Source organism: Zea mays, chromosome 1, assembly GCF_902167145.1.
Source record: "Zea mays cultivar B73 chromosome 1, Zm-B73-REFERENCE-NAM-5.0, whole genome shotgun sequence".
Classification (NCBI taxonomy): Eukaryota; Viridiplantae; Streptophyta; class Magnoliopsida; order Poales; family Poaceae; genus Zea; species Zea mays.
In genome coordinates this window covers 214593378-214664737 of record NC_050096.1, presented here as the reverse complement: position 1 = coordinate 214664737, position 71360 = coordinate 214593378, and the positions used below count along the sequence as shown (strand labels likewise).

Genomic DNA, 71360 nt, shown 5'->3' with positions numbered 1-71360 from the left:
TGGCCAACCGTTGGCTCACCGGACAGTCCGGTGCACCATCGAATAGTCCGGTGATTTTTAGGCGTACGCTGTTGACTGTTTCCCGAGAGCAGCGACTTCGCCGTAGATGACTCACCGGACAGTCCGGTACACCACCGAACAGTCCGGTGATTTATAGTCGTACGCTGTCGTCGAGACCCGAGAGCAGGCTGTTCACCTGGACTGGTCCTGGCACAGCGGACACTGTCCGGTGCACCACCGGACAGTCCGGTGCACCCAGACCGAGCAGTCTTTTGGCTGAACACAGCCAACTTATCTCCAAAGCGATTTCTCCTGTTTCTAACACTTAGACACAATACATTAGTCTTCAAAACAATGTACTAAGTCTAGAAACATACCTTTAATCTTGATTTGCACTTCTTGAGTCTTTGACACAAATATAACTCAAAGCATTTGTGTGGAGCACTTAATCACCAAAATCTTATAGAAATGGCCCAAAGGCACATTTCCCTTTCAATCTCCCCCTTTTTGGTGATTTATGCCAACACAACAAAAAGCAACTAGAAGAAGTGCAACATCAATGCAAATGATAACAAAAACTTGTTTTTGATTCAAATTTGGTATATTTGGATCATTCTTTGCCACCACTTGGTTTGTTTTTGCAAATCAAACTCAATTTCCTATCTCTAAGTCAAAATCACTTGTTGAGGCATAGAGAGAGGTATTCCAAGAGAAATTGATCAAAGATTCAAAAACTCCCCCTTTTCCCATAATCAAACATTCTCCCCACAAGAGACCAACTTTTGACAATAAGAGACAATAAGAGTATTTTGACAAAACAAAAGCTCTAACTCTACTATTTTCAAAATTCTCAAGCCCCACAAGAGACCAACTTTTGACAATAAGAGACAATAAGAGTATTTTGACAAAACAAAAGCTCTAACTCTACTATTTTCAAAATTCTCAAGTGGTAGCTGATCCATTTATTGCTTTGGCCTTAATTTCTCCCCCTTTGGCATCAAGCACCAAAACGAGATCATTTTTGGCCCTTAACCCCATTGCCTCACCAAAATCTTCAATTAAGAGTAAAAAGGCAATAAGAGCATGGAGATGAACTTGGAGTTAGTTACCCTCTCATCAGAGTGCAGTGGAAGTCTTTCATGGTCCAAGTCCATCTTTCCCTTTCAATCTACCTTAGAGACTAAATCAAGCAACCTCAAGCACACGATTAGTCTTAAAGGGTCAAGTTGTAGCATGCCTCCCCCTAAATGAGTGCATCACTTGCAAATGGACTTGTGAGGTCCGGGGATCATGAGTACAACTTGAGCACCACAAATAAATAATATACATAAAGGAACATGATCAAAGGCATAAAACACATGTATGCTCTATATCAATCCAACTTACGCGAATCTAAGACATTTAGCTCACTACGCAGCCTACAAAAGGTCTTCTCATCTAGAGGCTTGGTAAAGATATCGGCTAGCTGGTTCTCGGTGCTAACATAGAACACTTCGATATCTCCCTTTTGCTGGTGGTCTCTCAAAAAGTGATGCTGGATGTCTATGTGCTTTGTGTGGCTGTGTTCAACAGGATTGTCCGCCATGCGGATTGCACTCTCATTGTCACATAGGAGTGGGACTTTGCTCAAATTGTAGCCAAAGTCCCGGAGGGTTTGCCTCATCCAAAGTAGTTGCGCGCAACACTGTCCTGCGGCAACATACTCGGCCTCAACGGTGGATAGGGCAATGGAAGTTTGTTTCTTAGAACTCCACGACACCAGGGACCTTCCTAGGAATTGGCACGTCCCTGATGTACTCTTCCTATCGACCTTACATCCAGCATAGTCGGAGTCTGAATATCCAATCAAGTCAAAGGTAGACCCCTTTAGATACCAGATCCCGAAGCAAGGCGTAGCGACTAAATATCTAAGGATTCGCTTAATGGCCACAAGGTGACACTCCCTTGGGTTGGATTGAAATCTATCTAGCACACATGCATACACTAAGCATAATATCCGGTCTACTAGCACATAAATAAAGTAAAGACCCTATCATAGACCGGTATGCCTTTTGATCAATGAACTTACCTCCTTTGTTGAGGTCGACATGTCCGTCGGTTCCCATTGGAGTCTTTGCGGGCTTGGCATCCTTCATCCCAAACCGCTTGAGCAAGTCCTGCGTATACTTCATTTGAGAGATGAAGGTGTCGTCCTTGAGTTGCTTCACTTGAAATCCAAGGAAGTAGTCCAACTCGCCCATCATTGACATCTCGAATTTTTGTGTCATCACCCTGCTAAACTCTTCACAAGTCTTTTGGTTAGTAGAACCAAATATTATGTCATTGACATAAATTTGGCACACAGATAGATCGCCATCACAAGTCTTAGTGAAAAGAGTTGGATCGGCTTTCCCAACCTTGAAAGCATTAGCAATTAGAAAGTCTCTAAGGCATTCATACCATGCTCTTGGGCTTGCTTAAGTCCATAGAGCGCCTTAGAGAGCTTACACACGTGGTCGGGGTACCGTTCATCCTCAAAGCCAGGGGGTAGCTCCACGTACACCTCCTCCTTGATTGTCCCGTTGAGGAAAGCGCTCTTCATGTCCATTTGGAACAACCTGAAAGAATGGTGAGCGGCATAGGCTAACAAAATACGAATCGATTCTAGCCTAGCCACATGTGCAAAAGTCTCCTCCAAGTCCAAACCTGCGACTTGGGCATAACCTTTTGCCACAAGTCGAGCCTTATTCCTTGTCACCACCCCGTGCTCATCCTGTTTGTTGCGGAACACCCACTTGGTTCCCACAACGTTTTGCTTGGGACGCGGCACCAGTGTCCAAACTTCATTTCGCTTGAAGTTGTTGAGCTCTTCCTGCATGGCCAACACCCAGAGATCTAGCAAGGCCTCTTCTACCCTGAAAGGCTCAATAGAAGAGACAAAAGAGTAATGCTCACAAAAATTAGCTAATCTAGAGCGAGTGGTTACTCCCTTGCTAATGTCACCCAGAATCTGGTCGACGGGATGATTCCTTTGAATCATCGCTCGAACTTAAGTTGGAGGGGCCTGTGGTGCTTCTTCCTCCTCATCTTCGATATCCTGTGCTCCCCCTTGATCACACGCCTCTTCTTGAGGGACCTGTTCGTCATCTTGAGTTGGGGGATGCACCGTCGTTGAGGAAGAAGGTTGATCTTGCTCCTTGTGTTCCTGTGGTCGCACATCTCCAATCGCCATGGTGCGAATTGCGTCCGTTGGAACATCATCCTCATCTACATCATCAAGATCAACTTGCTCTCTTGGAGAGCCATTAGTCTCATCAAATACAACGTCGCTAGAGACTTCAACCAAACCCGATGATTTGTTGAAGACTCTATACGCCTTTGTATTTGAGTCATAACCTAACAAAAACCCTTCTACAGCCTTGGGAGCAAATTTTGAATTCCTACCTTTCTTCACTAGAATGTAGCATTTACTCCCAAAAACTCGAAAATATGAAACATTGGGTTTGTTACCGGTTAGAAGTTCGTACGACGTCTTCTTGAGGAGGCGATGAATGTAGACCCGGTTTATGGCGTGGCAAGCTGTGTTCACAGCTTCCGACCAAAACCGCTCGGGCGTCTTGAATTCTCCAAGCATCGTCCTCGCCATGTCTATAAGCGTCCTGTTCTTCCTCTCTACCACACCGTTTTGCTGTGGTGTGTAGGGAGCGGAGAACTCGTGCTTGATTCCTTCCTCCTCAAGAAATTCCTCCACTTGAAGATTCTTGAACTCGGACCCATTGTCGCTTCTAATCTTTTTCACCTTGAGCTCAAATTCGTTTTGAGCTCGCCTTAGAAAGCGCTTGAGGGTCCCTTGGGTTTCTGATTTATCCTGCAAAAAGAATACCCAAGTGAAGCGAGAAAAATCATCAACAATAACAAGACCATACTTACTTCCCCCGATGCTAAGGTAGGCGACGGGTCCAAAGAGGTCCATATGCAATAGCTCCAGAGGTCTTGATGTAGTCATCACATTCTTGTTGTGATGAGCACTTCCCACTTGTTTACCTACTTGACAAGCTGCACAAGGTCTATCTTTTTCGAAAGTTACATTTGTTAGACCTAACACATGTTCTCCCTTTAGAAGCTTGTGAAGGTTCTTCATCCCCACATGTGCTAGACGGCGATGCCACAGCCAGCCCATGCTAGTCTTAGCGATTAAGCATGCATCTAGATCGGCCTCCTCCTTCGAAAAATCAACTAAATAGAGTTTGCCGTCTAGTACACCCTTAAAAGCTAATGAACCATCACTCCTTCTAAAGACAGACACATCTACATTTGTAAATAAGCAATTGTAACCCATATTACATAATTGACTAACAGACAACAAGTTATACCCGAGCGATTCAACTAAAAACACATTAGATATGGAATGCTCGGATGAAATAGCTATCTTTCCTAGTCCTTTAACCTTGCCTTGATTCCCGTCACCGAATATGATTGAGTCTTGGGAATCTTTGTTCTTGACGTAGGAGGTGAACATCTTCTTCTCCCTCGTCATGTGGTTTGTGCATCCGCTGTCAATAATCCAGTTTGAGCCCCCGGATGCATAAACCTGCAAGGCAAATTAGGCTTGGGTTTTAGGTACCCAACTCTTGTTGGGTCCTACAAGGTTAGTTATAATAGCCTTAGGGACCCAAATGCAAGTCTTGTCTCCCTTGCATTTGGCCCCCACCTTTTTAGCAATCACTTTTTCATTTTTACATGAAAGAACAAACTTAGTATTGCAAGCATGAAAGATAGTGGTAGATCCATTATACACTTTCCTAGGATCATGAGACACAAAGTTCTTCCTAGGTCTACCATTAAACTTGGAACTCGAAGCAATCATGGCATGTGAGTCAAAAGCATTATAACTCTTATTAGCATGTCTAGAAAATTTCCTATCACTATAGATAAAAGCATGATTCCTTTGAGCATTACTAGTCATAGGGGCCTTCCCTTTGTCCTTGGCGGAGATAGGAGCCCTTTGACTTGTTAATTTCTTGGCTTCCCTTCAAAAGCCAAGCCCATCCTTAATAGAGGGATGTCTACCTACAGTGTAGGCATCCCTTGCAAATTTTAGTTTATCAAACTCATTTTTGCTAGTCTTAAGTTGGGCATTAAGACTAGTCACTTCATCATTTAATCTAGTTATGGAAATTAAATGTTCACTACAAGCATCAACATTAAAATCCTTACACCTATTGCAGATCACAACATGCTCTACACAAGAACTAGATTTATTTGCTACTTCTAGCTTGGCATTCAAATCATCATTAATACTTCTTAAGCTAGCCACAATCTCATGACAAGTAGATAATTCACAAGAAAGCATTTCATTCCTTTTAACTTCTAAAGCAAGAGACTTTTGCACACTTACAAATTTATTATGCTCTTCATATAAAAGATCCTCTTGCTTTTCTAAAAGTCTATCTTTTTCATTCAATGCATCAATTAGCTCATTAATCTTTTCTACCTTAACTCTATCTAATCCTTTGAACAAGCTAGTGTAGTCTACTTCATCATCACTAGAAGTAGAGTACTTGGGAGTGTTACGAGCGTTTACCTTCTTCTCCTTTGCCATTAGGCAAGTGTGGCGCTCGTTGGGGAAGAGCGACGACTTGTTGAAGGCAGAGGCGGCGAGTCCTTCGTCGTCGGAGTCGGACGATGAACAATCTGAGTCCCACTCTTTGCCGAGGTGTGCCTCGCCCTTCGCCTTCTTGTAGGCCTTCTTCTTTTCCCTCTTCCCGTCTCTCTCTTGTTCCTGGTCATTAGTATTGTCGGGACAATTTGCTATAAAATGACCATACTTACCACATTTAAAGCAGGAGCGTTTTCCCTTTGCTTTGCTCTTGTTTGGATGCTCCTTTCTTCCTTTAAGCGTCGTCTTGAAACACTTGATGATGAGGGCCATTTCTTCTTCGTTAAGCCCAGCCGCCTCAACTTGCGCCACCTTGCTAGGTAGTGCCTCCCTGCTACTTGTTGCTTTGAGAGCAACGGTTTGAGGCTCGTGGATCGGCATTGGGCCATTCAACGCCTCATCAACATATCTCGCCTCCTTGATCATCATTCGCCCGCTTACAAACTTTCCGAGTATTTCCTCGGGCGTCATCTTGGTGTACCTAGGATTTTCACGAATAGAGTTCACAAGATGAGGATCAAGGATAGTGAAGGACCTTAGCATAAGCTGGACGACGTCGTGGTCCGTCCATCTCGTGCTTCTATAGCTCCTTATTTTGTTGACCAGGGTCTTGAGCCTGTTGTACGTTTGGGTTGGCTCCTCCTCCCTGATCATTGCGAACCTTCCCAGTTCGCCCTCCACCAACTCCATCTTGGTGATCATAGTGACATCGTTCCCCTCATGCGAGATCTTGAGGGTGTCCCAAATCTGCTTGGCGTTATCCAAGCCGCTCACCTTATGATACTCTTCCCTGCACAAAGATGCTAAAAGAACAGTGGTAGCTTGTGCATTTTTGTGAATTTGTTCATTGATAAACATGGGATTATCCGTACTATCAAATTGCATTCCATTTTCTACTATCTCCCATATACTTGGATGAAGAGAGAACAAGTGACTACGCATTTGTGACTCTAAAATCCGTAGTCCTCTCCATCAAAGTGTGGAGGTTTACCAAGAGGAATGGAAAGCAGATGAGCATTGGAATTTTGCGGAATTCGAGAATAATCAAAAGAAAAGTTTGAGTTGACCGTTTTCTTTTTCTCGTCGTAGTCGTCGTCTCTTTGGGAAGGAGAGGACTCGTCACTGTCGTAGTAGACTATCTTCTTAATGCGTCTCTTCTTCTTCCCGTCCTTCTTCTTATGACTTAAGCCCGAGTCAGTGGGCTTGTCGTCTTTGGGCTCATTGAGGAAGGATTCCTTCTCCTTGTCGTTGATCACCATCCCCTTTCCCTTAGGATCCATCCCTTCGGGCGATTAGTCCCTTTCTTGAAGAGAACAGCTTTGATACCAATTGAGAGCACCTAGAGGGGAGGGTGAATAGGTGATCCTGTAAAAACTTGAAACTTAAAGCCACAAAACTTGATTAAGAGTTAGTAGACTAAATAGCAAGCTCTTGTGAACACAAGTATCACAGAAAAGCAATCACAAAAGACACGCGAGTTATCCCGTGGTTCGACAAGTACAACACTTGTCTACCTCCACGTTGTGGCGTCCCAATGGACGAGGGTTGCACTCAACCCCTTTCAAGCGGTCCAAAGACCCACTCGAATACCACGGTGTTTCTCTTTCTTTTACTATATCCCGTTTGCGAGGAATCTCCACAACTTGGAGCCTCTCGCCCTTACAATTTGATGATCACAAAGAAGCACGGAAGTAAGGGTTGGAAAAGCAACACACACAAGACTCAAAGCAAGAGCACAAACACGCACACTAGCCAACAACTTGAGCTCTAAGTTCACACACGGAGTTCTCGACTCAAGAGGAGCTCAAATTGCTATCACAACGAATCAAATGCGCTAGAATGAAGTCTTGGTGCTTAGGGGTGATCAAAGAATGCTTGGTGTACTCCTCCATGCGCCTAGGGGTCCTTTTTATAGCCCCAAGGCAGCTAGGAGCCGTTGGAAGCAATCCAGGAAGGCAATTCTTGCCTTCTATCGGGTGGCGCACCGGACAGTCCGGTGCACCACCGGACAGGCACTGTTCAGTGTCCGGTGCAGATTGCTTTCCTAAATTGGTGCACCTGACCGTTGAAGATTTGGAGCCGTTGGCGCACCGGACACTGTCCGATGCACACCGGATAGTCCGGTGCCCCCATCTGACCGTTGGCTCGGCCACGCATCACGCGCGGATTGCGCGGCCGACCGTTGGCTCACCGGACAGTCCGGTGCACCACTGGACAGTCCGGTGATTTATAGTCGTACGCCGCCGTCGAGACCCGAGAGCAGGATGTTCACCTGGACTAGTCCTGGCACACCGAACACTGTCTGGTGCACCACCGGACACTGTCCGGTGCACCACCGAACAGTCCAGTGCACCCAGACCGAGCAGCCTTTTGGCTGAACACAGCCAACTTATCTCCAAAGCGATTTCTCCTGTTTCTAACACTTAGACACAATACATTAGTCTTCAAAACAATGTATTAAGTCTAGAAACATACCTTTAATCTTGATTTGCACTTCTTGAGTCTTTGGCACAAATATAACTCAAAGCATTTGTGTGGAGCACTTAATCATCAAAATCTTATAGAAATGGCCCAAGGGCACATTTCCCTTTCAGCTCTGCGCACATATTAAATTTAATCGTCAAAGATGGTTTGGAAGTAATGGGTAGTGGGATTGAAAAAATTAGAAATAGTGTTGCATTTTGGTATGCTACTCCTAAAAGACATGAGAGATTCCAAGAAATAGCTGCACAAGTTAATGTTGAATGCAACAAGAAATTGTCACTTGATTGCAAAACTAGGTGGAACTCTACTTATATCATGCTCAGTGTTGCTATTTGTTACAAAGAGGCTTTTGATCGTTTGGCTGAATGTGAAAGAGCTTATGATTTTTCTCCAAGTTAGGATGAATGGAAGTTTGCTAGTGAAGTTTGCGATAGGTTGAAATTGTTCTATGAAATTACCGAATTGTTTTCTGGAACACAATATGTAACAACTAATGACTTCTTTCCAAATATATATATATGCAATTAGAGGACACATGAGCAAGTGGCTAGAGTGTGATGATGAGTTAATCAAGTCCATGTCAAGTCGTATGATTACAAATTTTGATAAATATTGGACCGACATTCATGGCCTAATGGCTATTGCTGTTGTTCTTGATCCAAGATACAAATTTGGAATGTTGAAAGCATGCTATACACGTCTATTTGGTGCACAAAGTAGAGCAATGCTAGAGATAGAAAATGTGAGGATGAGTTGTTCTCTGCCATGGAAGAAGAGCTCGATGACATGTGCAGTGATGAAGAAAAGGCTAAGTCTGAGCTTGATCTTTATGTGGATGAGGGTCGTATTCTCAAGTCAAAGGAATTTGATATATTGGGCTGTTGGAAAATTTCTGGGATACGGTACCCTACTCTAAGGATGATAGCCTGTGACATATTTGCTATTCCTGTTACAACTATCGCTTTGGAGTCTGCTTTTAGTATTAGTGGTAGAGTGCTAAGTGATCATCGAAGTCGACTTACTCCCAAAACTTTAGAGGTTTTGATGTGTGCACAAAATTGGCTTCGTGTTGGTCAAGCAAAAGGTACAAATAATACATCTTTAAAATTATTGTATGTCGTTGTAACTTGTAAGTTTTGATTTCAGTTTACTCTCATTTGTTTTACTCTCACTTATTGTAGGAAAAGAAGACTATATGGGTTTGTGGACTTGTCTTGAAGATATACAAGAAGAACTTGTGGTACGTTGTAAGAATTATCATATTCTATAACTAATTATATATCATTGTAGGAACTCTCTTTTGGATTCTCCACGATGCCAAATGAAGATATTTGAAGGAAAATTCACAAGATGTCAAATGAAGTTGAATGCCATGCAGCCATGCTCATTACAATAATTTGTTGTTGCATTTGAAAACTATATATGAGTGTAATTTCATTCCAAGAATATGTTTTATGATGTATTGTACTGTCTTCGCTACTTCTACTACTTGTTATGGACTATGTCACTATGGTGAAATGTTATTGTAAGCCTGGAATGTTATCTATTTACGTTGTTGAAATGTTGAAATTATTGTTTGAAATGTTGAAATTATTGTTTTGGTGCTAAAATTATTATTTGAGGTTGTTGGAATGTTAAATTGTGATAAATTTATGTTAGAATGCTGTTGGAATGTTGCTGTAATTTTAGTGGGCGGGCGGGTAGCGGATCTCCGTTACCGGCGGGTACGGGTACGGATACAGTCCGTACCCACGAGCGTAAATGGGTATGGGTTTGGTTTTATCTCGTGGGTATGGATACATGAACCATATATCCGCGTTCTACTCGCCCGATTGCCATCCCTAGCCAGGATGGAGGGCATCAGCGGTTAGACACGGGCCACACGGAGGGCAACAACGGCAAGTTACCAACCTTAGGCACGACGTCGGGCATTGGCAGCAATGTGCCAACCTTCGGCATGACGGCGGGTACTGTAGCTGGCTAGTTGGGAATGGCCTCCCGATGCAAAACATGGATGATAGATATGTAGTGGATGGCTGGAGACATTTGGTTCATTATCTCATCTGTTTCTTGTAGCTGGATCGAAATTAACCACCCCTCGTGCACGACGCAAGACGATACTGGACACTGCTCAACTCATGCATGGTTTATGCATGATGCATCATGAATCCATGCATGACCTCTGTTTGATAATTGTTGAGGCATGTTTTCTTCTCTATCAGATTATTATGCAATAGCCAGAGACATCTTTATGGTTCTATTTGTCTATAAATTGTGTGTTTAATGCGTGTGTTTAAGAGAAAAAATAAAAGGATATATGTTTAGTGGGAGATGTGTGGGTAGGGGTGGACATTCGAGTTACTCGAGGAAATCGAGTCAGGTAATTTGGGTTCTTCAAAATTCGGGTTTTTAAAACTGCTACCCGAAGTGTACCCAAAATAAGTGGGGGTACCCGATAATTTCGGGTTCGGGTAATCCCAATTTACCTAATCAGATTTCATCCACCGCAATATATTACTATTTCAAATAAACAAAGAACCGCTACGTAAACATATATAATCACTTCTACGTATTTACCTAAAAGTAAATGATATGTTGGAGAAGAAGATGATGCCGACTTCAATTAGAGCACAAATTGTAAAGCATATCAGCCTTACAACAGGGTAAAGGCTTCCACATTCGTTATTCCATTGTACAAGACACAAAGAGGCCGCCATGATTGTCTTCCACATATTAGCCTTACAACAGGGTAAAGGCTTCCACATTCGTTATTCCATACTGTACCAGGCGCAAAGAGGCAGCCATGATTGTCTTCCATAATTGTCTTTCACATATTAGCCTTACGATAGGGTAAAGGCTTCCACATTCGTTATTCCATATTGTACCAGATGCAAAGAGGCACCCATGATTGTCTTTCACAATTGTCTTCCACTATGGTGTCGTTTGGTTCACGAAATATAACGTAAATAGTAATGGTAATGATTCACACTCGAATACTGGTTGTAACAAATTTAAATTAGCCGGTACCTATTTCTAGAGTGACATCAATTACGATTGGACTTAAACAAATATAACTTAACGTTATCGATTATCCATTACGTTACCAATATATGAACCAAACATTACCTATAAGTATTTTTAATTATTCATTATTAAGGTAGTAAGAGGCAACCATGATTGTCTTCCATACTGTACCAGACTCAAAGACCGTTTAGGGACCGAGACAAATAATATATAATTTCGGGTGACTCGGAGAAATCGAGTACCGAAACATGTTAGTTGATTTACCCAATATAATTTCGGGTTTTCAGACCCAGGATCCTAACCAGTGTTTAGGTAATTCGGGTTCGGATAGATCGGATACGGGTTTGGATAGTTCGAGTAATGGGTATCGAGTTTTTTTGCCCACCTCTAGTTGTGGGTCTTTAAAACCGGTAGTCATACCATATGTTTATATGGAGTCAATGTCTTGAGTTATAAGTTATCAAGGCTGTTATACCATATATAGACCGTGATAAGCTACCAAGCCCAATACGAAAGGAAGCCATATACATATAGTAACACCCCGTTAGTTCACAGATAGCTCTATAAAAATAAGGATTGATTTTTTTAACTTACATCTTTTTTGGTTTTTTAACTAAAATAAACTGTAATATTTATTTTTATCAATTTATTATATGGTCTATAGACAATATGCTCACTTTTATATTAAATTTATTTATTATTAGTATTTTTAGAAGGGTCTATACAACTGATTTATTTTGTTTCACCATTGATTGCATTGCGGTTATGGCCTCACTATTTCTAATCAATATGAAATACAATTGCGTACGGATATTATACTAGTAGACTATGGCCCTGTTTGTTTCGGCTTCTGGCAGCTTCTGGCCACCAAAAGCTGTTGCGGACTGCCAAACGCTCAGCTTTTTAGCCAGCTTCTATAAAATTTGTTGGGGCAAAAACCATCAAAAATCAACATAGACAAATAATCGGTTGAGTCGTTCTAATAGTAGGAATCCATCACTTTCTAGATCCTGAGCCCTATGAACAACTTTATCTTCCTCCACACGTAATCGTAATTATACTCAGATTTTCCCCACAGTCAGATTCTCCCCACAGCCAGATTTTCAGAAAAGCTGGTCAGAAAAAAGCTGAACCAAACAGGCCCTATGGATTTAGAGTTTGCTGACCGATCGAAACGCCAAACCCACATCACATATCACTCATTCAAGTTGCAGCGCCGCACAACGAGTACGGCGACGAGAGAGAAGCCGCACCCGAAAAACCGAGGAAGAAAACACTCCCCTCTCCCTCCCAGCTCAAAATTTTCCCCTCCACCCCCACTCCAAACCTAGGCTTCCCGGCGCCGCGCTCCACCCCGCCCCTCCGCTGTCGGTCCCCTAGCTCCTCGCTGCTCGTAGTCTGCTGCTGGGCTTCGGGGAGCACCCACCTAGGCTTCCCGGTGCCGGCGCGCCCCGCCACGGCCGGGCCCCCTACCTCCCCGCCACTCGTAGGCTGCTGCCCGGCTTCGAGGAGCGCCAACCTAGGCTTCCCGGCCCCGCGCCCCCGCGGCCAGTCCTCTCCCTCCCCCATCACTCATAGTCTGCTGCCCGTCTTCGGCGGCGGCGTTCCTCGTGGGCAGTGGAGTGGAGATCCACACGGGCGTTGGTTGGTTTTCTGTCCATTTTTGTTGGTAAGAAATCCTAAGCTCACTTGGATAGGAATACTCTTGTCATAAGAATTGGGTTGTCTCTTATTCAAACCAAGTAGTGATTTCTATCCACCCCATTCTTAGTTGTGGATTTGTGTGCTGCGCAAGTGGTTGGGTTAGCTTATTTGGTTAAGTTCCTATTCAGCGTATGAGGTCGTCATTGGTTTACTCCATAGGACTTCTTGGTACATGGCAGTTAAATCGCAGGTGCGTTTATAGTTTATTTTCCAACACCAACACCTTTTGGGGTTCAGCTGAATCCCCATTCCCCAACCAAGTGCCCCTGCACTGGAACAAGGTAGTATACACAGTGACATAGAGAGTTCTCAACAGGAACACATCTGGAACTTCCATTAGTTTATTTTATCCTCTAAATAGCTTGTCTGCAGCAACTATATGTCCATAACAATTTGGTTGGGGTTGGTAAGGGGTGCATGAATGGGAGAGAAGGTACAATGTTAGGATAGCTTAACATACATTCGAAGTTTCCTGTTCTGTAGTTGGCTGATACCTAAATGTTTTATGCTGTTGTCATAATGAAAACAAACCCTATTGAGCTGGCATGGCTCCATCCTTGCTTAGCGCTGTGATGACATCCTAGTGGAAAAAGTGTTGGCCTTGTGACAAGCAAGGCCAGTTGCTATAGTTGTATCCACAATCCACTTATCTCCCAAGTATTCTTTCACTAATCTGACCTCTGCTAGCAATTATAATATTAAATTGATAAAGTGACTAACTAACCAGACATACTGCACTCCGATTTTCAGTAATTATAATCACATCCTTACATGTGACAGTTAAAATGACCAACCAGAATACTGCATTCCAATTTTCAGATATGATTGTCACACCCTTACACCTTATAGTTGGTTATTTTGAAATCAATCTATTTTTGCAGTGCTTTTGAGATAGCACCTAGAAATCCTGTGCAGTTTGCCCACCAACACAAAAAAAATCCTGAGCAGTTATATCGACATTTCTTCATTCACATGAAATGTCACTTCTTAGTAGATTCTTCTACAAGAGGCCTCCTGATGGACTACTGGAGTTTCTTGACAGGATCTATGGTATGCATGGAGAATTTTACTATATTGATTGCCTTCTTAGATCAATGTAACTTATTTTATGACAGCTCAACTAATCACATCTTTTGGCATTGTACAGTTTTTGATTCATGCTTCAGCACTGAAGTTTTGCCTCAGGGAATGTACCCAGTGTATTTAATTGGGATTCTTACAGAGTTGCATGAAGAGCATGTAGAATCCTCATTTCTGGCAATTAACTTCAGAGATGGAGATAAGAGAAGCCAGCTTGCTGATATACTACGTGAATACAACATTCCAGTCATTGATTACCCCCGTCATTTTGAGGGTTGTCCTGTGCTTCCTTTATCTCTTATTCAGCATTTCCTTCGTGTATGTGAGCACTGGTTATCCAGTGGGACCAATCAGAACATTATATTACTCCATTGTGAAAGAGGGGCGTGGCCTTTGTTGGCTTTTCTTTTATCTTGTCTTCTCATCTACAAGAAACTGAACAGTGCTGAGCATAAAACTCTGGACATTATTTACCGTGAGGCACCTAAAGGGTTCCTACAGCTTTTTTCTGCCCTTAATCCAATGCCATCTCAACTCCGTTACATGCAGTATGTAGCCAGAAGAAATATATCTCCACAGTGGCCTCCAATGGAAAGATCACTCTCTTTGGATTGCCTGATTCTTCGAGCTATTCCAAGTTTTGATTCTGATAACGGATGCAGGCCATTAGTCCGCATTTTTGGTCGAAATCTTCTTGGCAAGAATGCTAGCATGACTAACATGACTTTTTCCATGCCAAAGAAGAAATCTCTTCGGCACTATCGGCAGGTAGGTGACATGGAATTCAACATGAACAATTCAGTTGCTTTCTGTTACTCTATTGGTGTATTTTGAGATGACATCAGTTGGGAATGTCTTAAACTCTTAATGCAGGAGGATTGTGATGTGATAAAAATTGACATACAATGTCTAGTCCAGGGAGATATTGTTCTGGAGTGTGTACATCTCGATCTTGATCCAGAGAAGGAAGTCATGATGTTCCGGATAATGTTCAATACTGCTTTTATACGTTCAAATGTATTGATGCTGAATAGCGATGATGTGGATATACTCTGGGGTTCAAAAGAGCGATATCCGAGGAATTTTAGAGCAGAGGTAAATCGATGCATATACTCTTTGAAATTGCCCTGGGCTAAAATGGATCACTGACACAAATTTCGAATTTTAGGTGCTGTTTTGTGAAGTTGGGGGCATATCTCCCCCAAGGGCTCCAACAACAACACTCAATGGTGATGTGAAAGGTGGTTTACCAATTGAAGCCTTTTCAGCTGTTCAAGAACTCTTCAATGGAGTTGACTGGATTGCAAACAGCGATGATGCTGCCTATTGGTTGCTCAAAGAATTCTCAGCAAACTCACTGCAAGAGAAATTTCAAAAGCTTATGCTCAATGACATGAAAGAGCTCTCAAGAATTCAAGCTAAAGTTGGTCTACAGATGCCACTGATGTCTCCGCTTGATTCTGATGAAGAAAAGTATTCTGTGGCTTCTGATTCTGTTTCTTCAGCTGATCATGAGAAGGTTCAACATGGTGGAAACTCATCTGACTCAGAGAATATTGATTGTGATCATACCACTGAAGATTTTGAATCCAGTGGTATAATAACTTCTTGCACGAACCGATTTCTGCTTTATAACCTATTGATCTTGTTATTTGATCTATATGAGGTTCCCTCTACGAGATATATTGCTTTGTATTGCTGTGCATGGTGCCCTATACATTTCAGGGTCGCACCACTATCCTCCTTAGTGTATTTGTCTTCTATTATTTTCTTTAATTATTAAAAATCTGATTCTATACTATCACATTTTTTGCAGATACTCTCTCAACGAACAGTTCATCCCTGCCTCCCCAGCCTCAACCACCTGTGCCTCCTCATATGGTACCTTCTACCCTTTATGCTTTGCCTGTGTTGGTAACCGTGCCAAGTGAACCCCTAATAGAATCACTGCAGGAGCTACCAAGTAACATGTCTCCATCGTCACAACCAGTTCCACCGCCGCCGCCACCACCGCCACCGCGACAGAGTGGTAGGAAACCTGGTTCATCTCTGTCGCCATCACCAAGTGAGAGTAAACTTGTTCTCTCATCGCCGTCACCTCCTCCACCACCACCGCCACCTCCACTGCCGCCACCAAGCAGTGTAGGTCCTACACAGCCTCCACCACCACCACCGCCACCGCCAAGTGGAAGAAAACATATTCTGTCAACACCACCACCGCCGCCACCACCACCACCTCCTCGAATTCACAGTGTGTCTGCTTCACAGACTCCGCCCCCGCCCCCGCCCCCACCGCCACTGCCAAATTCTGGGGCAGCAAAACAGCAAATTTTTTGCGCAGCTCCACCGCCACCGCCACCGCCACCGCCACCTGCGGCTACAGGAATAGCTACGCCACCCGTTCGTCCTCGTCCTCTCTCTTCTAGTAAAGCACCTACAGCTGCTTCTGGTACTCCTTCAAAAGGACCACCTCCACCTCCGCCTCTGCCTCCACCTGCTACTTCTTCAAGAACTTCTGGCCCTTCTATTCCATCCCCACCCCCACCCCCACCCCCACCACGCCCAGGTGCTAATAGTAAAACTCCTCCAGCCCCACCGCCACCTCCCCTCATGACAGGAAAGAAAGCGCCTGTGCCCCCACCTCCACCACCTCAAGCACCAAAACCTCCTGGAGTTGTGCCTCCACCACCACCACCAAGCTCAAAGATCTCAAATGCACCAGCACCACCTCCATTATTGGGAAGGGGACGTGGCAACACAACTGGACCAACTAAAGGCCGTGGCATTGGTTTGGCACAACAAAGTAATCCTCCCAAGAAGGCTTCACTGAAGCCTCTACATTGGGTGAAAGTCACGAGAGCAATGCAAGGGAGTCTCTGGGCTGATGCCCAGAAACAAGGGAATCAGGCTAGGTAGCTGCTGTGGACATATTTTATAGCATGATTTCTAATGATGTATTCATAACATGTCATCGCATCGTTTTGCATCTGTTAGTTTACTATTGAATGCTTATATTTCTCATACCACTAGTTTATTAAATATGAAATATGTTATTTATGAACACAAACCTTTGATTAAATGAACTGATTGTAGAATGTGCTATATTTTTTCATCATATATGTATCTTTGATTCTGGACTTGTAGTTTCTTATTCTTTTAATTATTTAAGCTATGGAAGGTCTCTCCACTAAAGCTGTGTTCACTTTTGTTCTGTTTGTCAGGTCTCCTGATATCGATTTATCCGAACTGGAGAGCTTGTTCTCCACTGCAGTTGTAACCAGCACAAGTGAAAAGGGGGCAACAAGACGTGGTTCAGCTATTAACAAGCCAGAAATTGTTCACCTGGTATGATTTTTTTTGATTTCTTTGTCGTAACATTTTCTCAAAACTCTTAAAAGTTCGATTGTTCTCTCTATATGTGGAAAAAATGGGTTTGTTTAATGTAGAATGCTTCAAGGTTCTCCTACTGCTACAGAAATCGACTGTTCCCTGTCACATTTGTTTCAAAACCTTTTCCTTTAGTATTTGTTATGTTGGAACTTTGAAACTCAATCTGTCTTATTATTCTTGACAAACTACTGCATGCCATATGATGATCACTCCTTTGAATCAATTTATATTTTTTCTATGTTTGCATTAGCTGAATTAAACTAGCCCATGTGAGGTTTATTAGTTCCCTTAACAACACTGGTATGGAAATACATGATGATTCATTAATGTTTCACATACGGTGCAAACCTGCTGCCAATGTTGCCCTCTTTTACGTGGTTATTCCTTTTTCCTTGGCATCTTGTTACTTTGTATTTCCTCCAGTAAAAAAATGAACATCAACACACTCGCCTAATGCAACTTTATCATTATTCATTATTTTCCATTGTAGTATATTGATGAAACCTGACATAACTGATATTACAAAAACACTTTTGAGCCAAATGTACACATATGCTTGCCACACATCTGATCTGAACACTAGTAATGATATGGACGGCCAAATACAATTATGTGACTTCATACATCTCAAAATGTTTAATCTTTTGTGGTTGGAGGGAGTGTTGGTTTCATATTTAGCCTCCTTTTATTTTCCCAGCATTTATTTTGAACATGGCATGGTCCCACAAACACAACTGGGACCATTTATGACATTATAAACATATCCAATTCCAATCTCAAATTGTTTGTTGTCTGATTTCGTGGTCAAATTAGAGGTTAATTTATAAGTAATTGATTTCATGGTCTCCAAATTCCAAAGTGTCATCTTTGTGACTGGATGTAATATATATGTGATGATTTCAGTTACTTGTGATTCTTCCATATTGGTATGTTGAATAAATATCCCACTGTTCAATAGACAATTGACTAATTGTTTGTTAGTTCCATTTCAGGTTGACATGCGACGAGCAAACAATTGTGAGATAATGCTTACGAAAATTAAAATGCCTCTACCTGATATGATTGTGAGTTCACTTCCTGGTCCAACCTTTCTGTACTCGTAATAAAAGTTGGCATTCCAATTTCAGTTTGTGACACGTTGATGACTCTTTAGTGACCGCTGTTATTCAGCATAACTGCCATAAAAGTGGGACTCCAGTTTCAGTTTGTGACATGTTGATGACTCTTTAGTGACTGCTGTTATTCAGCATACCTGCCAGTGTTTACACATCGTATAGTCGAACCTAGTCGCCATGGGACTGACCGGGTGATTCATCGCGATTAGTCGTCGACCAGGCCGATTAGTCAATCCTACTCATCCATATAGTTGTCCTATATATCAGGACATATACCTACTACATATATACCTATATATAGTATATAATATACACAACAATAAGTCAAGCATCAAGACTACATTAGTGTTTAGCTGGTGACTTGTGAGAGCTGTTTTCTCCACTGCCTAAAACTCCATATTCCTGTCCCAAACTCCATTTCTTTGCTGACTTGCTGCTGTAATACCAAAGAAGACCATAATTAGCAACACTAATGTAGTCTTGATCTTGACTAACTTATAATTATAAGTGGAGCAACTCAATAGCATCACTACTGTATTAGAAAATAATTAGCAACTAGCAGACCGTAGCAGCCACACAACCAGCAATTTACATAACCAAACTAGTTCAATACTACATTATCTACTTAGATAAATTCAAGTGTTCAACACCAACATTGACATGCAATAGTCCAACACAAGTAGGCAACTAGCCATCTAATTAAGCAAATCATCATTCAAACGGAAGCCTCCATGTCCATCTCTAGATCTTGTTGGTGCAGAACTGCAGATCCATCAGCAGTATGAATAGATTCTTCTTCATCCTCCGTTGCTGTTGCTGAATCAGATTCTCCATGCTGATCTTGGTCTTCATCGTCATCTTCATCAATATCTTGAGTCACTGTCTTCCTTGGACGCTTCCTGTTCCTAGCATAAGTATGCCTCACAGGGGCAGCAACAGCAGCCCTAGGCAAGTTACGTCCCTCTAGATCCTGAGTTACACCAATAGCATCATCCACAAGAGCCCAAGTCATAGCATTGCCACCACGTTCTTGAACTGGTTCACAATTTTCATCAACCCATTCATTTTCCTAATGAAATTCTTCAAGAAAGAGTGATTGCATTTCTTTCCTTTGGGACCCAGCTCTCTATTTTTTTAAGATCTGTTCACATCTTCCAGTTGTAGCTGACATATACCAACTTATTTAACATTTGGTGCTCTAACCGGTTTCTCATTTTTTTATGGACCTACACAAAATACAATGCAAAAGTCTCATACCATGCAAGGAATATTGCTACCAAAGTCCATTTACTTAGCAGTAGTACTTACATGAGAAAATTCACTCCAATTACGCTTGCATCCAGGTGCAACACAACAAAGGCTGACGATTCTTTTTGCTAAACATTGGAGCTCATATATCAGGCCACCATATGCACCCACCAAAGAACAGTAATTTGCATTCCAAACATACAATTCCAGTATTAGTTCATTGCTTGAGAAAAAAGGAAGGAAATAATACAGAACTTTCTAGGATTTTTTTCTGTCTCTTGTTGCTCCTTGCTTTGTGAAGGATTTGCCTTTAGCCCTCTCATAATCATTGGCTTGCTTACTTATCTTGTTCTGCTCCCCATCACTCCCCATCTTTCACATAACTTTATTAAACATGATTCTCAACCTTTTAGCTTGTCTCCTACCTTCTTCCCTTATGGAAAACTTCATTAAACATGATTCCCAGCCTTTTAGCTTATCTCCTATCTTTTTCCCTAATGGCAAAGTACCTATCTTTGCATCACCGAAGGGTGCGAAGGGTAAGGAAGCTAGTCGAACGGTCGAACCCAACTAGGATCCGTTTAGGTAGTTGGAATGTACGGTCACTTACAGGTAAGTTAAGAGAGTTAGTTGCGACAATGATTAGGCGACATGTAAATTTCTTATGCATCTAAGAGACTAAATGGAAGGGTTAGAAGGCGAAGATGGACAATATCATTTTCAATCTTTGGTACACCGGGACACCTAGAAATATAAATGGAGTAGGAATTTTGATTGATAAGAATCTCAAGAACAATGTGGTGGATGTAGGGAGGCAAGGAGATATGATTATCTTAGTTAAGCTTGTCGTCGGTGATTTGGTCTTGAATGTAATTAGTGCATACGCCCAAGTGCTAATCAACTTTTCTGGGAAGACTTAGATGGCATGGTTAGAGCTATACCTATCGGTGAGAAGCTTTTCATAGGAGACCTCAGTGGGCATGTATGTATGACAACTGAAGGTTTCGAGGTGGTTCATGGAGGTTTTGGTATGATAGTAGGAATCAGGAGGAAGAGGAAGTCTTGGACTTCGCGGTAGCTTTTGACTTGTTAATAGTCAACACCCTTTTTAAGAAGAGACTCCCATTCATGGTTATTAAGCCTGTAAGGCGAAGCGCGGCGAGCCAGCACTTTGAGGCGACTAGGCGTTTAAGGGAGCAGCAGAAGCATACCTTATTGATGTCAGTTTTAGAGCTCTTATCCTTCCAATTTCCCTTCTTCCATGTAGAATGTATCCCTCTAGCAGATTGTAACATACAAACATCTTGTAATGAATCATGATTGTAAGAAACATTTGAGAAGCTATGTAAATATGGATCAAGTGTACCTTGTCCTAGTCCTGCAGAAACATTTCACAAACATCTTGTCATCTTGATGATATATGCTCTCTTTTATTCTCCCAGTCACCAAGCTGCAGAAACATGGAGAAATAGGAGCATGACTGGTTAAAAAAATACAGCATGAATAGCATCATTAGTTCATTATTGTAGCAGTCCACACACTTAGATACTAGTGGCATAAGCCATCCACACAGCCACTTAACAATATTGCAAACAGTCCACCATAAGGATAAGCAGTCCACAGATTCCACACAACCACTCATGCACAACAAAGCAACACAAAATAAAGGCACTGTTGAAACTGAAATATCTCAATATCCATCTTCAAACTCATCATGGTTGTTTGCAGCTTGCATGTTTTCACCACCATCATTAGCATCATTGGGAATGGAAGCATCATCACAATCAGTCACATAAGCATCATCATGTGGATCTCGATCTTCTTCCTCACTGCTTAAATTTGATTCTCTTCAACCAAGCTTAGATTTGAATTTCTTGCACACCCTCTGCTAGCATTCCTTGAAAAATTGCGGCCTCAGAGTGAGCTTGATGCACCAAGAGCTTCATCAATAACTTCCCATGTAAGACCATTCTGGACACACTCACACCCACGAGTACCTTGAGGGTGTACATGTGATGAGTCAGCCCACTCATTGTCCCAATTAAACTCTTCAATGACCAAAGGGTCAAAACTTTTCCCTTTCTTCTCACGCCTTATTTGAAACCTAGTCTTCATCTTTCGGTTGTAGGAAACAAAGACAATATCATTCAACCTCTTATGCAGCAGCTGAGCAGCCTATTTCTTTTTTTTTTGGTATGGATCTGAAAAAATGGGTAAACAACAAATAAACATAATACTTAACATGCTAGCATACAAAGGATGGTCCATTTGCTTCACCCAATGTTTCTCAATAATATCTATGATTTTCTTGACTCTTGAGCAAGGTTTTCTTGGTTTGGATTGCAAAGCTAAGCTTGATCTTCTCTTTTGCATGATTCATAAGTGCTGCAACCTCTGACATTGCGGGCTTCTCATCACCATCAACTACCCTAAGAACAATAAGAAATGGGGCTGAAGCTCTTAGGCAATCTTCAACCTCATTTCAAAACTTGGTAGATAGCACAATGTTATGCACCTCCTCACCAGCTTTTGTTTGTGCTAGTCTGTTCCTAGTCCATGCTTCACTAAGAAATAGAGATTTCAAAGCATCCCTATGCTTGTACAGACTTCTCAAAGTGAGGAAAGTTGTGGCAAATCGAGTCGCTGCAGGTTTCACAAGATCAGCCCCACCTGTCTTCTCCCTCATTGCACCAAGAATTCTTCCATGTCTATAGATGAAAGTTGTGACACACCTTGCACGTGCAATTGGCTTCTTAAATGCCTTCAAATCTCCTATGTCTTCTAGCATAAGATCCAAGCAATGTGCTGCACATGGGCTCCAAAACACTGTAGGAATCCTCTTCATTAGAAGCTTACCCGCTGCTTTGTAGTTAGCTCCATTATCGGTGACAACTTGTACAACCTTGTCCGTTCCAATCTCATTAACCTTTTGCTCCAACAAATCAGCAAGCATACATGCATCGTGTACCTCACTTGATGCGTCGACAGACTCCAAGAAATAAGCCCCCTCTAGGCTGTTCACAAGGAAGTTAATCAGATGTCGCCCCCTCCTATCGGACCATCCATCTGACATGAGTGTGCAGGCATAGTGTTTCCATGCCTTCTCATGCTCCTTCCTAATTTTACTTGTCTGCTGTACGACATCCTTGAGCAATGGCTCCCCAAACTGATATGGCGGAGGAGGCTTGTAACCTGAACCAAACTGCGCTGTTGCTTCAATTGCCACTTGAAACTGACTTGATGCTGCTGCATTGAATGGTATTCCACACTCATAAAACCACAATGCCCATTGCGTATCCACATAATGTTGCTGCTCCTTGGTCTTTGTGCTGGACTGAATTGGGGGCTGAAAAGTCCCCTTTTGACGTTCATCAACTATTTCTTCAGGCGTCTTTCTATTTTCTAAGTGTTAGACTACCCGTCTAGGGTTTGTGCTATTCCCCGTGTAATGACCGTTATACCCCTGTGTAATGGGCCTTGGCCCAGTTACTCTCTCTATTTAATACCACTCCCAACCCCTGATTAGGGTATGGGTTCCTATTCTAACATGGTATCTTCAGTCTAGGTTAGCTCCCTGCTCCCTGTTTCCAGCCGCCAGGGGTCTCCTCTCCCCTGCGCAGCCGCCAGGGAGCCTCCTCCCCCTGCAGCCGCCGCCGGTCTCCCAGGCGCCGGGCCTCCCCCCAGCCGCCGGCCTCCCCTCTCCCCTCTCCCACTCCTCTCTCTCTCCCACCGCGCCGTTCGTCGCGCCGCCAGAGGCTGCTGCCGTGCCGGCGCCGTTCTCTGCCCCGACCAACCGCGCCTTGGACGGCCGCCGCTGGTCGCGACCCCGCCCTCTGCGCCGCCAGGGAGCCACGCCGCCCAGGCGCCGTCCCCGCCGCCCCTGAGCCGCGCCGCCCAGGCGCTGTCCCCGCCACCCCTCTGCGCCGCCAGGGAGCCGCGCCGCCCAGGCACCGTCCTCGCCGCCCCTCTGCTCCGACCACGCGCTCTGCTCTGCGCCTCCGTCCTCGCCAGGTGCCGCGTCACCCGCGCCCGACGCCCGTTCCCCTGCTGCGTTCACGCCCGATGGACGCACCTACTGCCCCCTCGGCCGGACTCCACGTCGGGGACATCACCGTCCCTGGCAACCACCCCCCCATCGCCCCTGCTGCACCCAGCAGCGAGCTCACCCACGGGGGCCCCCCTACATCGCCGGCCTTGGGCCGATCCCCGCCGTCTCCCCGCTGCCCCTGCGTCGCAGCTCCCCACCGGGCTTTCCCGCCTTCGCTCCACCAACCTGGAGTCACCGAGTCGCGCCCTCCACCGACTCCCCGCTCGTCGGCACCCTCGCCACGATCCAGGCCGCTGTGACGGCCTCGCGGGAGCGCGCGCACGCTGCCTCCCTCGCCCTGGAGCGTGAGCGTGCCCTGGACGCCGCTCTGACCACCCAGATGGCCACCACGCAGCGCCTCCTCGGCCGTCCGACTCTCGCCGATGCGGAGCCCCCAGCGGACCCCCCCGCCTCCGACCTCGACGCCGACCTCATCGCTGCTCTCCACGCTCAAGCCGCTGGTCTTCACAACATCCGGGCCCTCGTGTCCGTGGTGTTGGATCCGGCGTCTTCCCACTACCCCCGCTGGCGTGGCCAGGTCCTCCTCACGCTGCGGCGGTTCGTCCTCGACGATCACGTCCTCGTCGACCACGACGCTCCACCACCTCGCTCCTGGTGCCTCATGGACAGCGTTGTCCTCTCGTGGCTCCACGGCACCATCACCGTTGAGCTGCAGGACATCATCCGCGATCAGGCGGACACTGCTCGCCAGGCGTGGCTCGCTCTCGAGGACCAGTTCCTCGGGAATCGGGATGCGCGGGCGCTCCACCTCGACGCCCAGTTCCACCTATTCTCTCAGGGGGATCTCTCCGTGGGAGAATACTGCCGCCAGATGAAGGGCCTGGCTGACTCTCTCCGCGATCTCGGCGAGCCAGTTGCCGATCGTACCCTGGTGCTGAACCTCCTGCGTGGCCTCAGCCCCCGCTACGGCCACCTGAAGGCCCTCATCAAGAGGAGCGTGCCCTTCCCCACCTTCCACGCCGTGCGGAACGAGCTTCTCCTCGAGGAGCTCACCATGGCGAATGAGGCACCCACTCCTGCCTCGGCCCTCTACAGCGCTCCTACCAGTGGCCAGCCGCCTTCAGGGGGCCAGGCCACCCGTCCTCCTTCGACTGGGGCTCCCACCCACCCTCCACCTGCCGTCCCGGCGGCCCCTCGTCCGACTTCCACGACCGACGGGGGTCGCCGCTCCCGCAAGGGCGGCCGTGGGAGCGGCGGCTCCTCTCGTGGTGGTCCCTCCGGCCGGGGTGGCGGCCATGCGTGGCCGTCATTCTACAACCCCTGGACCGGGACCATCGCCATGTGGCCGGGCCAGGCACCGAGTACCCCCCGTCCTCCGACGCCAGCCCTCCTGACTACACCTCACTACGGCGCACCTCCCTATGGTGCTCCCGTCGTGCCCCAGGCTCCGCCCGCGCTCCTGCCCCCGGAGACCCACACCTCGCCGCCTTGGTCCCCGCCGGCCGGTGGTTGGGACAGCGCCTCCCTCGCTGCTGCATTCAGCACCATGGCGATGACCCCGCCCCCCTCCGACTGGGTGATCGACTCCGGCGCCTCGTACCACACCACTCCCACGGCAGGCACGCTCTCTCGCTCTCATCCCCCCCTCCCCTCTCACCCATCCTCGATCGTCGTTGGAAACGGTTCCACTCTGCCAGTCACCTCAGTAGGTGCCTCGGTTCTCCCTGGGCCGTTTTACCTCAACGATGTTCTCGTAGCTCCCCACATCACTCACAACCTTCTTTCTGTTCGTCGATTCACCACTGACAACTCCTGTTCTATTGAGTTTGACCCCTCTGGTTTTTCTGTGAAGGATCTGGCCACCAGGACCCTTCTCGCCCGCTGTGACAGCTCGGGACCTCTCTACACGCTCCAGCCCTCTACCGCCGGCGTGTCTCCACCTCCTGCCCTGGTCTCCACCACCTCCTCCACCACATGGCATCGACGTCTCGGCCATCCTGGATCCGACGTCATGACCAAGATTACCAGCAGTCTAGATCTTTCATGTAGTAGGGGACATTTTGAGGGTCTCTGTCATGCTTGTCAGTTAGGCCGACATACTCGTCTCCCATTTACTACCTCTTCTTCTCGGGCTGAGCAGGCTTTTGACCTGGTTCATTGTGATCTTTGGACCTCCCCTGTACTCAGTCTTTCTGGCTATAAATATTATTTGGTGATTTTGGATGATTTTTCCCATTTTCTCTGGACCTTCCCGCTTCGGTTGAAGTCGGACACCTTCACCACCCTCACACACTTCTTCACCTGGGTATCCACTCACTTTCGCCGCCCGGTCCGTGCTCTGCAGTGTGACAATGGCCGCGAGTTTGATAACCACGCCTCTCGCTCCTTCTTCCTCACTCATGGCGTCCAGTTGCGTCTCTCGTGCCCCTACACTTCTGCTCAGAACGGCCGAGCCGAACGCATGATCCGCACCACCACTAATATGCTCCGCTGCCTCCTCTTCCAGGCGTCTCTCCCTGCCAGCTACTGGGCAGAGGCCCTGCACACTGCCACCCACCTCCTCAACCGTCTTCCCTCGAAGGCGGTTCGCCACCCTACCCCCCACTTCGCCCTATACGGCACAGCCCCTTCCTATGACCACCTTCGCGTGTTCGGCTGTGCCTGCTACCCTAACACTTCCGCTACCGCTCCACATAAGCTTTCTCCTCGCTCCACCCGCTGTCTGTTCCTTGGCTACTCCCCTGACCACAAGGGATACCGGTGTTTGGACCTCACCTCCCACCGCATCATCATCTCTCGTCATGTCATCTTTGACGAAGATGTGTTTCCCCTTGCTGGCTCCACCCCACCCACCGATCTCGACTCCCTCCTCGAGTCCGATCCGATTCCTCCCCCACCTTCGGCTCCCCGTCTTGCGCCGTTACCTGCTCCTCGTGCGGCCCCCACGACCTCTTCCGCGCCACGCGCGGCCCCGTCGACCCCGCCTGCGCCACGCGCGGCCCCGTCGACCACGCCTGCGCCACGCGCGGCCCCGTCGGTCCTGCCTGCGCCACGCGCGGCCCCGTCGACCCCGCCTGCGCCACGCACGGCCCCGTCGATCCTGCCTGCGCCACGCGCGGCCCCGTCGACCCCACCTGCGCCACGCGCGGCCCCGTCGACTCCGGCTCGCTTCGCCAACCCCGCCCTCGTCTAACATCGCCGCGGCCACGCCACTACCGCGGCGCCCCCCGACTCGGGCCCGTCAACGAGCGCGGCCCGATTCGCCGACCCCGCCGTCGTCTATCACCGCCGTGAGCCGGCCCCACCAGCCGCTCCCGACGTTCCGGCGGCTCACTCCGAGTCGTCCGTATACCACCCGGTCGCCATCCACCGCGACCCCGGGCACGTCCACCCGATGGTGACTCGGCGCGCTGCTGGCGTTCTCCGCCCCGTTGACCGGCTCATCCTGGCAGCCGCTACGACCAGCACTCCACCCGACGCTTCCCCGGTACCCTCCTCCGTTCGCACTGCCCTCGCCGACCCACATTGGCGTCGCGCTATGGAGGAGGAGTACGCGGCCCTCTTGGCCAACCACACCTGGGACCTGGTGCCGCGTCCACCAGGCACCAACGTGGTCACCGGCAAGTGGCTATTTCGCCACAAGCTGACCTCGGACGGCTCCCTCGACCGCTACAAGGCCCGTTGGGTCCTTCGGGGCTTCACCCAGCGCCCCGGAGTGGACTACGACGAGACCTTCAGCCCTGTCGTCAAGTTCGCCACTGTTCGCGCCGTCCTCTCCCTCGCCCTCTCCCGCGACTGGGCGATCCATCAGCTCGATGTCAAGAATGCCTTCCTCCATGGCACTCTGACGGAGACTGTCTACTGCAGCCAGCCCATCGGCTTCGTCGACACTGACCATCCGGACCTGGTTTGCCGGCTGAACCGGTCCCTGTACGGCCTCAAGCAGGCGCCACGGGCTTGGTACAGTCGCTTCGCCTCCTACCTGGCCTCCGTCGGCTTCGTCGAGGCCAAGTCGGACACATCCCTATTCATCTACCGGCGCGGCGACGACACCGTCTACCTCCTGCTCTACGTCGACGACATTGTGCTCACGGCATCCACCGCCGACCTCCTTCAGCGCACGATCGTCGCCCTTCAGCGGGAGTTCGCATTGAAGGACCTGGGGCCCCTCCACCACTTCCTCGGCATCACCGCCGAACGTCGGCCCCAGAGTCTCTTCCTCCACCAGCGCCAGTACGCCATCGACATCCTGGAGCGGGCTGGCATGTCTGTCTGCAAGCCCTGCTCCACGCCTGTCGACACTCAGGCGAAGCTCTCTGAGGACGACGGGCCTCCGGTCGCCGACGCGACGTCCTACCGGAGCCTCACCGGCGCGCTCCAGTACCTCACGTTCTCCAGGCCCGACATCGCTTACGCCGTCCAGCAGGTGTGCCTGCATATGCACACTCCGCGGGAGCCCCATCTCACTGCGCTCAAGCGGATTCTACGCTACCTCCGCGGCTCCCTCGACTACGGCCTCCTACTCCGCCCATCCCCGACGTCGGAGGTCGTGGTCTACACCGACGCTGACTGGGCTGGCTGTCCCGACACGCGCCGGTCCACCTCCGGCTACGCCGTCTTCCTGGGCGCCAACCTCGTCTCTTGGGCCGCCAAGAGGCAGCCCGTCGTCTCTCGCTCCAGCGCTGAGGCCGAGTACCGTGCCGTGGCCAATGGCGTGGCCGAGGCCTCCTGGCTGCGCCAGCTCCTCCACGAGCTCCACAGTCCCCTCCAGCGCGCCACCCTCGTCTACTGCGACAACGTCAGCGCGGTCTACCTCTCCACCAACCCCGTGCAGCATCAGCGCACGAAGCATGTGGAGATCGACCTGCACTTCGTCCGCGAGCGTGTCGCTGCCGGTGACGTCCGCGTTCTCAGCGTCCCCACCACGCTTCAGTTCGCCGACATCTTCACCAAGGGGTTACCGTCGAGTGTCTTTTTAGACTTCCGATCCAGTCTCAACATCTGTACAGGATAGAGTTGTGACTGCGGGGGGGTGTTAGACTACCCGTCTAGGGTTTGTGCTATTCCCCGTGTAATGACCGTTATACCCCTGTGTAATGGGCCTTGGCCCAGTTACTCTCTCTATTTAATACCACTCCCAACCCCTGATTAGGGTATGGGTTCCTATTCTAACACTAAGCATTTCACGAATTGCCTTGTTTCCCTTAGGTTTTGCTTGCATCTGCCTACTACTGCACCCTTCACTGAATAGGTGGCACACCTTTTTTTTCCGAACGTGCAGGAGAACTGCGCCCCATTATATATTAAGCAGATAAAGAAAAGGTCTATAGAAGACCCTCCTTACGGAGGCCAGGCATACAAAAAGAGATCCATTAGAGGATCAAAACAGACTACTCGATCCTCCCTAAGGCTCTACCAAGGGTGCAGCCAAATGAGCGAGACCCTTTGCACCAGCTACTTCCCATCTTCTTTCCTCATCAGCAGCTCTGAGACTTAAAGATATACTTGGATTGCAGCCATCAAAAACACATTTATTCTGATGATTCCATAAAGTCCAAGCTCCCAAAATGATGAGAGAGTCAATGCCTTTTTTTGGTAAGACCATAGACTGCTCCCCCTGCCACTTCCCACCAACCCAGGAAGGAGTTTGCAGCCGGCTGTGGTGTAAGAGAATGAAGACCAAATTTCCTGAATAGAAGGTACCGGAATTCTCTTGAGAAGGAACATTTCACAAGAAGGTGGTCCAAAGTTTCTTCCTCTTGGTCACATAAAAGACACTTCTCCGGGTGATTTAGGCCTCGTTTTGCCAACCTATCAGCTGTCCAACACCGCTTCTGGGCAACCAACCATATGAAAAACGACATTTTGGCAAGGCCAAAGACTTCCAAATTCTTTTATAATGTCCAAATGCCATAGATCTCAGGAACAAACCTTCATATGCAGATTTGGATGAGTACGCACCATTTGGAGCAATACTGAAAATATGCTTATCCTCAACCTCAGGCTGCAGCTCGACGCCAAAAATCAAATCCCAAAGCTGAAGGTAATCTGTCAAAACACCCACTGACAAAGCTCCTTTGATATCAGAAATCCATTTGGTGCTAACAATTGCCTCCTGAACTGTCCTACAATTGACTAACCACTTCGGAATTGCGCTGAACAACCTTGGGAACAGATCTGCAATTCTTTTTCCATGCAGCCATTTATCCTTCCAAAATTTGGTATTGGTTCCATCCCCTACTTTAGTGGTCACTACTTCAGAAAAGAAAGCTCTATCCTTTTTAGGAACTTGTATTTGAAGGCCAGACCAGGGGCGGGAGTGATCAGCCTTTTGTAGCCAAAGCCATCTAATTCGAAGCGCCCAACATAATTCTGGAAAACTAGAAATACCAAGCCCTCAAAGCTCCAGGGGGCGGCAGACTTTTCCCCAGGCAACAAGACAATATCCACCTCTAGTTTCTTTGCGACCTCTCCATAGAAAACCCCTTCAAATTTTATCAATAGCATCCAAACCCCACTGTGTGATATCCACTGCCATAGCTAAATACACAGTCATGCTTGTAAGAACATGCTGAACTTGAACTCTTCTTCTAGCCCTTGTCATCAAGTCGGCCTTCCAATTAGGGAGCTGCTCAGCTATCTTATCAACAATTGGTTGGAACTGTTGCCTAGACAACTTGTGTAAGGATAAAGGGAGCCCCAAATAACGGCAAGGAAAAGTTGAAATTTCACATGGCATCAAGGTTTGGACTTCGAGCAGAACCTCATCAGAGCATCTAATAGGATACACATTTGACTTTTGCACATTATTATGCAACCCAGAGGCATCTCCAAACAGCTGTAGAATGTTAAGAGTAAGATCTATATCTGCTGGTGTTGGGCACAAGAAAAGGATCACACCATCAACATACATATAAACTCGATGGAGCTTTTTTCTACTAGAAAGCAGCTGAAGCAAACCATCATTCTCTGCCTTTGAAAACATGAAGACAAGGACATCCATAACTAAAATGAACAACATGGGTGAAAGGGGGTCTCCCTGACGGAGTCCCCTCCGATGCTTAATATGGCAACCTGGAAAGCCATTCAACAAAATATGAGTAGAGGAGGTAGCCAGTAGCCCACATATCAAATCCCTCCAAATTTGCCCAAAACCCAGCTTCTTCATAACCTCAATCAAAAAAGGCCAAGAAACATAATGAAAAGCCTTTGTAATATCTAATTTCAGCAGCAAACTGGCCTGTTTTGTTGGTGAAGCAACCTAGAGGTTTGCTGGACTAGCATGAAATTATCTTGAATGAATCTCCCTTTTATAAATGCGCTCTGATTAGGTGACACCATCACATTGAGCTTGCTGGCCAATCTATTAGCAAGAATTTTCGTGACCAACTTGGCAAAACTATGCACCAAACTGATAGGCCATCCTCGACTAACATGCCTAGGCGACGCCAAACTCGTGAGGCTTAGGGAAATCGAGGAGGACGCCCAACTGCTGTTGAGCGACTGGATGCCTAGGCGACGCCTTTTGAACCATGCTCCCATTTAGTGACCTACAGTAGTGGCCAACACTCTAGTCAAATTGACTTCTTCCTCATAGGAAGAGAGGATAAACAATCATGCTTGGATTGTAAAGTTATACCTGGGGAGTGTGTTGTCTCTCAACATAAGTTTGTGGTGGCGACCTTTCATTTTTAGGTGTGTGTCCATAGGGATAAACAAGCCATGATTGCAAGAACAAAGTGACGGAATTTGAAAGGGGAGAAGGCGGAAGTCTTCAAGGAAAGGACCATCAAAGAGGGCATTTGGAAGGTAGAAGATGGCACAAACAACATGTGGGAGAAAGATGGCAAACTGCTTTAGGAAGGTGGCCTCAGAGGTGTGTGGAGTAACTAAAGGGAGTGGAGGCGAAGCTAAAGATACTTGGTGGTGGATTGAGGATCTTTACCAACACTTGAGTACAAAGGAAGGAGAGAATGACATATATGATGGCTAAGGTTCGTGAGAGGAAGACAAGGGACTTTAACCTAGTTAAGTGCATTAAGGATGAAACATAGCACCTCTTGATGAAGGCGGATGAGATTAGGCATAGTTGGCGAGAGTATTTTGACAAATTTCTTAATGGGGACACAACCTTTCAGTTGGATGACTCTTTTGATGATACCAATAGGCGCTTTGTGCGTAGGATCCAAGAATCTGAGGCTAGGGAGGCATTGAAAGGATGGAAGAGGGTAAGGCGATGGGCCTTGATGGTATCTCAACTGAGGTATGGAGATGTCTCGGTAACGTAGCTATATTATGGCTAACCAAGCTGTTCAACCATATCTTCTTGTCGAACAAGATGCATGACGAGTGGAGAATATTGGTACCGATCTACAAGAATAAGGGAGATATTCAAAATTGTACTAATTACCGGGGAATTAAGTTGGTGAGCCATATTATGAAACTATGGAGAGAGTTATCGAGCGTCATCTAAGAGAAATAGCAAGGATCTCTTTGAACCAATTTGGTTTCATGCCTGGAACGTCAACCGTGGATGCCATTTTCTAAATAAGACAAGTGATGGAATAGTATAGGGAACAAAAGAAGCATGGTAAAATTATCAACTTCAATGTTTGTTTTTTTTCTCTTTGCTAATATGTTATTTGTTAAAGCCACTGATGAACTGTATGATTTCTAGATGTTGTTTCTTAGGTGATTTCTCACACTTATGACATTGCACATTGTTTTATGTTGGCACATCCAATAAATCCCTGCCAGCCTTGTTCTTAGTTTGTACTCCCACATAATTTGTTTTATGATTGTGTCTGGCAGAATGCAATTTTGGCTCTGGACACTTCCGTTCTTGATAATGACCAAGTGGAGAATCTCATTAAGTTTTGCCCTACAAAGGAAGAGATCGAGATGTTGAAGGTAATCCTTTTCACATGTTTTCTGTATTCACCTTATGATTTGACTTGCTTTCCTAATCAGAATTTGACATGTTTTTTTTATCATAAATGTGTGTCCTTGTTTCCATTTCAGGGTTATAATGGCAACAAAGAAATGCTTGGGAAATGTGAACAGGTGAGTTCCGTGTTTTGTTTCACAAAGTGCCTCATTTTTGTTTGGGGAAAAGGACCTTCTTTATGTGTTGATGGAAGCTTTAAACTACAATGTAGTTCTTCCTGGAGCTGATGAAAGTTCCACGTGTAGAGGCCAAGCTAAGAGTTTTTGCTTTCAGAATTACTTTCTCAACACAGGTTTGGTAAACCTCCAGCCAACTTGCCTGAAATGTGTCTCCATAATTTTGTAGTATGTCTATATGTGATTGTGATAATTGACCTTTTTGCAGGTAGATGAACTAAGAACTAACCTAACCACCATAAACGATGCAACGAAGGAGGTATGGCGTTACTGTCACAATATGAGATATGTTATACCCATGTGCTGGCTTAATGGCTTGATTTTTGCAGGTCAAAGAATCTCTGAAGTTACGGCAGATAATGAAGACCATTCTCACATTGGGGAATGCATTAAATCAAGGGACAGCACGAGGTATTTTAGAAAGGTGGTTTTATGCTTCACCCCTGGGAGTTCCACCAACCTGAAGCACAAAGTCAAGAGTGAATTTGAACAATTCACCCCTTGGAGTGCTTCAAGATTTGTGTAACTTACATGAAACGGGTGAAGCATAGAATCAAGTTCCTCTCAAATAACTGCAGAGAAGTTATATGCAATGTCTTTTCTCTTAGAACTTTCTGTGATGCCCTTGTCGGTGGATTGATTGAACAGGATCTGCTGTTGGCTTCAGATTAGACAGCCTCCTTAAGCTGTCGGATACTCGATCTAGAAACAATAAAATGACGCTGATGCATTATTTATGCAAGGTATTCACTTGTCACTGAGATTTGTTATAAATATACTGCTGCCACACGCTTATCAGTTAATCAACTTACAGGTGTTTACTACTGAACACATGTTACATACTTCATAACTTTTGTTAGATATGAGCATTAATGTGCAGTATGCCTCTAGCCTCTTCTGTAATATGACAGAGCACACCAGATAAAAAACATTTGCCGCTCGTTTTTATTGTGTTTTAACTCTGGCCTACTGCAACTTGCTTGGGACTAAAAGGCTTTTTTTGTTGTTTGTTGATTCCCGGCATATGTATTATACTCTAATCATAATTTGGACCAAAGATTAGTCAAATTGTATGCATACTTAGTGCACAGAAGTTATATGCATGTATTAATGTATCAAATATCTCTTACCAAACGAGTCAATGGCAAATGTCTGAAAATCTGACCAAGGTTTTGGCTAAAGCTTGCTGGGTGGATTTATGTCTAGAGTTATCGTTAAGATATTGTGAGCTAGACTGGTTTTCCTGTCTTTGAAATGAGCTGTCGGTGAGCTAGATTGATTTTCCCTACTTTCAAACGAGTTATCTGGTCCTGACTATCTTTACCTGGTTAACTGCAAAGTATGGTTTTAGTCAGAATTATGGGTTCTTCCCTTAAACTGATTGTGTGCACTGTCCAGGTACTAGTCTTGTTCTAGTTATCCAAACACAGGTGCTATATAGGTGGGTAACCGGCCAGTTTAAAACCAATCTGTGCTACTTCTGTTTTACATCATAAAAACCACACATGCTCGTAAAAATGGTCTGGGCATGCTAATATTCCACACCATATCATGATTCATGCCAATCAATTAATAGTAGCTACTTTTAACCCAGTTTCATGGCAAGCCCACTTTGCTCTTTGCATAACGAGAGCACACCCAGTGCTGGAGGCTCCCACATAACTGGGGTTTGTGGAAGGTATAAACCAAGGCAAGCCTTCTCCCGCAAATGCGGAGAGGCTGCATCGAACCAACGACCTAGTGACTCTGAGACTGCTCTCACCACTGCACCAAGCCTGTCCTTCCCACTTTGCATACCAGATTTATTCATCTGCCTTCCAGCTGTTAGTCTCATTTTTTTCCTTTCATAATTTAGCTAATTTATTTCCATTTTTATACATGCTAGCTTCTTGCTGAGAAAATGCCCGAACTTCTTGATTTTGACAAAGACCTAATTTATCTGGAAGCAGCTTCCAAGGTATTTCAATCAACTTATTTTTTGCACTCCTTGGTGAACAATGAGATTTCTACTCATTAAGTATGTTACGAAACAATTGAATTTGTTAATTCCGACAGATCCAACTGAAATTGCTTGCGGAAGAAATGCAAGCAATAAACAAAGGTCTTGAGAAGGTGGAGCAGGAGCTAGCTGCTTCAGAAAGTGATGGTGCGATTTCAGTTGGCTTTCGTAAGGTATGGTAGGGTTTATATAATTATATCTCTTCTTTTAGGAGTTGCCGAATGGCTGAACTTAACATCAGTTTACATCAATACATCACTTCAAGATGCTTTAGGATTAATCTATTAAAGCAAAAATGCTGGTTCATGTCCCCAGATCTTGGGCTCACTTATTTCTTGTAGTTTTCTCCCTGTTCTTACCCTGCCACCTCAGAAGCTCTAACTCTGGTGGGTCTCTCCACCACTGGTGAAAAATGAGCAGTTTGTGTTTTTTTCCTGATTTGTAGTTTTATTTGTATAGCAGTAAAATTGCATGTAAATGTTCAATATACTTGTGAGTTGTGACAAGTGCCTAGGCCAACAATTATGACTTTTTTACTGACCGAACTAAGATTGGTTGTACAGGCATTGAAAAGCTTTCTTGATGCAGCAGAAGCTGAGGTTAGGTCCCTCATTTCCTTATACGCTGAAGTGGTGAGTCGCTGCCATAAAAAGTATGTACCTATTTTTCTGTTCTTGTTATAGATTCTGATATTTAATCTTGCAGGGAAGGAACGCTGATTCGCTAGCTCAGTATTTTGGTGAGGATCCTGCACGCTGCCCGTTTGAACAAGGTATATTTTAGCGTTTATTCTATTTAAACGTTTTACTAGACATTAGCTCATTGGTCTATTGGTTACACACATGTACATCAGTACATCATCCATGCTATCCCATCTGGCCATCTGAACATGTAGTGATGGAAGTCAATACCAATCATTTTTTTAATATGATATTTAAGCAAAAAATCACCTGAGTAATCTAATCTTGATTACCCCACTAGACCACCATATGCTTCAGCCTTGAGTACTTGTTAGAATTAGCCGTACAATCCTACTGGGTCTTATAACTGTAGTTGGACTGGCTCACCTAACGCTGCATATATATAGATTTGAATTGTACTGCATATATATAGAGTTAGGCTCCCTTTGGTTGGACTTTTGAAGGTTGAAGCTGCTTTTGCTTTTGCAAAAGCTAAAAGCCAACTAAAGGGGTGAAAACTGAAAACAAAGGCTACTTTGGGCCAAAAGCTGCTTTTACTCTAGTACAAAACTAAAAGCAACTCTTCCCTGCTTTTACCTGCTGTGAAGGTGGGCAACTTTGAAGAATTACCCACCTACCACTGGTCATAAAGATATCGATTTGTTTTTTTCTTCATTCCTGTCTCCAACCTACTTCTCATCCGTGGCCTCTTTCTCATCCTATGCGGCGTCTCAATTGGCACAATATTAGAGACTCTGCATATCTGCATGGCTTAATAAATCCGGCCTCCAACAACTGATTAATTTCTTATTTAATCTGGTTGTATATTGTAGAGTTTACATGACGAGGATGTTGTTTATGAGGTCTGAATCCGGGTTTAATGAGCAGCTAATGCTCAACAAGCTCTCGACTTAATCCAGACATCTCAGTGCAATTTTATGCAACACAATCGACATATTCCTTGAGAAGTGCAATTAACTCAGTTTTATAATCGACTTTTAAGATTCTAATTTATAAACATCAACCTGGGCACAGAGCCATCCCCAATATCGACTTTTCTCATTTGGTCAGCCAACATGGAATCTTGGCCCAATTTATTGAGCTCATCAAAGTGTTCTATAGCTTCACATTCATCCGTCTTTAAGTCTGATACTGCTCAACACGACACTTTGACCACTTAACATCATTACTTAACATCATCCATTAAATGATTACATGATGATGTTGAGCCGATCATTAATCGGCTTCAAAGAGACATGTACAAAGCCTTCTCTAGTGACACTAATAAACTGAAAATCAGTAATGTCATGACCAAATTAGTAGTCAATACTACAACACCAGGCCGAATATGCATGGACAATCTCAACATTGTTTCTCACCCATTGAACGAGAAACTGGTGCAAGCTAGAAGTGACAACCGATTTGCATGTGTTAGACAAAAGTATGTGCATCAAAAGGTGATGTCTTGCATTGAGCCCATATGGCAGTCTACTAGACACAATATCTAGACTACCAAATATACAATAACACATATGGAAGTCTACTAGACACAATATCTACACTACCAAATATACTTTTTTTTCTCGAAAACGCGCAGGAGAACTGTGCCCCTTTATAAATTAAGAAGATAGAATAAAGAGGTCTAAAGTAGACCATACATCAGCAGGCCTCCTCACGGGGGCCAAAAAATAGCATACAAAAAAGTATTTATCATGTGAAAGAAAAAATTAACACACCACCCTAGTGAGCAGCTGCAGAGGCAGCCATAGAACATAGGCCCTTCGCCCCAGCTGCTTCCCAATGACTTCTCTCCTCATCTGCCAAAGCAAGGATATAAGTGAGGCAAGGAGACACTCCATCGAAGACACATTTGTTCCGATGGATCCAAATAGTCCAAGCACCCAGGATGATAAGGGAGTTAAGTCCTTTTCTGGTAACACCTGAGACCACATCTGAAACCTCCTCCCACCAATTCAAGAAGGAGGTGACCGCCGGCTGGGGGGTAAGGGAGTGTAGCCCAAATTTCCGGAAAAGATGGTACCAAAAGATTCTCGAGAAGGAGCAAGCCAACAGAAGATGATCTAGAGTTTCTTCAGCTTGGTCACATAGAAGACATTTCTCAGGGTGGTTTAGGCCTCTTTTAGCTAATCGATCTGCTGTCCAGCATCTATTATGGGCAGCAAGCCAAATAAAAAACCGACACTTTGGTGGAGCCCAAGTTTTCCAAACCCTTGTGTAGTGCCCACAAGAAACTAAACCCATGAACAGTCCATTATAAGCAGATTTTGCAGAGTACTTTCCATCTGGGGCAATACTGAAAATATGTCTGTCTTCCATTCCAGGCTGCAACTCAATGGCTGAAAGCATCTCCCATAGCTGGAGGTAATCAATCAACACACCCACTGAGAGAGCCCCTTTATGTCAGCAATCCACTTCCTGTTAGTCGAAGCTTCACTCACAGTTCTGCTGTTCACAGTCCGCTTAGGAATTGTAGCTAGCAGCCTAGGCGCCAGGTCTGCAATTTTTTTACTGTGTAACCATTTGTCTTTCCAGAATTTGGTATTGACCCCGTCACCAACTTCAGTGAGCACGACCTCATTAAAGAAGGATGTGGCCTTTTTTTTGGAATTTTAATTGGGAGACCAATCCATGGCCTGGAGGGGTCTGTTTTAGACAACCAGAGCCATCTCATTCGAAGGGCCCAACAGAGCTCTGTTAAACTGAAGATACCCAACCCACCAAGCTAAACGGGGCGGCAAACCTTTCTCCATGCCACAAGGCAGTGCCCCCCTTTCACCTCTTTTCGACCTCTCCATAGGAAACCTTTCCTTATTCTGTGAATGGCATCTATACCCAATTGTGGGATCCACTGCCATTGACATATAAACCGTCATGCTGGTAAGGACATGCTGAACTTGGATTCTTCTCCCTGTCTTTGTCAATAAGTCTGCTTTCCAACTTGAAAGCTGGTCAGCAAATCTATCAATAAAAGGCTGGAACTGCTGCCTAGATAACTTGTGCAAGGAAAGAGGAAGACCAAATAACGACAAGGGAACGAAGATATTCCACAAGGCAGCAAACCTTGGGCCTCGACCATATCCTCATCTGAACATCTAATAGGAATGACATTAGATTTATGGGCATTATTGTGCAGCCCAGAGGCATCCCCAAAAAGCTGAAGAATGCCAAGAGTGATAGATAAATCTTCTGCTGCTGGGTGAACAAAAAGGGCAACATCATCAGCATATAAGGAGATCCGATGGAACTTTTTTCTGTTGGATAACTGCTGGAGTAAACCCTCCTTTGCCTTGGAAAACATACAGACTAGGATGTCCATGGCAAGAATAAACAATAAAGGAGATAGGGGATCCTCTTGACGAAGGCCTCTCCGGTGGATGATGTGTTGTCCTGGAAATCCATTCAGCATCACTTGAGTAGAGGAAGAGGCCAACAAACCACAAATAATATCCCTCCAAATCTGTCCAAAACCAAGCTGCATCATTACTTCAACTAAGAAAGGCCATGAAACCGAGTCTAAAGCCTTAGTAATATCCAACTTGTAGAGCAAAGTAGCCTTATTCTGTTGGTGAAGCAGTCTTGAGGTTTGTTGAACCAACTTAAAATTGTCCTGGATGAATCTACCTTTAAGAACACACTCTGATTAGGTGATACCATCTCATTAAGTCTTTTAGCCAACCTATTGGCTAGGATTTTTGTGATCAACTTTGCGAAGCTATGCACAAGGCTGATAGGTCTGAAATCCTTCACCATTTCAGCCCCATCTTTCTTTGGAATCATGGTTATATAGGCATAATTAAGGCGCCCAAAATTATCAAACTTCCTGCCCCAAATAGCGGAGATTGCAGCCATCATATCAGCTTTTATAATAGGCCAACATACCTTGTATAAACGTCCAGTAAAACCATCAGGCCCAGGGGCCTTGTCTGCAGGGAGGCTTTTAATGATATCCTCCACTTCTTGATCAGAAAAGGGGGCATCAAGCTCAGACAGCTCAAAAGTAGGCATCCCCAGGGCTTCTAGATCAATCACCCTATCTCGGGCAACACATTTTCCAATTAGGTTGGTGTAGAAGTGATCCACACAGGCAACCTTTTCATCATGGCTTGTTAGGGTATGGTCCCCATCCAGCAGCCTAGACACAAAATTCTTCCTCTTGCGATGTCGAGCATGAAGGTGAAACAATTTTGTATTGGCATCTCCCTCCTTTAGCCAGGAAATTCTAGATCTAAGCCTTGCCATGGTGCGCTTGAGAGAGGATAGTAGTAAGGCTTGCTTTTTAAGTTGGTTTTTGAGCCATACCTCAGCCAGGTTGAGCACTCTAATATCCCGAGCCATTTCAAGCCTGTGGAGGACTTCCTTGGTCAAAGCTAGTTGGGAATGCACGTGACCAACCTTCTTTTCGCTCCAAGTCTGTAACCTTTTGGCAGTCTCTTTGAGCTTCCTTTCTACAGTTTTAAAGGGGCAAAGGACCGGTACCACAACATTCCACCCAGATTGTACAACATCCTGAAATCCATCTAGTTTGGTCCAAAAAGATTCTAAGTGAAACCTTCTTTTTCCAGATTTATTATCCCTAAGCCCCAAGAGAAAGGGGCAATGGTCAGAATCCTGGGAAGCAGCACTCTATAGTAAAACATTGGGGAATGTTAGATTATATGTGGCTAGGCCCATGTGGCCCATGTACAAACACTATATAGCTACCCTCTAGGGTTAGCCCTAATCATATACAATTATTTACCTTTAACATGTGGAGCTCGGCGAGGAGCTGCCGGAGCCACGCAGCCTCCGCCACGCCGTTGGCCACGGCACGGTACTCCGCCTCAGCGCTCGAGCGGGAGACGACCGGCTGGCGCTTCGACGACCAGGACACCAGGTTACCGCCTAAGAAGACGGCGTAGCCGGAGGTGGAGCGCCGAGTGTCCGGGCACCCGGCCCAGTCAGCGTCGATGTAGACGACCAGCTCGGAGGAGGTAGACCGGTGAAGAAGCAGCCCGTAGTCGACAGTGCCCCGGAGGTAGCGGAGGAGGCGCTTGAGAGTCGCGAGGTGGGGCTCTCGGAGGTCGTGCATATGGAGACAGACCTGCTGCACAGCGTAGGAGATGTCCGGCCTAGTGAAGGTGAGGTACTGAAGGGCACCAGCAAGACTCCTGTACCCGGTGGGGTCCTCGACTGGGTCACCCATGGCCTCAGAGAGCTTCGCCTGCGTGTCGACTGGGGTAGAGCAGGACTTGCAGTCAATCATCTTGGCCCGCTCCAGAATGTCAAGAGTGTACTGCCGCTGGTGAAGTAGGAGTCCTGAGGGGCGAGGCTCAGCAGTGACCCCAAGGAAATGGTGAAGCACACCCAGATCCTTGACCGGAAACTCCCGCTGAAGCGCGTCGACGAGGCGGCGAAGAAGTGACTGACTGGAGGCGGTGAGGACAATGTCATCCACGTAGAGGAGCAAGTAGGCAGTCTCTGCTCCATGATGGTGGATGAACAGAGACGTGTCTGACTTGGCCTCCACGAAGCCCAGTGTCACCAGAAACGTAGCCAGTCTGGAGTGCCACGCCCGGGGGGCCTGCTTGAGGCCGTAGAGGGACCTGTTGAGTCGGCAGACCATGTTAGGGCGAGAGGAGTCGACGAACCCCGCTGGCTGACAGCAGTAGACGGTCTCGGTGAGAGCGCCGTGCAGGAAGGCGTTCTTGACGTCGAGCTGGTGAACTGGCCAGGAGCGAGCAAGGGCCAGCGATAGCACCGTGCGGACGGTGGCCGGCTTCACAACCGGGCTGAAGGTCTCATCGTAATCGACTCCGGGGCGCTGAGTGAAGCCCCGAAGAACCCAGCGAGCCTTGTACCGCTCTAGGGTACCATCGGCCCACCGCTTGTGCGTCCAGATCCACTTGCCGGTGACGACGTTGGTGCCGGGCGGACGGGGCACCAGATCCCACGTCTGGTTGGCGACGAGCGCCGCGTACTCCTCCTCCATCGCCCGACGCCAGTGGGGGTCCAGCAGGGCGGTGCAAACGGAGGAGGGTACCGGAGAAACCTGCGAGTCTGCGGTCGTGGCCGCCAGGACACGGGGCGGCAGGGTACCAGCCGCGTGCCGTGTCACCATCGGGTGGACGTGCCGCGGGTCGCGGTGAAGGAGCGGTGGGTGGTACACCAGCGTCTCGACACGGGCCGCGGGTGGCCGAGGCGGAGGTGTGGGTGTCCCTGGCGGGGACTGGGCCACAGGCGGTGACAGCGGCAGGGGCGGCGACGGTGGAGGTGCGAACCCCGGCGGCGGCAGCCGACGCTAGTAGACCCGCACCGGCTGGGCGAAGCGGGCCGGAGGGGTCGGAACCGACGGCCCCGTAGGCGGTGCAGTCCCACCACCCTCGCTCGGCCCGGGGGCGATCGGAGACAGGGCTCCGCGGAGAGGCGACAACACCGTAGGCGACACCACCGGACCCGGGCAAGGTACCGGGCCGGGAGTAGGACCGACAGGTGGTGAGCGAGTACCTGCAGAGAGAGGAAGAAGAGGTGGCTCGACCACCGTGTCAGTCGGAAAGAGAGTGAAAGGGTCAAGGTCAGGGTCGGAGGAGGGTGGTGTGGTGGTGGAGGAGTAGGGAAATACGGACTCATCAAACACCACATGGCGAGAGATGAGGACCCGGCGAGAGCAGAGGTCAAAGCAGCGGTAGCCTTTGTGGTCCGGGGAGTACCCGAGAAACACAGAGGGTGGAACGGGGTGCTAGTTTGTGAGGAGCAGTGGCAGCGGTGTTCGGGTAGCAAGCACACCCGAAGACACGAAGGTGGTCATAGCGCGGAGGGGTACCGAAGAGTGCCTGGTGAGGAGTGGGGGCCGGACACGCAGTGGAAGGGAGACGGTTGAGGAGGTAGGTAGAGGTGTGGAGGGCCTCGGCCCAGAAACGTGCCGGAAGGTGCGCCTGGAGAAGAAGAGTGCGGATGGTGTCGTTGGTCGTGCAGATCATGCGCTCAGCCTTGCCGTTCTGGGAGGAGGTATACGAGCAAGACATCCGCAACTGCATCCCGTGGGAGAGAAAGAAGTAGCGGGAGGTGGAGTTATCGAACTCCCGACCATTGTCACACTGAACGGCCTTAATGGTGAGGCCGAACTGAGTGGACACCCAGGCGAAGAAGTGGCGGAGGGCGGGGAAAGTCTCAGACTTGGCACGCAAAGGAAAAGTCCACACATAATGAGAAAAATCATCAAGCACCACAAGATAGTATTTGTAGCCTGATATACTGGTAATGGGTGAAGTCCACAAATTGCAGTGTACAAGATCAAAAGCATGAGTAGCATGAGAGGAAGAAGAAAAAGGAAGACGAACATGGCGGCCTAACTGGCACGCATGACAAAGATGCTCATCATGGGATCTAGTACATGGGATAGTGGCACTACGAGTAAGCTGCATCAAGGCATCACGTCCGGGGTGACCAAGGCGACGATGCCAGGTGGTAGAAGACGTGGCGGCAGCAAAAACAGCAGCTGTGTCAGGTGACGAAGACGAAGAAGATGTGGCGTGCGGAAGCCGAAGGGTGTAGAGGGGGCCGGTGCTGTCACATCTGAGGAGGGGGCGTCGAGTTGCCGAGTCCTTCACAGTAAGACCAAAAGAGTCAAACTCGACAGAACAAGAATTATCAGCAGTAAACCGACGAATAGAAAGAAGATTGTGGACCAAAGAAGGAGCAACAAGAACATCGGGAATGTGAAAAGAGCCGGGAGGGCTGGCGGCACCCACAGATGTGACAGGAAGACACGAGCCATTCGCCACCATGATGGACGAAGGGAGAGAGGAAGGAGGGCGAACAAAGGTGAGTATACCAGGGTCGGGGGTGGTGTGGTAGGTAGCACCGGTGTCCGCGATCCACTCGGGACCTATCGGCGGAGTCAGAGTAGGAGTCTGGAAGGCAGCCAGGGTGGCCGCGTCCCAACCAACCAGCCCGGACGGTGGAGTAGCCGGTGGCGTGGGCCACGACGAAGCAGCAGGTGTCGAGGTCCAGGGCGACGGAGAGGCGAAGGCGAACCCTGGCTGCGCACCAGCGAACATGGCCGCCGGGGGCCGAGCCTCAGAGCCTGGCCCCTGGAACGGCCACATGGAGATGCACCCTGACCACGGGTGGTGAAAAGTGGGCCAAGGCGCACCCTGCTGGGGTCCCGGCATCGGTGCGTGGCCACGGGCACCACCCCCGGAACCACCACCGCGGCCACCACGGCGGCGACGACCACCACCGCCCCCGCCTCCGCCACCTCGACCCCCGCCGCCCATGCTCGGCCCGGGAGGGCGAGGGCCAAGGGCAGACTGTGACGGAGTAGGAGGACGGGTCGGGGTGAAAGCCGCCAGTGCTGTCGAAGAGGACGAGGACCCCGTGCCGGAGATCGATGCAGCCTGAGCACCCAGAGTGATCTCCTCCAGGGCGAGGTCGTCGCGAACCTGGAGGAAGGTAGGAAAGGGGCGCTGGCGCATGATCAACGACCGGAGGTGGGTGTAGCGATCGCCGAGGCCGCGGAGGACGTTGAGGACTAGGATGCGGTCCTCCACGGGGCAACCCAGATCGCCAAGTGAGTCCGCCATGGTCTTCATCTTGCGGCAGTACGCACTGACACTGAGGTCCCCCTAGACGAAGGTGCGAAAAGAGGCGTCGAGGCGGAGAGCCCGGGCCTCGGCGTTGCCCATGAACTGGCCCTCGATGGCAAGCCAAACAGCCCGAGCGTGAGGAAGGTTCCGGAGGAGGCTGTGGAGGTCAACGGAGATCGTCCCCACGATCCAGGTGAGTACGATGCTGTCAAGGCGCACCCACGCGGCAGTCGGCGCCACGCCGGTGGGGTCGCAGAGGACGTGGTCGTCCAGAGCGTAGCGACGAAGGGTGAGGAGGAGTAAGTCCCGCCAGCGTGCGTAGGACGGCGACTTGGGCTCCAGGACGACAGGAACCATCAGGCGAATGTTCTGGACACTCCCAGCCTGAAGGTGGAGTTGGGCCACTAGCGGGTCAGCCGGGTCATGCCAGAGCACCGTGGGGATGGTGCGGGGCCCGGTTCCGACATCTTCACCAAGGGTCTCCCGTCCTCGACCTTCGCCGAGTTTCGCTCCAGCCTCAACATCAGTAGTGGCTAGTTGAGTCTGTGGGGGGATCCTAGTGTGTGATGTACTTCTTCTTTTTGGATCCAGTCTGTAAACTCCGCTGCGACGGATGTTCAGACTGCGGGGGGTGTTAGATTATATGTGGTTAGGCCCATGTGGCTAGGCCCATGTGGCCCATGTACAAACACTATATAGCTACCCTCTAGGGTTAGCCCTAATCATATACAATTATTTACCTTTAACAGGGAAGAGCAATTCCCAGTCAATTGAGCAAAGAACACGATCTAGCTTGACTAGAACATGTGCCTCTTGATGGTTGGACCAAGTAAATTTCCTCCCATGCAAAGGAATTTCTTTAAGAGCAAGATCCTCGACCAGCCCTCGAAACCTTCCCATCATGACTCTATTCAGATTTGCATTATTCTTATCAGAGGCCTTATAAATAAGGTTGAAATCTCCAGCTAGCATCCAAGGTCCAGGGCAAGCAGCTCTAATATCTGAGTTCTTGCAAAAAACTAGCCTTTTCATTATCTCTTGGAGGGCCATACACACAAGCCACCAGGCACTTCTTTCCTCACTGCAGAACTGAACTGAAACACTGTGAGTGTCCTGTCTTTTCTGGCCTGAAACCCCTATATGTCTTCTCCAAGCCACGAGGATGCCTCCACTAGCCCCCACAGAAGTTAGACAAAAGTACTCACTGAAATTTGATCCAAGCAAAGAAAGGATGGTGTGATTTGAGATAGACTGCATTTTAGTTTCCTGAAGACAGACCACATCCACCCTAGAGGAGTCCATTTCATGCACAGAATCTTGACGCACCAGCGAGTTCAACCCCCATACATTCCATATGAAGATCTTTGAAGGATCCATTAACAAGACAACAACAAAACAAACCAAGGAGGGAGACAAGACACTAATTCGTCCCTAACTCTGGCGGGGGCTTCCAACCAAACAGGCTGAGAGGGCCTCCACATGGCACTGAGAAAGAGGGTGCTTAAACAGATTGACATACTCCTCAAAAGCCTCGTGGCTAAAACCATATGTATCAGAGATGATCTTCAAGGATCTCATAACCTTTTTAATGGACCTGCCACCCAGATCTTGCATGTTGAACTCGACCCCGATGCCAGCCACCCGACAACAAAGTATGTGGGAGGCTTTTTGAGCCTTCTTCGGACACCCAGTTTCTAGGTACCCGACACTATGATCAACACTAAATTTATTAAAATTCGGCACTCTTCAACCATCAAGAGCTTTCATAATCATAAAATCAAAATATGAAGGATACAAATTTTGTTAATTATTTCTACTAGGCTTAATTTGTATACCTAAGCTACTTAATGGATTTAGACATCTCATTTTTAAACCGATTTAGCGAAAGGGCCTCTAGCTGAGTAGGTCCTGGGTTTGACTCCCTGTGGGAGCCAATTTCAGGACGTGGTTAAAAAAATCCCCTCGTTTGTCCCATGCCAAAGCATAGGTCTAAGGTCCGGCCTGGTCGTTCTCACATGGGCTATAGTGCCGCTGTATATGGGTGGGGCAGGGATTCGAAGGTTTTCTCGACCTGTGTGAGATCTTTTTCTTAATACAATGCCCGAGGGCTGTCTTACCCCCTACAGGTTGGTTTTTTTAAACCAATTTATGCTTCATTAAAATTGGTAGTGGAAGCTACATGCATGTTATTAAGCATATGATTTTGACTAGGTGACTTTGGTGGGTAGGAGAACTTTATTATACCTCACCTAAGCTTGATTCATTGTTGTTCTACCACCATTATATATGATTAGTTCGCTGGTTTTGACACGAATTAGGAATGAAAGTGGTCGTTAGTATAGATGTGCTAGCTCCACCCAAATTGGCTTGATTGGTTTTAAATGTTGAATACGCCGATTTAATTTTTTAGTTGTCGCATAAATATCTTGATTTTCATAATAATTATATGGCATGTTGTTATGAGGTTGTTTACTAGGCTCTTCAAATGACGAACCAACACAATCGATTTTTTACCCTCTATCTTATTACATCGTACCATAACCATATTAATAGCAGTTGCAAGATTATTATCACAAACAACCTTTTAATCATGCAACATCTTAGAATAATAAGCATGAGTGGGATAAGTATTTTTTTCTTGAAAGCACATGAGAAATGTGCGATAATATATTAAAGAAGAGGGACAATTACAAAACAAAAAGGGGGCCTACAGCGGATAGTAAGTCGGCCTTTTCATAGAATATGGAAAACTTGGGCTCCTCAAAAAACTAAGTTTTTTATGTGGTTGGTCACACACAGTAAGTTGGCGCGCTGAATGTGTGTGACCAAGTTTTCCATATTCTATGAAAAGAAACCCCTATAAGCCCCTTTGAGGAGAACTTTCCATTGGTAGCTAGGCGAACTGAGTCAGTTATCTCTTCATCGTCTTTTACCTTTGGTGTAGAAGCAATAGTAAGTCGGCCTAGCAATAAGAAATCGGCTTGGCTGGCTTTTGGAGACCGTCTAGCTGACTTTGGGGACCCGACTTAGCCGACTTTGGTGGATGGCCTGGTCGGCTTTGCCAATGTGGTACCCGGTCTGGCTGGCTTTGTCAGATTTTGCACCATATTCTTCTCTTTGTTTCATGATCAATAGTGTAACCCAAGTTTCAGGTACGTATACTTTTGAGTGTCAACTGCTGCATATATGTAGATCATTGCCTATTAACGTAGAGTATTAGTCCTATGTGTTGATTACCCATCCAGGGTTTTGGGGTTAGCCCCTTGTAATTACCGTCACACCCTTGTGTAATGGGCCTGGCTCAACATCTATTGATATATATATCAGTCCCAACCCTAGTTAGGGTTAGAGTTTTCCCATTCCAACTTGGTACCAGAGCCAGTTTCTCTATCTTCCCCTCCCACCCTCCCACACCCGTCGGTCACCCCCTCCTTCCCCAGGCCGCCGGCCACAGTCGAGCTGTGGCCACGCCACCCCGCGCCGCACCCGCCCCTGCGTCATGCTGCGCCGCTAGGCCCTGCGCCTCCCCGCCACCGTTGTCCACCCGCTGGAGGTCGCGTGTGGCATTGCAGGTCGCGCAGCAAGTGTGCCTGCATATGCACACCCCGCGGGAGCCCCATCTCACCGCTCTCAAGCGGATCCTGTGCTACCTCCGCGGCTCTCTCGACTATGACCTTCTACTCCGACCCTCCCAGACATCAGAGCTCGTGGTCTACACCGACGCTGACTGGGCTGGCTGTCCTGACACACGCCGGTCTACTTCCGGTTATGCCGTGTTCCTGGGTGCCAACCTCGTCTCCTAGGCCGCCAAGCGGCAGCCTGTCGTCTCGTGCTCCAGCGCAGAGGCCTCCTGGCTGCGCCAACTTCTCCAGGAGCTCCACAACCCCATTCAGCGTGCCACCCTTGTCTACTGCGACAACGTCAGCGCGGTCTACCTCTCCACTAATCCCGTGCAACATCAGCGCACGAAGCACGTGGAGATCGACCTGCACTTCGTCCGTGAACGTGTCGCTGTCGGTGACGTTCGGGTTCTCAGCGTCCCCACCACGCTGTAGTTCACCGACATCTTCACCAAGGGGCTCCCGTCGAGTGTATTCACCGATTTTTGATCCAGTCTCAACATCTGTACTAGATAGAGTTGCGACTGCGGGGGTGTTAGAGTACCCGTTTAGGGTTTTGGGGTTAGCCCCTTGTAATTACCGTCACACCCTTGTGTAATGGGCCTGGCCCAACATCTATCGATATATATCAGTCCCAACACTAGTTAGTGTTAGGGTTTTCCCATTCCAACTCTATGCACTGTATACAATCAGCCAATGGAGCTCAACACAATACAATCTAATTTTGTGGCAATACCTCCAACAGTACTTTTGTACTGATTCTCTTTTATCCAAACTGTAACTTTTTATTGAATTGCTAATAAAGGCGACTGCTTTGCTACTTTAACAGCGTGTTTGTTTGGTTTGAGGAATGAGGTAGTTCATCATCTTCTCACCCATCAATTTCTTGTTTGGTTTGTGGAATGGAATAAGTTGATTCATCACTATTTTATTCCCGTAGACTAATAATTAGTGATAATATGAGGAATGAGTTCATTCCACCAAATTTGTGGAATGGACTTATGATGCACCACCTTATCTAGAATGGATTGATTCTTCAAACCAAACACCCCATAAATTAATCTGAATGCCTGACCCCTCAGCTTCCCTGCAAACTGAACCATCATACTGTATGATTGACACGATCTATTTTGTTGCACAGCTGTATGTGGTTCTTATGTTTACCTGACCGATTATTGCTCTTTTATTTACAGTGACATCAATTTTAGTTATTTTCGTGAATATGTTCAAAAAATCACGTGATGAAAATGCTCGAAACGCTGAGGCTGAGAAAAAGAAACTGGAAAAGGAAAAAGAAAAGGCAAGTGTGTCTGCTAAATAAGGTTTGGAATGAGACTGCTGCTCTGCCAAAGTTGCATCTTTGTGAAGCTGTCGTGCTGGACTGACAAAGAGGACCTGCAGTATAATTTGCGGCAGTGCAGAACCTGCTTTGAAACACCTTCTGTACGTACAGAGATGCTGTGCCAGGAGTCTCGCTATCTGGTTGCCATCCATTAAATGGTAGGCTCTCAACTGCCACTCCGCATATATTTCGTCGCATGTATTTGATGATTGTTGTCTGCATTAATTTTACACCCGTGGATGCAGTTTTATACTCCTTCCATTTCAAATTATATTTCACTTTGGCTTTGTCCCAAGTCAAATCTCTCTAAATTTGAACAAGAATGTACTTCTAAAATATACTGTTTGGAGAATGTAACCAAACAAATTTGATGTGATAGATGTTAGTTCAATTTCCATAAACTTATGGAAGTTGAAATAGCCAAAGTAAGCTATAATATGAAATTATACGAAGTTGTAGCGTTCATACTGAATTCAAATAACAGTTGTGTCATGTAACATACCTTTTTTCTCTTTTTTGCAGGTTTCCTTTGCGAATTCCAAGGTCTAGGAGCTTTCGTGCTCATGTACAGTGGGAATGTTTGAACAGATGACTGAACAAACATGCCCACGCCACGGCTGCTGTAGTTTTTGCGTGTAAATATAACAGAAACTGGAGTATAGCTGTCTCGCCTGTACATAAAATTAGTCCAGGGCCCGAAGCGGGGACGAAGAAACTACACCACTGTTCATTTTTTTCTATAATAACAACTGTACAATGTTGCTGTATTACTAAAGAGCAAACAAATGACGAGTACAAATCATTTGCACTTCATACTTTTATCCATTGCGAGGCATGTAGCATGTTACTCTTTATCCCACTTGTACTTAGATTAGGTGCAGGTGTCATGTTTTACTTGTTGCACACCGTTTCACTGATGAGTAGCTCCCATACCCCATAATTTGACTGATGAGCTAAGATAAGGAATGACCAACCATTTAACATCATCTTTCAAACCATCGACAAATTTTGTGGCATAATACAGAGGATCAACATTGAGCTGATAAGCATTCAGTTGGTCCACAAGTTGTGCAAACTGCTCAATATAATCAGAGACAATAAAGGTTTGTCTTCCAGCTTGGCGTGGAGCACGACGATGTCATTGGTGTTTGCGGCCACCGTCTTCTCTAGCGCTCCCCAATGCATGTCCTGTCCTGTGGCTCAGGCCGATCACATAGCTACCAGAGAAGCTTGGATTGTATGGCGATGTTCTTCGATTGCGATTCGATTTGCTTGGACTGTGTGCTGCCAACACCATCACTATGCTAGGATCCGACACACCATCCATCTTCGCCATTCATGTGAAGTATATACTAGCATAATAGTCCTAGAATTCCGATTCACAAATACGACATGTCTGACAGCATCCAAATCAGTACAAACAAGTGTTCAGGTGACACACTGTACATGGATTATGGTCATATCAACTCAGCACCTTATCTCGTCCGTCCGTGGATGAACATGCTCCCAACAATGGACGATTAGTGATTTACCACCATGCATAGGCAAACTAGGCATAGATGACTTCCTCTGCTTCATCGACATCCTCTGGTCTCCACAAGAATATGTGCTCACGCCCAGAAGCCGTACTTGACAGGTGTCCCGGTGGGCTTGAGCCACGGCTCGGCGTGCAAGAAGTTCTGCACGGTGAACTTTTCGGCCTCCTCCTTGCTGATCACCTTCTTGTAGCCGGGCCATGTGACGCGGCCGGCGGTGTCGGCGCCGGGCCCCCGGTTGGCGTACTCGGCGTACCACAGCGTCTTGAGCCCGAAGTCGCCATTCCACGGCAGGTACCCGGCCTTGTCGATGAACGCGGGGATGTCGGACTCCATGATGAGCGTGCGCGAGAACTCGCGCCAGGGGCGGGCGAGGTAGCTCCGGATGGGCGGGCGGGACGCGTCCTTGAGCCCCGTCTCGGCGGTGAAGCGGCAGTACTGGAAGACGAAGCCCGTGCTCTCGCGCCCGTCCGCGCGGCCCTGCGCCGTGGCGATGTTCTGCTGGTTGTCCATGGGCCGGCGGAGGACCAGGATGCAGTTCTGGAACACGGCGGCCGCGTCGCCGAAGATGAAGTCGATGGTCCCGGAGATGACGCAGTTGCGGTAGAACTGCGCCTTGGAGTGCGCGTACAGCGTGTCCTGGTACGCGTCCATGCGGCAGTTGAGGAAGATGGACCTGTCCGACTGCACCAGCAGCGCCACCGCCTGGTGCTTGGCCGCGCCGGCCGTGTTGCGGAACCCCAGGGCGATGCCGATGAAGCCGTCGCCTTGCGCGTCTGCAGCGACCAGAGATTTGAGGCCACGCGTACGTCGCAAACGGCAGTGAGGTGATTGCTTGTTGCTTTCGTCTTACTGAAGGTTGCGGTTTTGTAGGTGGTGAGGCCGTCGACGAAGTTCCTGCTGCCGCTGATGACGGTCTTCATGGCTCCGTCGCCGTACATGGTCACGTTCTCCATCGCCCTGGTGATCGTCACGTACTCCTCGTACACCCCTTGCTTCACGTAGATCAGGTACCTGTCTCGAGCACGAAAAGGTCATCGGCGCATGCATGCGCAATCTCGATCCATTGCTGGTTTCGATGAGTAAAAAAAACATGCGTTCAGGCGCGTGCGCGCGCGGACACCTTCCCGTGTACTGCTTGGGCATGGCACCGAGCGCGTCGTTGATGGTCTTGAACTTGCCGCTGCCGTCCTTGGCCACCACCACGTTGGGCTTGAGTTTGGCCTGGAAGTTGCCTTTGAGCAGCCGCCTCTCTGGTCCGTTCACCCACTGTGGGGTGCCTTCCTCAATGCTGAGTAGCCTCCGGCTGTCGGCTGCCGGGACGTCGTCGTCGCGCTCGCCCAGCAACGTACCCGAGTGTTGTACTTTGGGTTCATTCTCCTTGTTTCCTTCTTCGTCGTTGCCAAGTAACCTCCGATGGGTGAACCCCGGAATTTGGAGCGCGACCAGGACCGATGAGGCCTTCTCGATGATGGCCAGCGCGTTGCTGGTCAGCTCCTTCCCGGACTCCATCGTGCCAGTCATCTGCTTCTTGAGGTGCCCGTCGGGGAAACCGTCGATGCACGTCTCCATGTGCGTGATCACCGCGCTGAGCAAGATGCGGAGCTGGTAGCCGCGCTTGGTGACCCCTGCCATGCCGCCGGCATCGATGCCGTGGAGCGTGCGCGCGAGGTCGTCCTTGGCGTTGTGGTAGATCTCCCTGCAGTCCGCGACGGCGCCCTTCACGCGCGGATCGTCGCTCTTGATCACCTCCGACCGGTTAAACGCGTTCCCGAGGGCGTCGCCGATCACCGCCACGGCGGCTCGGACGATGTCCTCGGGCGATGACGCGCTGGCATTCGCGGCCGCCTTGGACAGGCTCTTCTCGCAGGCATCCCTGTAGTCGGTCTGTGCGCACATCATTTTGACGCTCTTGGACGCGCTGATAAGGTTCGACCCGGAACCCGAGCCACCACCCGACGGGGAAGAGGAAGACGAGGACGAGTCATCCTCGATGCTAGCGTTGTACGCGACGGCAGCGCCGCCCATGACAATAAGGATAAGTATGACCGACGCTGCGCCGGCGGCCAGCATGACGCGCCTACGCTGCTGCCGCTGCCTCTCGATACGCCGCCGCTCCGTGAGAGGACCGAAGTCGGAGAAGGCCGTCGACATGGTCGACGGTTTTTCCCCTTCCTCTTTCTTCTCTCCCTCTGCCCTTACCTGGGGAAAGGCAGAGAGGACGCAGAAAGGGCAGCCGAGTGGAGGGAGATGCCCTCGTTTGCATGCCGAGAAACAATGGCGCCGAGAGATTTGAGGAAGTCTGGTTAATTTGGGCGTTGATAAAAATTTACAAACTTCCTGCTTGCTTCTTGCCTGAAAAATGGCCACTGCCTGTAGAAGGTCGAGACATCTTCCAGCACTCGACGTCGTTTGCTGCTCGTTTTTTTACTGGAAAATGATGTAGGGTAAACCACTACACCACGATTTTATTTATTTTAGAGGATAGTAACATGAGCGACAAAATAAAGAAGCAAAGAAAAGAGGGGGTTTGGGAGAAGCTATAGAGAATTTAGCCATAAAGCCAATTGCAATTTTTTGCATCTGTAAGGGGATTTTCGAGTATTTATCTAAAAGATTTGCAGCACTGCCAAGAAGGCAAAGATGGAGCAATATTCCTGGAGATGCAATCAATTCTATGCTTCCAAATGTTCCATGCCACTAAGGCCAAGATATCCATGAAGAAACTGTAACGGAATGCACCCTTACTAGCCACAATCATCGAGAAGAAATCCAGGTCATGGTTCCATTTAATTCCCACATAATTCCATCATTATGAGCTAAAGGGACAGGTAAACTCAAGTCATAGAGAACACAATTGAGATTACTACTAGGAGTCAGGAAGCCCTTTCTTATGAGAAGATTCTTTGAGTTAATTCTGTCTCTGAAAACGAGTTAAACAAAAATCTTGAGTTTCTTACAAACTTTGGATTGCCAGATCCAATTGAAATCTGACGGTGGTTGGATCGATTTGAAAGTTAAATTATAGAACTTGGAGGAACTGAAATTGGCATTGCCCCAAGGATATATCCAACTGTCTCTGCCAACCCTAGAATTTTGCAAATGGCCAACAATCTCATGGAACAATTGATATTCTTGGGTGGCCTAGGAAAGAGGGGAGTATGGAAATTATCTTCCAGGTTCATATTATCTAGGAAATCCTGAAGAGAACATTCTTTTTTCCTGGCAAACGAGAAGAGGCAGGGGAAGGAGTGTTTGGGAGAGATATTGTTCCAAACATCCTACCACAGGAGGATGGTCCTTCCATCCCCAACCCAAGGCATAGCGTGGCTTCTAAAATAATCCACCAATCTGAATACATCTTTCCACCAAAAGGAGCCTTTCTCAGGGGAGCCATGAGGAACCCGGCCCAAAGCATAGTATGCACTCCAAACAAGATTCGCCTAAGGAATATCTTGCCTGCCATAGAATTTATGCATGAATTTCAACAAAAAGAGTTGTGTCGGGTATCATAATTAGGGGTACCCAGATTATGTCCCTAAAACATGCTTAACACCTAATTGCCGAAAAATCATCAGACACGTTCCCCGAGGTCAAGCAAGGATGAATCACGATTCGCCCGAGACCCTGCTCAAAAGTCGCTCATAACTCCGCCTTGCCCAAGCCCATCCTCGGGCGAAGGCAACGCTCAGGAGAAATCCTTGTCTCGCATGAGGACTCCTCTCACGAAATGGAGGTTTTCGCCTCGCCCGAGCCCGTCTCGGATAGGAGGACATCACCGAGCCCAGCCTCAGTCAAAGGTCACATGAACCATGGAGACATGTGCATTTAATGCAATGATTCGAATTAACTACCCCACGTGACACCACGGTCAAACAGGGAGCAATGGGACCACGGTCCCATCCACTTTCACCAATTACGATGACACATGCCCGGGAATAACGACTATTGCTCCCCCACACCGACTACTGTATTCAAAAACTCCGGATGGGACGTGCACGCGTCTAAGCACGAACTCACCCTCGGGAGAGAACTCCGCCTCGCCCGAGCTCGGCTTCGCCCAGCTGCCCTGGCAACCACTCCCCACGAATCCCGCAGGAGGCCACTCCGACAACTATATTAACCCCTCCCTGCACGTCTGCACGACCCGAGGCAGGCTCTGCTAAGGCCTCGGGAGGAACCTCTGTCTCGCCCGAGCCTGGCCTCGGCCTAGATAACATCGACGAAAGGACGCCACCAACTCCTCCATGAAGGCTGCTGACAATGGGATGGCTACATGACTGACGTCAAGTCTGCTTTACGCCATACAGGGAGAATTACCATGTGCTTTTCACCATACTTATCACTGTTTCAACAACTATGACTCAGACAACACCTCCATCAGACAGGCTCGGGTATGCGTCCATGCCTCGATCGTGGCCTCGGCTCTCTGCTCAGTCAAGATGCAAGATCCAGGGGACGAACATCCTCCTCCTGATCCAAGTCAACTACAAGTACAAAGGCCACTCCATCGGTCATGCTAGCTACAGGGGCTTAGACTCATCTCCCCTCCTCAATACGATAAGCTTAGGCACTCCAGGGATCCCTCCTGGGGGCTATAAAAGGAGGAGTCCAGGGCTTCGAAGGAAAGAGGAGAACACTTCATAGGTTTTCGCCTCCACGACTGATATTGGCGTTTGCCTCAATCACCACCAGGGACTTGGGATCATCTCCCTCTCTCGGTCAGCTTGTACCCTCTACTACAAGCACTTAGGTGCAAGATAATCTAAGTCTCACCCCTTTGCTGGAAGTAGGGGCTTCTCTTGTCCGAACTAGGATAAAACTTATGTCTTCTTGCATCACCCATCTAGATCAGGGCACACAACACTAATTCACTAGTTGGTAGGACCCTTGGGTCAAAACACTGACAATTGGCATTCTAGGTAGGGGCTCGCTGCTTGTAGACACCACATTCCAACCAAGACCCCAGATGGACAATTCTCAGCATCCTTTGCGTCTCGGCACGATGATCTAGTTTGGGAGTCTCGAGTTCATGTCCCTTGGCTTCGGCTACGACATGGTGCTCCTCCCACCTAGACACCCAACCGATGTTGATTATCGTTTCTCCCAGTCTGGGGGAGCGAGGCCATTCCTGCTCCCTTGGCTAGTGGAGGAACGTCCAGACTTCCGCTGTCCACCTCGCTGGAGGAGACGAAGACGAAACAACCGCAACCGCACCACGAGCAGCGCTCCATGCCTAGCCAATGCTCCTAGGCAGGCCAATGATGCATACTCCCTTGCGAGGGACCTGTCGTGCATCAGCTTCACGCCTGGAGCATCAACATTAACATACATCGCTCCAACACCGACTCCATTGGCCCCACTCCCATGGGTCGGGTGACGCCGGCTTCGCTAGCTCTCCCATCTGTGGGTTGGGAGGCGCCAGCTCCACCGCCCCCTCCTACGGGTCAAGAGGGGTCAGCTCCACCATTTGACTAGGGGAACCATCGATGTTTAATCCCATCCCCTTTCGAATGAGATTTGACCCTCCTGGCTACCCTTAAACCACAAGCATCTACACCGGCATGTACGCTGATCTCCCGGAACCCTCGAGGTACCTAGACTCTAAGGAAGAAGATGGTCTGGGTCCTGGCCTAGACTTCTCTAGGCTCCATGATCTGGAGGCCATGCAACATTTCCTGTCTATGTGCGACAACCTCCTCTTCGATGGCTTCAATTACTACAACTCCAATGATGAGGGTTACGACCCGACTTGGGAGTGCTTCCACGTTGGGCACGAGGAGCATGATGAAGGAAATCAACTTGGCATGCCTTAGGAGGCCAACACCCTGGCACCAGCCCCTCACACGGATAGCCAAGGGAGCTAGGTGCGGCTCAGACCCCTGCGGGGAGTCATATTGCACACCTTGAGCAGCTTCACGAGCTACATTCCAAGCTTGGGGAGGAGCAGCAACGACTACAATAGCTTCGGTAAGTTGTCGAGCAAGAGGCAGCAGGTAGAGCTCCCAATGAGGTAGCACGCGCCAAGTCATTCGACGTTCACCATAGCATCATGGAAGATGTTGGGGCTGAACCCCCTTCGGCCTTATACAGGGCTAGTCAGAACCTTGCTGCGGCGACAATCTTGCTCCAGATGATGCCAGAACCATCCACCATTGAAGGACGTCGTATCCACTACGGAATCAGGGGTCTCCTGGAGTGCGCTGCAGTCTAGCAGGTCGAGAGCTCTACCTCTCGACTTCGGGAGCCCACCTCGGAACAACAAGCGGGGCCCTCCCGCCAAGAGAGGTAGGCCTCGGTCCATCCCGAGCCTGTGAAGGATAAAGCCCCTATGGTCTGAGACCGCCTCCTCGACAATCGCCAGAACCTTGGTGTTCATGACCGCCTCGGCGGGCGGCTGCACCACGACTCAGACCACATATCAGTTCATTAAAAAGGAATCCATCTAATCTGGGCGGTAGAATTTTGATCGTGCGGCCCAACTACGTCGGTACCCCTTTGGCGTTGACTTTTGCTAAAGAAACCCCGTAAGTTTTCGTATTAGAACTTGTCGTCCGGTTTTATATAAAGGAACCCTCGGATTAACTTTTGAAATTATAAATAGGTCCTGCAATTTTCAAATAAAGTCCCTGACATCTCTTTTGGCATTAAAATTAATAATAAAAACAACTCCAACTTGTTTAATTCATACAATTCTTCATTTTAGCTCTAACTTTAGTGGTTCTTGAACCTACGATCTCGTAGCAACATGTAGAATATTCCTACTCAATTTAATTCCATGTTTTGTTGTAATGTTATTATATCCATTATTTGTTTATTTGTATGTATTGCTACGAGTAGAAGCGAGGTCACGAGGAATCTAAAGCCCAACTTTGACCTAATAATATTTATGACTTTGTTTATCATCATGGCACTGTTAGGCTAACTTGATGGGAGTTCACCCTTTCTATAATCACACCAGATCAATAACAGGTACCGCCAGAGGAATACCATGAGGATGAGTTCGACGAGGTCTAGGATGTCGTCTCCCAGTCAACAATGGTTGCAGAGGATCGTTTTCATCATATGGTTTATTGTAGTTAGTTATTTTGTACATAACTCCTATTATGTAATAAAGATGTGATTGATTTCTGTACCATGAGTCATTACATGTGTGAGACTTGATCCTAGCACACATTTGAGATGCCTCTGGATTTGTCCTCAAATCTGGGTTTGGCACATGATCTATGACATTTGTGTGGGGCATAACTGTCTTTTCTCGCATCTATCACGTTGGTCGGGCTTTTGGAACCTTCTCTTCTTCGCTTGCTTCATATGTTGATGACATGAGGCTAAAGTCTCTTTATCCATCTTTGTTTGTTTGTTAACCCTTCAAAGGTAAAGCTTCTTGGCTTCGCCCCCGATTTACCTTCGAGCTAAGACGAAGGTTGCTTCATCATCCTTTGGGTAGCACCTGAAACACATTTTAGCATAAACTGTAACACTTAAGGACCATTGGCAATAGAGGCCCCAACAGTGCCAGTAATACTTTATTTATTTATTTATGATACACATATATTCTACGCATTTGCTCATGTAACCTCTAACCTTCTTGGTAATATGATAGTAACTTTGAGTGCAATAAAATCATTCTGGATGCATTGAACTTGTTTCAAATAAGTGTAGGAGCTCATGCTTCTGTGTAGAGGATGGATTTGGCACCTGCTAGCAGATCAAATGGAAACGGTAATACTAAACCAATACAATACTAGTAGTCTCAGTATACTATTATACCAATATATAATATTCACTAATGAACAACTTGTCTTAACTTAAATCAGTTACATCCAAGCATTTAGCTTTGGCGAGTCAAACCATTAGTTCTATGCATTCTATAATTCTAGGTAACCATTTGTTTTATATCTTCTACAAATAACCATTTCTACATTCTTGGGGTACTTCAGGATACTTAGCTATTGTAGTTCTAAATACCATGTGTTTTACAGAGTCTCATACCTTATTAATTAAAAAAATTAAGCATAGTATTAAAAGGGAAATGTGCCCTTGGGCCATTTCTAGTTGTTTTGGTGATTAAATGCTCAACACATTACTATGAACTAACCCTTCTCATATGAGCATGAGCACATGTGTCTAGAAAGAAAACTGAGGAAAACACATTTGAGCTTAAAAATGGGCACATTGCAAACCTCTATGGATCAAAGTGATAAAGGTATGTTTCGAGTACTTAATCAATTGTTTTAGGTGCTAATCATGTTTGTTTAAGTGCTAGGAAATATCTGAAGTCGAGCCAAAAAGAAAACAAAAAATTTGTCACTAAAAGGAAGAAGCTAGGCTGATCTGGGCAGCACTAGACTATCCGGGGATCGTACAGCCGAACGGTCCGCTCACGGGCTCGGCCAAGTCCCGATGGCTATAAATCACCGGACGGTCTGGTGCCACCCATCAGATAGTCCGGTGGAAGGACTACCAACGGCTGCCAGCCACGTCAGCCAGCTCCAACGGTCAGATGGAGCACTGGACAGTCCGGTGCCCCCTATAGGACAGTCTGGTGTCCATCTGAGATGGAAAGTGACTAGCCAGCAATTCTTTGACTGTTGTACCATGCACAGTCTGGTGCACCACCGGACAGTCCGGTGCACCCACATACAGGGAAGGTTTGGAGCTTCCAAATGAAGCTCCAACAGTTCCTAGGTCCCTTAGGTCTATAAAAAGGACCCTCTAAGCGCCATGGACCAGTACCCAAGCATCAAAAGAGCATACTAAAACTCTGAGACTCCACGACCACACTTTTGATTTGTTAGAGAGAGATTTGAGCGTATTTTGAGCTGTGACTCTGTCGTTTTGATTCGTGCACTCTTCTTTGCTTGTGTGCATGGTGTTCTACAATTGTGCTCTTATGTGCGTTTCTACTCCCCTTCTTACTCCGGATTTGATTTTGATCAATTGTGTAAGGCATGAGAGACTCTAATTTGTGGAGATTCCTCACAACTAGGATATTGGTATAAGGAAGACAACCTTGGTACTCAAGTTTGATCTTTGGATCAATTAAGAGGGGTTGAGTGTAACCTTTGACCATTGCGACACCACAATGTGGAGTAGGCAGGATATTACGCTTGACCGAACCACGAGATAAAAATTACCGTGTCTCTTGCACCATTTACATTATTACAATTTTTATCTCTTCTTCGTTCCAATTATTCACTTGCGATATTGCTCTAAGTCTTAATTAAATACTGATAGAGCAATCAAGCGAAAGGAACTTTTTTCTTCTCTCTACTCTCAAACTTGGTTTTAATTCTCTCTAACTTACTTTTTAGACCAAGTTTGTGTGGTTTGAGTTAAGTTTTGCATGATCACCTATTCACCCCCTTCTAGGTGTTTTCAATTGATATCAGGGTCGTTCTCTTCATCAAGGGACTAACCACCCAAAGAGGTAGATCCTAAAGGCAATGGGATTGTGATCGACGAGAAGGAAAAGGAGACCGTCAACAACAACGAGCCAAAAGGAGAAAAGGCCCTCAACTCAGGCTCAAACAACAACAAGAAGGATGGAAAGAAGAAGAGGCGCATCAAGAATATAGTCTACTACGACAACGACACCTCTTCATCTTCACCAAAGGACAATGCCGACTCTTCTTCCAAGAAAAAGACGGTTAAACAAAACTACTCTTTTGATTTTTCCCGCATGTTGGAGGCCTTCGTCTATCGCAGGTCCTCAAAAACACATTTAACCATTGGCTGTCAACATGTTATTAAGTGTTGCAAGAGCTTCGGCGACGAAACACCTTCGATGCAGAACGAGGAGAAGGATGAAGAAGCTAGCTTCGTCGTAACAACCAAGGAGATGATAACGGGAGAAGGTGTTATCTTGAATGCTAAATGCTGAAGGCAATATTGCCCTCATGTTATTTGTAAATCCTATGTACTGTACCTATGGGCATACATGTAATTTCATACGAAGCTGTATGTTCCCCTATAAATAGATGAACAGTGTCTTGCATAAAGTACCTTTTTTGGCGGACTGTATAATTGTCTTGTGTAATCTCTTCCCCATATCACCTTCGTTCTAATTCATTTTGTGGAACCAAAGGTATGATTGTAAAATCATTATATAAAAGGGGAGAAATGAGATATGAAAATATCTGAGATGAGTTATCATATTTAACTTCTTTACATTCCTTGTATATTCATTTATACGCTGATGTTTGATTCATTCGGCTAAAATCCCAACCTTCGTCTTCGAAGGAGTTGTTTCGAAGAGATAACTACTTGAGGATGAAGGTTGATCATCTTTTTAATATTATATTGCCTTGTTTTCAACTGTGTATAGCAATTGGAAACAAGTAACCAACACCACATTCCGTACAACTCCAATGCTCATTTATTGTTTATCCCTCTTGGGAAGCCTCCTCATTTTGATGTGGAATATTATTCTTTTTGGAGTCATAAAATGCGTAGTCATATATTTTCTCTTCATCCTAGCATTTGGGAAGTAGTAGAAAATGGAATGAACTTTGATAGTAGTGATAATGTCGTTTTTATTCTTGAACAAATTCATAAAAATGCCTAGGCTACTACCATGCTTTTAGTGTCTCTATGCAGGGAGGAATATAACAAGGTTAGTGGCTTGGACAATGCCAAGCAGATATGGGACACCCCAAAATCGCTCATAAGGGAAACGACGCCACAATGATCACCAAGATGGAGTTGGTGGAATGTGAGCTAGGGGTTCGCCATGAAGAGGGGTGAGGAGCCAATTGACACGTACAACAGGCTCAAGAACCTGGTGAACAAGATCCAAAGTTATGGGAGTACAAGATGGACAGATCATTATGACGTCGTGTGCCTCATGCTAAGGTCATTTACTATTATTGATCATCATCTTGTAAATCTTATTCCTGAGAACCCCGGATATACCAAAATGTCACCAAAATAAATTCTTGGTAAGTTTGTGAGCGGGCGCATGATGGTAAAGGAAGCAAGGTATGTCGACGACATCGCCAATGGACCTCTTCCTCACTATGAGCCGCAACTCGTTGCACTCAAAGCGACGACCAATAAGGAGGCGCTCCTTGACAAGGTGGCGCAAGTTGAGGCGGTCAACCTTAATGAAGATGAGATGGCAATTGTGATCAAACGCTTTAAGACCTCTTTGAAGGGACGCAAGGACTACGCCCAAGAAGAACAAATCAAGGGAAAGCATTCATGCTTCAAGTGCGGTAAGTCTGGTCATTTTATTGCCTAATGTCCCGATAACAAAAATGACCAGGACCAAGACAAGCAAGGGAAGAAGGAGAAGAAGTTCTATAGAAAGAAGAAGGGGGAGGCGCACATCAGTAAGGAATGGGACTCTCCGACGAAGGACTTGTCGCCTCTACCTTCAACAAGTCCTATCTCTTCCCCAACGGGCGACACACATGCCTCATGGCTATACCTGTACATGTGGGCCGACCTGGCCCAACACATCACATGCCCACAAGGTATGGCCCACAAAGGCACGACCCGCAAAAGCACATCCTCGATTATGGGTCGTACTGTGCTAGCACGTGGGCAGCCATCAGTCCACGACACAGCCCACAAATAATTATGTGTGATAGGCTGACCCAAATAGACCAGAATGCCTTAGTGTGCCAGACTGGGCCATATACATACAACGGTAACACATAAATAGAAAGTACAAATATATATATGACCAAAATAAAACTAAGATGTTTTGTGGCTGTCATATTAAAAACCTATGGTCAGAAAGAAAAAAGAGTACAACTAACTCAACAATAATATTCGGTTTTCTGTTCAGTGTTTAGTTGAGTACTATACATCCATACATAATACATATACAATGATCATCATCACTATTCACTATCCCCATCTTGGTATTGGTTCCCGAATGCATGTTGAAGCTCTGCATTCTCCAAGTTGTGCTAGTCATGTGGGCTTTGACGGGCCTTAATTAAATACTGAGTCTATGTTTAGTGGGATTCGATGGGCCTTAGTTAAATGGGTCGTGCGAGGCCAATCCATGGGCTTGACTTCAGGCCCAGGCACGACCCATATATTGGGTCGTGCCGGCCCAGACCCACAATTATGTTGTGACGCGCCTGGAATTGTGTGCTTTGGGCCGACCTACGAAGCGCCCCAATCCTCTGGGACTCAAATGTGATACAATTACTAGTCCCAGGAGGCTAGTAAACACATTTATACATCATATGATTTCAAATCTGCTTAAATGAGACAAACCTATAAAGGTGGTGATCAACTTTAAGAGTTGGTCCACAACTCGAGACATATCATCAGAGTGGGGCTGAAGCAGCCCGATATACGCAACGAAGCAAATCAGCGGTCCAACAGCCACAGGCAAGGTTGGGAACAGGCGTAACTCTTACCCGATCAACGATATCCTTCTCTGAAAAACAACAAATAAGAAAGGGTGAGTACAAACGTACTCAGCAACCCACCTTCACCCGCGAAATGAGGAAATCAGATATAATGCATGGAATATGTGGAGCTCAGAATATTTTGCAGAAATAGCAATATTTTATGCAGGGTTGTTTTGTAAAACATTTTGTATTTTTAAAAGCGCATCCTCTGCCAAAGGAGCAGGAAGTTTTTCAATATTAGAACAAAATCCCCTGGACTAAACCATCCAGGTATCTCAGCAGTTTCCCACTGGTTTTCATTTTCAAAAACAGCTACTGGACTTCCCGTCCACCATAGCTCACGGCTCAACCGCCGGACCTTTTAAAACCACTTTTCAAAAGCATTTTTTGGAAAACAAAACACTAATTGTCATACCACACCAGACTCGTCCATTCCAGTGGACACGGACTATTCGAATAGGTTTGAACTCTGCGTAGAGGGGTACACTTTACCCACTAGTCCGGTTTCTGCAATCTCACCGTCGTGAGATCCGAATGCTGAATCTCTCTCTTTCCTCGCACATCCTTACCTTAATGGTTATACCAGAAGGAGTTAGGCCACCGCCATGTCCAAACCGGACAAAACATTCCCCCTCCTTATCCTCCCGGTGCTCCCCAGCCATCATAACCCTGGGGTTCGGACCGTACAAGTTCAGATTGAGTGACTGCCCATACAGTCTCGAGTGGTTGTACTTTTCATGAGTACAGGTAGTGAAGGATGACAAACCGGTCCTTATATGAGGGGACAATCCTTCTGCTCACACCTAACCCGGCTGAGCCATCACCTTATGCACTCCCCTAAACCAGGGAGTCCCTGATCATCCCCACTCAAAAGGTGATAAGGGTGACAACCCTTCATCATACCCATTTTGAAAAAAGGTTTTCTTTTGAAAACTCACACCTTTTCTCAAATCATTTGTAACAAAGATATCAAGGAGTATAAAGATTAATTGCAGCAAGCGGTTGGGTGGCCATAATAACTTGTCTCAAAATCATATCATGCATAAAATAACAGGCTGAGGGTTGTGGTTGAAAAAGCATAGGTAATTTATGCATCAAAGGGATCCAGTGAGCTTGTCGTGCTTATCCGGTGAAAGGGGGAGACCTCGCGGAACTGGCTTCTGACTCCACCGCCTAGCGTAGACTTGCAGATCTGGCCTTCACGAGAAGGCACGAACGCTCCGATAACTATGCAACTTGAACAAGCAAACATACAAACCAGCAAGTATACCAACAAATATTTAGTATAGTGGTCAGAATGGCGATATATGGATGGGTAGAGTCTTGAGCAGAATCTGTGTCATGTGGTGTTATGATATTACTGGTGGTGGAGCGGAGGTGCTTACCAGGAGGGTGGATTGGAGGCAAAGCGACACTATGCGTGTAGCCGACAGAGCAGAGTAACTGAGTGGGTGGGGCGTTTGCCTTGGCTGAGGGTGTTGAGTGTGTGGAGAGGGAGATGGTAACTGGGTCTATTTATAGCTGGGTGTATGTGGTGTAGCACAGTGAAGTTCACTGTTGGTGAGAATAGTGACGAATGAATCGTCTGACTTAGTATGAACAGGCAGAATATGGGACAAGAGTATTTTGGGAGTTTTCTGGAATATGAACCATGCTTAAGGGATGACATGGTTGGATGGGGAATAATTTGATAAGAATTTAGAAACAAGAATTATTGGAATATGAGTTTGGAAGCCTGGCTCGAAAGAATCTCAAAGTTAAGCGTGCTCAACTTGGAGAAATCTGGGATGGGTGACCAGATGGGAAGTTCCCACTGGAAGGAAAATCACAGTCACCGGAGTTCGTATGACTGGAGTATTGGTCTGTCTGGTCTTAGGTGGACTGGACAGCATGACAGATGAGTAGTTGAAATTTGGGGTGATCGGATGATCGATGAATAGTAACGATGAATAGTGACGACGAAAAAGTAATTGTAGATATCATCGATAAATAGCAACGATGATGAATAGTAACAATGATGAATAGTGTCGCGAATAGTAACAATGATGAATAGTAACGGTGGATAGTAACGGTGAATAGTAATGGTGAATAGTGATGGTAAATAGTTCGTATGAACGAACGATGAACGATGAATAGGAACTATGAACAAACGGATGAACGATCGAATGATCGGACGAACGAACGATCGGAATTTCGGCAGCATAACGGCTGGACAAAGATTATTTGGACGAACGATGAATAGGGACTATGAACGAACGATGAATAGAAACTATGAACGAACAAATGATCGAACGAACGAACGATCAGAATTTTGGCAGTATAACGGCTGGACAAAGATTATTTGGACGAACGAACGGACGAACGATCGGACGAACGGACGAACGAACCATGAACGATCGGACGAACGATCGAACGATCGGACGAACGAACGAACAAACTAAGAACAGGTGGACGAACGGTCGAAGAACAACCGAACGATCCTTGTGCTAGTGTGTGCTTGTGTGGGAGGTGGAGTGGGTGTGTGTGGGGGGGAGGGAGAGAGTTGCCATGAAATGGCTTTGGGTGGCTTGAGAGGAGGCCCTTGCCCCTCTATTTATAGGCTCAGTGGGGGGTTAGGGGGAGGGATGAGAGGATTGGTGGGAGATAAGCATGGATTTGTCTTGTATAAGTGTAATTAGCTTGTAGAGCTCACTGTATGACACCGGAGGTGTACGTATACGTACGAGCACGAGGAAAGTTATGAAGAAAATATTTGTGGAGACTTTAAAAATGATTCTGGAGGTATTTATTGGGAGGAAAAATATTTGGAGAATTATCGGTGGAATATCTGGGCAGTATTTCTGGAAAGAATTTGAGGGGGATCATTGGGGAAATATCTGGGTTGTATTTCGAGGAGGATTTTGGAGAGAATATAGACCACTATATTTTATTTGTTGATATCAACTCGCAAACAAACATTTTGAAATGAAATTTAAAATTCATTTTGAATTTAGAGCGAGTTTGAGGAAAATTCAAGATTTGAAATTTTGGGATGCTACAGCCTATTAGGCACAACACAAATATACACCTATACTCATGGCTAAGGAAAAGAAGGTTTATGCATCTGAGGGCTCAAGCTGGATCATTGGTAGCGGATGCATAAATGACATGATGGGGAGAAGAAGATGTTCACCTCTTACGTCAGGAATAAGGATTCCCATGACACGATCATCTTTGGAGATGAGAACCAAGGCAAGGTAAAGGGGATAGGTAAAATAGCGATTACTATCGAGCACTCTATCTCTAATGTCTTTTTGGTAGAATCATTTGGTTACAATTTGATTTCTGTCAGACAGTTATGTCATATGGGATATAATTGTTTGTTTACAAATGTTGATGTAACTGTCTTTAGAAGAAATATCTGATGGCAAGCTTTACTTAGTAGATTTTACTAAATAGAATACCGATCTAGATGCATGTTTACTTGCCAAGACTAACATGGGCTAGCTCTGGCATCGCCGTCTAGCACATGTTGGTATAAAGAACCTTCGTAAGCTTCTAAAGGGAGAACATGTATTAGGACTAATCGATGTCTGTTTTGAGAAAGACAGACCTTATGCAGCATGTCAAGCAGGGAAACAAGTGGGAACAACTCATCCAAGCAAGAACATGATGACAACGTCAAGACCGTTGGAGCTTCTTCATATGGATCTCTTTAGGCCCGTTGCTTATCTTAGCATCAGGGGATGTAAGTATTGTCTCGTTATTGTTGATGACTATCCCCGCTTCACTTGGATATTCTTTTGCAGGATAAATAAAAAAACCAAGAAACCCCGAGCTCAAAATGAGTTTGAGCTGAAGGTGAAGAAGATAAGGAGCGACAATGAATCTAAATTTAAGAATCTTCAAGTGGAGGAATATCTTGAGGAGGAAGAAATTAAGCATGAGTTCTCCACTCCCTACACTCCACAACAAAATGGTGCAGTGGAGAGGAAGAAATGGACGCTCATCGATATGGCAAGGACGATGCTGGGAGAATACAAGACATATGAGCGATTTTGGTCGGAAGTCATGAATATGGTCTGCCATGCCATAAATCGCCTCTATCTTCATCGTCTCCTCAAGAAGACGACATATGAGCTTTTAACCGGTAACAAACCCAATGTTTCTTTTTTCATGCATTTTGGAGCAAATGCTACATCTTGGTCAAGAAAGGTAGACACTCAAAATTTGCTCCAAAAGCTGTTGAAGAGTTTTTGCTTGGTTATGATTCAAATACAAAGGCATCTAGGGTATTCAACAAATCTTCGGGTTTAGTTGAAGTCACTAATGATGTTGCATTTGATGAGACTAATGGCTCTCCAAGAGAGCAAGTTGATCTTGATGACAAAGATGAAAACGAGGTTCCAACATCCGCTATGAGAACTATGGCGATAGGCGATGTGCGACCGTAGGAACACCAAATACAAGATCGACCTTCTTCCTCGATGATGGTGCAACCCCCAACTCAAGATGAGGAGCAGGTACCCCAAGATGACGGGGAACACAAGAACAAGAAGAAAGGGAGGAGGAAGAAGTACCACATGCACCTCCAACCCAAGTCCACACCAATATTTAAAGGGATGATCCGGTGGATCAAATCCTTGGTGACATCAACAAGGGAGTTACTACGCATTCTCGTATTGCTAATTTTTGTGAGCACTACTCCTTTGTTTACTCTATTGAGCCTTTCAGGGTAGAAGAAGCCTTGCAAGATCCGAACTAGGTGCTGGCCATTCAGGAGGAGCTAAACAACTTTAAGAGAAATGAAGTATGGAGTTTGGTGCCACATCCTAAACAAAATGTTGTGGGAACCTGTGATATCCTGGCCCCTAGGGTGGTGATATCCTGACCCAAGGCTTAATAGAATCAATAGAGTATCCCTACCAACAAGGTACATCATCTTCTTTTTTGGAAGCCTATCTCTAAAGAACCTCCAAGTTAAGCGTGCTTGGCTTGGAGCAATTTGGTATGGGTGACCGACCGAGAAGTTTTCTCGTGTGCGCATGAGTGAGGACAAAGTGCGCATAAAAGACCCATGTTGGTCTGTGGGGACAATATATGGTCCCAGGAGTAAGTACCGCCGGTCCGAGAGTGGACGAGGTGTTACAGAACCAAGTGGGTGTTCCGCAACAAACAAGACGAGTATGGGGTGGTGTCGGCGTTTCGACCCTGGGGGGGGGTCCCTGGACCGACGAGTAAAATTGTCGCTGCGTGCCCCACCCAGATGGGTTGGCGCGAGATGGAACACAAGGGGGGGGGGAAACATGGCTCGTGTTATCCTGCGCCCGAGGGATGCGCTTGCAGTAGGGGTTACAAGCGCTCGCGAGGGAGAGAGAGAGCCTGTTCGTCAGCCCGTCCTCCTGCGTGATGACCCTCTCGCATGAGGGCCATGGACCTTCCTTTTATAGATGCAAGGAGAAGGTCCAGGTGTACAATGGGGGTGTAGCTATGTGCTAACGTGTCCGGTAGAGAGGTGCCAGAACCCTGTGTACATGCCAACGTGGCTGTCGGAGAGGTGCTAGAGCCCTGTGCACGCGGCGTCGTGGCCGTCGGAGGAGCGCTTGAGCCCTGTAGAAGCACAGCTGTCGGGGCTGCTGGGACCTTGCTGACATCTCCTTGCTTCCGTAGGGGGCTGAAAACCACCGTCGTCATGGATGCACGCGTGGAGCCATCATTACTTGTTACCGGGGCGAGCCTGGATGGGACGCCGGTCTTGTTTCCCCGTAGCCTAAGCTAGCTAGGGGTAGGGTAATGATGCATCCTCTATGGTGCGGTCGGTCCGAGCCCAAGGTTGGGCGAGGCGGAGACTCCTCCTGAGGCCGAGGCCGGGGTCGGGCGAGGCAGAGACCACCTTCCGAGGTCAAGGTTGAGGCCGAGCCCTGGGGTCGGGCGAGGCGGAGACCACCTTCCGAGGCCGAGGCGGGGGCCGAGCCTTGGGGTCGGGCGAGGCGGAGACCTCCTCCTGAGGCCGTGGCGGGGGCCGAGCCCTAGGGTCGGGCGAGGCGGAGTTTCCTGTTGCGCCTGAGGCTGGACTCGACTGCTGTCAGCCTCACCCTGGCGGGTGGCACAACAGTCGGAGAGGGGCGAGCGGCGCTGTTTTCCTATCAGGTCGGTCAGTGGGAGGGCGAAGTGACTGCGGTCACTTCGACCTTGCCGATTGAGGCACGTGTGTCAGGATAAGGTGTCAGGCGATCCTCGCATTGAATGCGTCTGCGATACGGTTGGTTGGTGAGGCGATTTGGTCAAGGTTGTTTCACAACGAAGCCTGCCCGAGCTGGGCTTTGGGCGAGTCGAGGGTGCGCCCGTTGCTTGAGGAGGCCCTCGGGTGAGGCGTGAATTCGCCTGGGACTACTGTTCCCGCCCGAGGCTGGGCTCGGGCGAGGCGAGATCGTGTCCCTTGAGTAGACGAAGCCTTGACTTTAATTGTGCCCATCAGTCTCTGCAGTTTGTGCTGATGGTGATTACCAGCCGTGTTTAGGAGTGTTGGGGGTACCCCTAATTATGGTACCCGACAGTAGCCCCCGAGCCTCAAAGGGAGTGTTGGTACTCGCTTGGAGGCTTTGCCACACTTTTTTGCGAGGGGACTGGCCTTTCTCGGTTACACGTTGTTCCGGTGGGTGCGCACGAGCGCACCCGCCGGGTGTAGCCCCCGAGGCCTCGGAGGAGTGGTTTGACTCCTGTGAGGTCTTAATGCCTTTCGTGATGCCTCAGCCGGTCTGGTTGTTCCCTCATGCGTCCTGATCGTAGCCTAGGTGCATGGTCAGGTTTCGAGTTTTCAGGCTGGTTTATTGACGCTGTCAACGGTTTGGCCATAGCCGGGTTTGCGAGAGCAGCCCCTGAGCCTCTGCACGTAGCGAGAGGACAATCAAGGACTGTCTCGACTTTTATCATACGCCCTTCGTCGCCTTTCCGCAAGGAGGAAGGGGGGGAAAGCGCCATGCTACCCTCGTAGGGCGCTGAACATGGTGTCTCCAGTGAGTTGCTAACGGGTGATCCGAGTGGACGCTCGTGCCCCGTTCAATAAGGGTTGGCTAGTGGCCCAGAGGCGCGCTCCAAAAGTACCTGCAGGTGATTTGCCAGACCCGGTCCCATTCGATAGGGTCCGAGGGCTCGATGCCTCCCTCTGATGGGATTCCGTTACAAAATCGCTCCTGCTGGTCTTGGAAATGTCCTAGGGTACCTCGGGAGCGTAGCCCGAGCCTCGGCCATGTATCGGACGTACCCAGAGTCATCCCTCGCTCTGCGTGCTCTGGGGCGACTGTCGAACCCTTCCGAGGGGCTAGCCTTCGAACCCCTGATCAGTAGTGGGCGTGGAGCCCGAGTGCTCTGAGGCGGCTGTCGAACCCTTCCGAGGGGCCAGCCTTTGAACCTCTGATCAGTAATGAGCCTGAAGCCCGAGTGCTCTGGGGCGGCTGTCGAACCCTTCCGAGGGGCCAGCCTTCGAACCCCTGATCAGTAGGAGGGCTCGGGGCCCGCTTCCTTCGTGGAGAAGGATCCCTTTCGAAATATCCCCTTTCCCGGTCCCTGTAGCAAGAGAGATAAAGGGGAAGAGGAAAAGGATATGAATTTAAACGGTGTGGCACACCTTTTTTGATGCGGTCATCATGGCGGAGGTGAAAACGACGCCCGCTTCGCCTGCCAAAGGTGTTGCTTGTCCTGCCGCAGAGTGTTTCGCGGGGCGGCCGTTGCGCGTGCGCGAGTCGTTCGAGGAACAGGCGTTTCGCCTTCGAGTTTGAATTTCGCGGCAGGTTCGGGCGAAGTGTTGAACGGATCTCGCCCGGGCCTTTATATACCCAGAAGAGGGGCCGGCGATGGTTCTTTACTTTGCTGCTCGCCTTCTGCTTTGGTTTCCGCAACTTAAGAGAATAGCTAGAGAAAAGAAAACCGCGCACCTTGTCCCCTCCGCCTTCACCCCCTTCGTTCGGCGATGGCCGACAGGGTGACCGTCGTTCCGCCGCGCGATCCGTGGCCTTTCTCCACCGTCACGGTGGGCGATCTGGAGGCCCTCGTCACTGATGGTTTGCTCTGTCCCCTCTCCGGCGACCCGCAGCTGGAGTGGATGGTCCCTTCGAGCGGGGCCGACCCGACCCCGCCGCCGGGGTATGTGCTGAGTTTCGTCTCCTTCCATGAGCGGGGGTTCGGAGTGCCAGCGAGCCGTTTCATGCGGGCGCTCCTGCACTACTACGGGGTGGAGCTGCACAACTTCAACCCCAACTCCATTGCGCAAGTGGCCATCTTCGCAGCGGTTTGCGAGGGTTTTTTGGGGAATGACCCCCACTGGGATCTGTGGACCCATCTCTTCTCCGTGGAGCTTTTTGCCTTGACGACGAGGGAGAAGAAGGTCCGC

At 47.5% G+C, this 71360-nt stretch overlaps 3 protein-coding genes across 5 annotated transcripts; 1 reads left to right on the top strand and 2 right to left on the bottom strand.

Moving 5' to 3' along the window:
- The first annotated feature begins 12349 nt into the window (after positions 1-12349).
- LOC103645263 (formin-like protein 3) lies at positions 12350-49922 on the top strand. Of its 3 annotated transcripts, none has more exons than XR_004855476.1 (21): positions 12350-12815; positions 13732-13900; positions 13998-14698; positions 14804-15025; positions 15099-15525; positions 15747-15811; positions 15884-16842; positions 17152-17275; positions 18313-18384; positions 32543-32641; positions 32753-32794; positions 32890-32970; positions 33063-33113; positions 33184-33265; positions 33503-33597; positions 34740-34811; positions 34910-35026; positions 35417-35485; positions 35559-35625; positions 48932-49238; positions 49603-49922. XR_004855476.1 is itself a non-coding variant. In XM_035964235.1 (20 exons), the coding sequence occupies exons 2-20, from the start codon at positions 13828-13830 to the stop codon at positions 37917-37919; spliced, it is 3462 nt and encodes a 1153-aa protein (XP_035820128.1). In that variant the 5' UTR covers positions 12371-12815; positions 13732-13827; the 3' UTR covers positions 37920-37934. The 3 variants fall into 3 exon arrangements, 1 of the variants encoding a protein (XP_035820128.1); XR_004855477.1 differs by having other exon boundaries at positions 12371-12815; positions 32872-32970; positions 49603-49905; XM_035964235.1 differs by lacking the exons at positions 48932-49238; positions 49603-49922 and adding an exon at positions 37876-37934 and having other exon boundaries at positions 12371-12815.
- On the bottom strand, positions 42804-43760 carry LOC118476118 (uncharacterized). The gene is made up of 2 exons (XM_035964236.1): positions 43365-43760; positions 42804-43134 (listed from the first exon to the last, which is right to left on the bottom strand). The coding sequence occupies exons 1-2, from the start codon at positions 43702-43704 to the stop codon at positions 43100-43102; spliced, it is 375 nt and encodes a 124-aa protein (XP_035820129.1). The 5' UTR covers positions 43705-43760; the 3' UTR covers positions 42804-43099.
- Positions 49923-50046: 124 nt separating the features above from the next.
- Positions 50047-54188, bottom strand: LOC100384243 (uncharacterized). Its single transcript, XM_008647844.3, has 3 exons — positions 51739-54188; positions 51469-51629; positions 50047-51391 (listed from the first exon to the last, which is right to left on the bottom strand). Exons 1-3 carry the CDS (start codon positions 52767-52769, stop codon positions 50691-50693), a joined length of 1893 nt encoding a protein of 630 aa, XP_008646066.1. The 5' UTR covers positions 52770-54188; the 3' UTR covers positions 50047-50690.
- Positions 54189-71360: the final 17172 nt, after the last annotated feature.

What these genes read in the sequence shown, in the direction of transcription:
- LOC100384243 (XM_008647844.3), bottom strand. Translation starts at nt 52,769, where the DNA reads ATGTCGACGGCCTTCTCCGACTTCGGTCCTCTCACGGAGCGGCGGCGT. An exon ending in CCCAAGCAGTACACGGGAAG is followed by an intron (nt 51,630 to 51,738) that starts GTGTCCGCGCGC and finishes TGCTCGAGACAG; the next exon opens with GTACCTGATCTACGTGAAGC. An exon ending in CTACAAAACCGCAACCTTCA is followed by an intron (nt 51,392 to 51,468) that starts GTAAGACGAAAG and finishes TGGTCGCTGCAG; the next exon opens with ACGCGCAAGGCGACGGCTTC.
- LOC118476118 (XM_035964236.1), bottom strand. Translation starts at nt 43,704, where the DNA reads ATGCCGGGACCCCAGCAGGGTGCGCCTTGGCCCACTTTTCACCACCCG. An exon ending in CCACACCACCCCCGACCCTG is followed by an intron (nt 43,135 to 43,364) that starts GTATACTCACCT and finishes CTTACTGTGAAG; the next exon opens with GACTCGGCAACTCGACGCCC.
- LOC103645263 (XM_035964235.1), top strand. Translation starts at nt 13,828, where the DNA reads ATGTCACTTCTTAGTAGATTCTTCTACAAGAGGCCTCCTGATGGACTA. An exon ending in TGCCTCTACCTGATATGATT is followed by an intron (nt 18,385 to 32,542) that starts GTGAGTTCACTT and finishes TGTGTCTGGCAG; the next exon opens with AATGCAATTTTGGCTCTGGA. An exon ending in AAGAGATCGAGATGTTGAAG is followed by an intron (nt 32,642 to 32,752) that starts GTAATCCTTTTC and finishes TTTCCATTTCAG; the next exon opens with GGTTATAATGGCAACAAAGA.